Raw genomic sequence first — 70,926 nt, forward strand, 5'->3', positions numbered from 1 at the left:
AGCCTAGTGGGCCCCCAGTCACTACACAGAGGGGGCAGCTGAAACATAAGGTGCGTGATGGTGTGTGCCTGAGAGACAGATGGCCACGTGCCCCAAGGAGGGGTATGTGTGCTAAAAGGAGCCAGTAAAGAGTTCAACAGGAGGGTTCCAGACATTCTGTGGGCAGTGAAGGGGCTGGACTGGATGCAGGAAGGCCCTCAGGCTCTGTGATGGCCAAAAGGGAGATGAAGCAAGCCTGAGCCTTGGCAGGGCCGGGTGGACAGGGAGAAGGGGAAGTGCAGGTAACTCTCTTTGACTCGGATTAACTACTTTGACAAATAACCAGTGAGTGTCGAGTGTTGGGGGCCATAGGGAAGGGTGACCGAATTGGACTCTGCAGGCCAGGCTCTCTTGTGATCTCTGTAGCTTTGGGTGGTCATTAACTTTCAAGGCCTCAGTTTCCCTTTTTGCAGATCAGGGGCGTGGGTGCCATGACCCTGGGCACCCTCCCAGCTTTGGGGATGTGGAACAGGGAAGGAAGCTGACAGCGCAGGGCTCCACTCCCCTTGCTTCTGCCCCCCTGACTCCTGTGTACCCAGTGGTCTGATGTATTTAGATGAAGCCTCCACCCCCAGCCTTCTAGCAATGGTCTCAGAGGTGCATTTCTAGAGGGCCTCCTGTGTGCAAGGCCAGTCCACCAGTGGGAGCCACACATGCCAATGACTTGTCCAGACACTGCCCACCTTCTCTTAGCTTTCAATTTCTCTCCACTCCCACTCTCTGACTTTGATATCTTTTGTTCCAGCAGTTTGAGGTAGGAGAAACATCCGGTAAAGCGTAAAACTCACTGGACTTGGAGCCAGGGGAGTTGGTCCCAGCCCTGGCTCTGCCATGAAGTAGATGTGTGACCTCGAGAGAGTCACTTGTCTTCTCTGAGCATCAGTTTCCTTCCCTGGAGCAGACAAGATCCTATTCTCTCCTCCTCCTCCCCACCCCCCAACCCTTTTTCTTTCTGGGTACACCCTCTCCTGGTGTGCTTCCCTCAAAGAATGCCCTGGGCTGCCAGAGCCTGCCTGGCCCCTGCTCACATAGGAGCCCTGGCAGTGCCTGGGAATTCACATCCTCCCAGAGCAGTCCTTCAACAACAACTGGCACCGGTGGAGCCATAGATTCTGACTGACTGGGACAACTGTGAGGTGTGACCCACATCACAGATCCATGCAGGACTGGGTCCCCCCACTTCCTGTGGTACTTGGTTTGCCATCCCTCCCTTGCTTGGCTTCCGTTCCCCCTCCCTCACCTGAGATAACAATCCCAAATAATTACAAGTTACGTGAATCCTCAACTCAGGCCCACTTCAGGGAATCTAACCTAAGACCATCTCCAAGGCCTGCCCCTTCCTACCCTGACACACCTCCTGTGTGACCTTGGGCAAGTTCCTTTTCTTTTTTGAGCCTCATTCTCTCCATCTGGACAATAAGAATATATTGGACCAGCTGATGCTGGAGACCCCTTGTGCTCTGGATCAACAATACTGCAGACCTCTGTTTCTCAGCCGTAAGGGGTCCAGCCACCCACACCTCTCTGCCAAATGAGTCGATGCCTGTTCTCCTTTCTTGAGATCTTGACCAGAAACTAAGTCAACAGGTCAGCCTTGAAGTCCTGGAGGCCTCAGCCCATTTGGAAACTCTCTCCAGGGCAAGCTTGGGCATCAGGGGCTTGTGAGCTGATGGGACGCTGTCCAAAAATGTCATCAGAAGGAAGCCAAAGGCATCAGTTTCCATGGTGACCAGAATTCCCGCCAGGGGCTGCTGAAGAGCACAAAGGCCCATTTGACTCTTATTATAGCCCTGGCAACGGGACACCTGCCTTGGGTCCAAGTTGGCTAAGGGTCTGCCTCATTGGCTGTGCATAGGGGGGTATGTTATACTGGGGGTGGCTAGATTAATAACTCCTCCTTGCTAGAGCGCTTTGAATGGGCTCTGCTGCCATGCTCAGAAACACTCCAGGTACCCACCATCCCCTCAAATCCCTTTGCTTGAAACTTTCTAGGCAGGAGGTGGGAGGAAGGAGAATGGGTGGTCGGCAAGAAGACAGTATGTGACTGGAATACCTGGGTTCAAACCCTGAGCTCAGCCTTCAGTTGGCTCTCTCCATCACGTAACCTCACTGAGCCTTTGGCAGGATGGTGACACGGAAAAAGCACCCACTTTGGAATTAGCCAGACCTGGGTCTAACTCTGGGCTTTGCCCCTGAATTTATTCCACAAAACTTGTTGAGCACCTCCAACGGGCCATCTCTGTTCTAGAGGCTGAGGCGCAGCTGTGATCAAAACAGACCAGCTCCTTGTTCTCAAGGGCCTTTAGTCTAGTGAGAGACACAGACTATGAACAATCAAATAACATAATGGAATGCAATGGAGTGTGGTATGGTATGCCACGTAAGCATATCAGGTAGAGCTTAGTGCTATGAAGAAATATGATCCAGGGCAAGGAATAGCAAAGGATTCTTGTGGGGCAAGTACTTTAAAATATGTGCTCGGAGAAGGAACACTCTGGGCAAAGCTCCTGGCCCAAATCTGAGCCTCAGTTTCCTTATCTATGACTTGGAATGAAGCTTGCCCACCTCCCAAGGAAGCTGTGAGGATCAGATAACACCACAAAAACCTTAACCATCCAGAGTAAATGATGCTGGGGAAAATGACCTATTTCTTAGCCAAAGACTCATTGTCAATGATGTGTGTCGGGGAAGGAGCACAAGTGAGTTCATCCAGTTTCTGATTTTATTTTATCATGAAATCTTTTTTTTTAAATGCCTTTTGTTAAGGTTTCTGTGCATATTGATGCATAAATACTCATTAAATAAACGAAAATCTGCCCCAAACAAAACTACCTTAACTGTGGCGGGTCCTCTCTAAGCCCTCAATAACATCAGGTTCCTTCTTCCTGAGGAGTTGAGTTTCTTTTGTGGATGCCTTTGGAATGGCATGATGCAGGTCGAGTTTTAGTGAAGTAACGTGACAGGCACACAGAGGGCCCCTGGAGTCTTCTTTGAGGCAGGAGAGAATGCAAGCACGTCATCAATGGCGAGGAAAGTCAGAACACCTACAAGGGAATGTACACCAGGCTGGGATGGGATGCACTTTATCAAAGGCCACCCCACACCAGAGTGACCCTGAGGTGTGGCTCCTCCAGCCTTGCCTGTAAAGCCAGCCCCACACTCAGCACCAGCCCATCTCCTTTGAGAAGAGAAGGCACACATGTACTTCCAAGATGGCCAAGACCAACTTAATGGTGAAGTTGAGGCAGGTGTGGAAAGTGCAGAGGCCCCAGCTTCTTGCACGCCCCACTTTTGATTCCACTGCACAAAGTCCTGACCATAGCTTGCAGAAGAGACTTCCGGCCACAAAGCATCACCAAAATACAAGTCGAAGGGGCCATCCTGAGGTCTGACTGTCTGCTGGAATTATAATCCAGTGGTGGCCAGCTCCCAAATTACAGGGCTGCCCTGCTAACTAGTGATTGGGATGGATAAAAATATTCCTAGGCCAAGGTCGGGAGGTGAGGGGCAGCATCTCCCCTGGAAGAACTGGGACAGCTACAGATGTGGTCTTGGCAGGGCCACACTCCCTTCCGCACGTAGCTCTGCAGCCAAACAGGATACCAGGAAGCCACGCCCTCTGCAGAGTCAGCCAGAGGGCCGGCCCTACCAAGGGTGGCCTCTGCACCCCAGCTCTGCAGCAGCCGCTGGTCTCTACTGTCCAGCTGGCTGAGAACCACGTGTTCAGAGACAATTTGGGCAAGAAAGAGTCTTTAAAATTCTAATGCTAGTTATTTTACTTTTCTTCCATCTTTGGGGTCTGATTTTAAAAAAAAATCTTGTGACAATATTTTGAGGCTCGTTTGTAGATTTATAGTGTGTTGTTTTCTTTTTCTTAAGGATCCTGGCTTTTAAAATGTGCTAGGAGGGCAGAATAGTGTGCATAGTAGGCTATCATTTGTGTGAAAAATTGGCTGGGGAGAAATACCGATTTCTTTATATGGAAGCATGATTGCTCTGGAAAAGAATTCTCCAGAAACTGTAAACATTATTTGCCTCCAGAAAGGGGAACTGGGTGGCTGGGGCCGCAAATGGTGGAAAAGTTTTATTTTTGCTTTTGCTTACTGTAGAGACTCAGAAGATGCAAAAAATAAAAATCGGGCGGGGCATAGAGGCATGCCTTGTACCCAATAATCCCATTGTTAGGAATTTATTCCAAGAAAGAACTGGTAATGTACACAAGATACCTGCAAAAAAATTTTGTGTGTGTGTGTGAACATATTTTCTTTTCTTAAACTTTGCCGCAAAATTTGTTTATTTTTTTTAAATATTATTTTATATTAGTTTCAGGTATAGAGCATGGCAATTAGACATTTATATAATTTACAAAGTGATCAGTCTAGTACCCACCTAACACTAATATAGTTATTACAATATTTTTGGCTATATTCCCTATGCTGTACTTCACATCCCCATGACTATTTTGTAACTATCAATTTGTGCTTCTTAATCTCTTCACCTTTTTCGCCCAGCCCCGCATCGCAGCTCCCTCCCATCTAGCAATCACCAGTTCGTTCTCTGTATCTATAAGTCTGTTTTCATTTTGTTTGTTCATTTATTTTGTCTTTTAGATTCCACATATGGTATTTGTCTTTTTCTGTCTGACTTATTTCACTTAGCATAATACTCTCTACGTCCATCAGTGTCATTGCAAATGGTAAGATTTCATTTTTTATGGCCGAGTAATTTCCATTACATATATGTACCCACATTTTCTTTATCCAGTCATCTATTTATGCGCACTTAGGTTGCTTCCATATCTTGGCTATTGTAAATGGCGCTGCAGTGAACATAGGGGTGCATATATCTTTTTGATTTAGTGTTCTGATTTTCTTTGAATAAATACCCAGAAGTGCAATTGCTGGGTCATATGGTAGTTTTATTTTTAATTTTATGAGAAACTTCCAAACCATTTTCCGTAGTGGCTGTATTAATTTGCAATCTCACCAAGAGTGCATGAGGGTTCCCTCTTCTCCACATCCTTGTCAACATTTGTTGTTTTTTGGTTTATTGATGACAGCCATTCTGACAGGTGTGAGGTGATATCTCACTATGGTTTTAATTTACATTTCTCTGATGATTAGTGACACTGAGCATCTTTTCATATGTCTATTGGCCATCCGTATGTCCTCTTTGGAGATATACCTATTCAGGTCTTCTGTTCATTTTTAAATTGGATTTTTTGGGGGTGTCGAGTTTTATAAATTCTTTATAAATTTTGGATATTAACCCCTTATCAGATGTACCATAGACGAATATCTTCTCCTATTCAGTAGGTTGTCTTTTCATTTCGTTGATAGTTTCCTTTGCTTGCAAAGCTTTTTAATTTGATATAGTCCCATTTTTTTTCTTTCATTTCCCTTGCCCAAGAAAATATATCAGAAAAAATATTACCAAGAGCAATGTCTGTATTTTCTTCTAAGAGTTTTATGGTTTGGAGTCTTACATTTAAGTCTTTAATCTATTTTGAGTTTATTCCTGCATGTGCTGTAAGAAGGTGGTCCAGTTTCTCATTTTTTTGCATATATCTGTCCATTTTTCCCAACATCATTTATTGAAGAGACCGTTTTTACCCCATTGAATATTCTTGCCTCCTTTGTCAAAGATTAAATGACCAAATAGGTATGGATTTATTTCTGTGCTCTCTATTCTGTTCCATTGATCTATGTGTCTGTTTTTATGACAGTACCATGCTGTTTTGATTACTATAGCCTTGTAGCCAGGAAGAGGAGTCTCCACAAAATCTGGCTGTGAAAATCAGTGGGGATTCCGACAGTCCGGGTAAGATGGAAGGAAGCTGGAAATCCAGCTGTCCCCTTAAAATGCCCACGCTCAGATTCATTCCCTTGTAGGCACTCACCCTGGGCTCCAGCGGAGGGATAGCAGCTTGGGAGGTGCTTGAGACATACAGGAAAAAATTGAGTTGTGTGGCTTCAAGGTGAGAACTGGAGTATCTCTTGAACAAATCATGGGTGGGTATCTGCATGCCCAAGGCCGCAGAGTTTTGCTCAGGGCTGCAGGCTTGGCACTGGTACCAAATCTGATCTGCATTGGCCTGGTGAAATTTGCTAGCTTTACCCCACCCCAGCCAACTCTCGAATTGCTAAAGGCATATTAGTGTCTGGGTAACCAGCCCCAGCTGGCTCTCTCAGCAGTAGGTTCTTTTAGCAACAATCAGTAGGGCTGGGCTCTCAGCACTTCAGGCAACAATTCCAGTGATGAGTAACCAGCACTGCCTAAACTGCAGTCATTCTTGAACAAATCACGGGTGTCTGCAGGCCTGAGGAAGGCCTTGGTGTGATGCTACTAGACAATGAATGGATTAACAATGAGATCAAGGAATAAATCAAAAGATACCTTGAGACAAATGAAAATGAAAACACAATGACTCAAAATCTATCACTGCCTTGTAGCCAGTCCTAAGGGGGAAATTTATAGCGATACAGTCCTACCTCAAGAAACAAGAAAAATCTCAAATAAATAATCTAATTTCGCATTTTGTCCAGGCCCCCATTAGCAGCTCTGAGAGGACATGCGTCCAGGAAGGGGTGAGTGTGGGCCTAGGAGGTGCTCCCAGGGGACCTGGATCTTGGCTACTCTGCAGGGCTGACACAGGACTCTGGGTCCTGCACACTCTGGAGAGCAGCCGTGGGAGGCCATCCAAAGGGCAACCAGGCTTCCCTCTGCCTGCTCCGCTCCAGCTGGGCCTAGAAACTGCTCCAAGGCCCCCACAGAGTACGGTCCACGTGGTCCTCAAAGTTAAGAGTCCTGGACAGGAACAGAGGATCTGTGCCCCACTCTGCCCCCTGGCAGTCACTGGACACTCTGCCTCAGTTTCTCTATCTTTACATGGGAATGACATGGATTGCAAAGGTAATATTATAGAACAGTATATACAATATGACCCCATTGCATAAAGATATGTATCAATTTCAAAAATAAAACACATACAAAGAAAAAAACTAGAAGGATATTTTTTTACATCTGATGGGTAATGTGCTGATGTCGTAACAGGATTTGAGGGAGGCACATCTCACACAGGAGTGTGAACACACAGTCATCATGCTTATGAACTGCAAAAGGATCTAGAAGGATATCTTCAAAAACATCCTCAGTGATTCTCTCTGAGAAGCAGGAGTATGGTGGCATTTCTTTCCTTCTCTTCTTATTTCCAACAATGAATCAATATTGTGGTTTTTCACCTGCCTGACCCAAGCTAATTCATAGGGTTGCTGCTTTGGGAAAAAAAAAAATGCATAAGGAGCTCTGCAAATTAGAGGGAGAGAAGAAGAGGGAGAAAGGGAAGGGAGAAGGAGGGGAGGGTCAAGTATGCCAATTTGCAGCAGACACATAATTCCCCCTCGTGGTCATATTTAAGAAAAAGGAGCAAATGACACAATAATCTCATAAGTATTAGGGGGTTTTGTTCCTAGAGCCACTTGCAGGGATGGCCAAGGGTGGAGGGCATCTGTGCAGTCTCCTTCCTCCCCAGGCTTGCTGGACACCCCCGTCCACCTACTATGGACTCAGCAGCAGATTATGGCCTTGAGAAAGAACTGGCAACCAAAGAGTTTGCAGCTGGGTCCTCAGGATTTGGTTTCTGAGCCTTTCTAGATCCCTCAGGTGGTGGCAGGGTGACCACCTGTCCATGTGTGTGTCCAGACTCACCGTCAGACAGGAAACCTTAAGACAGATCCCAAGTCCTGCTCTTGGAATACCTACCCAGGCCTGGACAACAGTGGGATCCCAAGAAGTGTTTGTTGAATGCATGCATGCTCTTTATTCATCATCTGTCTCTGAGCAGTGACTCAGCTTACTCAAGGTTATTCAAAATCACTGAGCCAGGGATGGAACTGGAATTCAGTTCCCTGTGGGTATATGTGTATTTCATTCACTCCTGACACTAGTGGGGTGAGCACTATTATATTGTGTTTTACAGATGGGGAAATCGAGGTTCAGGAAGATGAAGTCATTTGCCCAAAGTCACATAGCAAGTGAGAGGCTGAGCCGGACTCTAACTCAGGCCCTCTGAACTTGGTGGTTATTTGGCCATCCCAGAAAATGTCAGTTGTTTGTCCAAGACCACACAGGTGAGGGTCAGACCCATTCGAGAACTGGGGAATCTGCTCTTCACTGGCCCAGGGTGAACATAGTAGGTCCAAAATCTTCATAAAATCAGCGCAGTACTGCAGGACAGAGCTGATAGGGTTGACCGAAAATATGAGAAGAAAGAGTTTAAGGGCTTGAATTAGTGTCAGCTCTGACCAGTTAGCAGTGTGACGTGGCTTCCAGATGAGTATGCTGGCAGCATTAATAGGAGCACTGAGCGAAGAACGAAGGAAGTGACAGACACTCCCTGGCCCTCATCTCAGGCCACACTGGGAAAGTTGGGTTCAGTTCTGTACATCCCTCTGTAAGAAAGATAGTAACAGGAGTGTGTTGACATGACAAGTCAGATAAGAAGCAATAAGGAAGGCTAAGAGGTACTCGAGGACATGGGGGACCCACAGGGCACTCACTCTATGATTTATATAATGTCTCCTTCCCCCAGCCCCTGACAACTACGGATCTGCTTTTTTTCTTTATGGATTTGCCTGTCCTGGATATTTCATATAAACGGAGTCATACAGTATGTGACCTTTTGTGACTGACTTCTTTCACTTGGCATAATTTTTTTGAGGTTCATCCATGTTGTAGCATGTATGGGTGCTTCATTTCTCTTTATGGCTGAATAATTTTCCAAACAAACTGGCCTCGTTCCGTTCCTGGAGGGCACCAAGCCTTTTCCTACCTCCAGACTTTTGCACAGGTTGTTCTTTCTGTCTGAAACTCTCCTTCCCCCACGATCCCCAGATAAGCTCCTACACCTTCTTTATATTTCTTTCTTCATTCTCAGGATAAACAAGACACCTCTCTCAAGTGCTCTTTCACTGTCCCAAACAAAGTTTGGGGTGTGTGTGTGTGTGTGTGTGTGTGTGTGTGTGTGTGTGTGTGTGAAGTTTTGTTTCTTGTCCAGCTCCCCCACTAGATTAGAAGCCCCATGTGAGCAGGGCCTGGACCCCTCTTTCTCATCACTGCCTCCTCAGTGACTAGTACAGTACCTAGCATGTTGTAGGTGTTCAAACATCTTTTCTTGACTAAATGAGTTAATAGTTTTATTAAGCACCTAGCTAGGGACTAAAAGTTTTATATAGGTAATGCTTTCCCAGAACCAAGCACAGCAGTGGCCAGAGTTGGCATCCAACAACTTTCTGGGTTGCGAATGCCCAATTCTACACCCTCCTCAGCACCTCTTGGTTTAGGGGTCTGGGGTGCTCTTCTCTAAGGCTGCTATGGGCTTATGAGGAAGCCAGAGAAGACAGTTTAGCCTGCTAATAAGGGCACTTTGGGCATCATTACTGTGGGAAACTCTATAAAGTTATTCCTGCCCCAGCCTGGCTCTTCCTTGTCCCCTGCTCCAGTTCCTGGGTACCTGGCTGGACGTGAGGCTTCAGAAGATGAGCAAGGTATCCACAAGGGTTAGTGCAACAAATTTTGTGTTCTTCTGCCCTCTTGTGGTCAGTTTCAGGTTAGCCAGTACCAGCTTCCTTGCCTCCCTGATGCTATGCTGGAACTGGCCAACAGAGGGCAGGGTTCTCAACACTATCCCACCCAATACTTTACCCACCCAAACTCAGTTTTTAAAAAAATACTGTAGATTATTTTTAAACAGCTTTATTGGACTATAATTCATATACTGTATACCTCACCCATTAAAAACATACAATTCAATATTTTTAGTATATTCATAGAGCTATGCGACCATCACCCCAACCTAATTTTAGAATACTTTGATCACTCCAAAAAGAAACCTCCATCCCTTAACTGTTACTCCCCCATTTCCCACCACCCCATCCACTAACCTGATTTCTGTCTCTACAGATTTGTTTGTCTTAGATATTTCATGTACATGGAATTACACAGTATATGGTGTTCTGTGTCTGGCTTCTGTCACTTAGCACAATGTTTTCAAGGTTTGTCAGTGTTGTAGCATGTATCAGTATCTCATTGCTTTTTATTGCAAAACCATATTACATTGTATGGCTATATCACATTTTATTTGTGCCTTCATGGGTTGAAGGACATTTGGGCTGTTTCTACTTTCGGCTATTATAAATAATGCTGCTATGAACATTTGTGCATAGAATTTTATTGTGGATGCATGCCTTTGTTTCTTCTTAACTCTATGTTTAGCAGTTTGAGAAACTGCCAGACTTTTCTCCACTGCCAGTGCACCATTTTACATTCCAATAGAGCCGTGAGCTCACAGAGGGCAGGACAGCTCTTGCTTTCTCTTGAGTCCTCATAGGCCTAACACAGGGCCAGCGATGGTGGTTAATCATATTCAGGAAACTGATGGATGAGGCTAGTGAATGGAGTAGGCCGGAAGGTGTGGGTGATCCAGTGGATCTGGAAAGAAATTTTTTGGGGGATAAACCAGGAGGCGATGAGCTATGGGACACGGCAGGGGCAGCTCGGAGAACAAGGTCATAAAGTTTGGGGGGCTGTGGGAGGCTCAGGTGGCAGAAAGCAGGCCTCACCTCCACCCCCGGAGGGACAAGGCCCAGTGTTGCCACACGTGGCACCCAGCCAGTGTGAAGAAAGAGGAGTTGTGTGAAAAGCCTCCCCTGAAGGAAGTAGGGTCCATGGGGGTGGTATACAGAGCCGGGGCAGGGGTTACCAAGGCAAGAGACGGAGCTCCTGGAGGAGGGAGAAATGGATTGCAGAGGCAGGGACAGGTTCAGGAGGAAGGGAAGAGGGCCAAAGAGAGGGAGTCAGGATGCAGGGCAGGGCAGGGCCCTAAGGACTCTAGGATAATGGGCACAGACCACCTGCCTGAGGAGTGCACCTTCCATGCGAGGACCAAACAAGAAATCATCATACGTAAAGTATATGGCCCTAAAATGTCTAAAATGCTAGGTCCACAGGTATCCTCAAACTAGTCTGCTCGACCATTGTAATGATGGAGAAAGAAAGAGTCCAATGTGACAGTTTCTGGGCAAGACTAACCTTTGTCTTTGTAGGATTTTTTGTCTGCAGAATCTCGGAGTTTCTGACTCCAAAATCCTTCCTCTACTGTGCTCACCTATGCTCCAATACAGTGTTTCTTTAGCTTCAAGCAGAAATCTTGGTTTCAAAGGCCCACAGGGACTCACATGGGGCTGGATGTGGACACATCCAAGGGCTCAGCTGAGTGACTGGGACCCCACAGGAAATCACCACAAAGTCTATGTGTAATTTCGTTATCTTAGATGTTGTCTAATTGAAATTATTTTAGAAAACCAAACATAATTCCTTTAAGACCGTGCAGGTCAAATGCACCCTTCAGGAGACAGACTCCGTGGCTGCAGGTCTGGCGCTCCAGCTGACTGACCGACTTCCTCTTAATTTGGAAATCCCCCTCCGTCTCCCACACCAAAGGAACTGTCCTAGGAGATACTTTCCAACAGGAGGACTGGATTGGGGCAGGGGTGAAGAAGGAGGGAGGAGACCGGGGCCTAGGGGGAGCAGGGGAGGAGCTGGGGCTTGGAGGCAAAGCTGCTTCCTTCAAATGTGGTCAGAAACCTGGCGCAGGCCTCATTATCATTATTGACATCATTAGTCTAGCATTCCTGAGCTTCTCCAACTCCTTTTAGGGCTGAGGAAAGAGACCTCATAGAGGGGTGACTTGCCTAGAGGATCAGCAGGTCGATGGCAGGCCTGATACGGGGAAAGGCGGGGGTTGGAGTGGAATCCAGGCCTCTAGGCTCTTTCTTCTCTCAGGTGGAAGATGTCGCAAACGTGCCAGGAAGCGGTCTCAGCCCTCAGCATTCCCAGTTCTGTCCACTTCTGACAAATGAGAAAGCTGAGGCCCAGGATAAGGGAGCACTTTCCCAGGGTTTCCCAGGCAGCAACAGCATGTTATGGTCGATACTGCTTCGGAGGTAGAAGGTCTGAGGCGAGGGAATTCCTGTTGAACTGGGAGAGAGAGGAGGCTTCTTGGAGGAGGTGGCCCCAAAGGAAGACAGAGAGGAGGTGTGTGTGTGATCTTAAAAGCAACCAGCAAACGTTCTAGAAAGGGGGAAAGTGAAAACCGAGTCTTCCTACTGACTCCCTTTCCATTTAGACTCCCGCACCCATCCGCAAGGGGACCACTCTCAGCGCTTTCCTAGCACCCCTCCACCCCGGGACACGTTGGCACCGCCGTGTGGACGCGTGCAGGTACAGGGAGCTCCGGCTCCGCCGTCTGTGCGCGCTCAGCTCAACTCCGCCAGGGGCGCGGCCCACCGAGTCACCTCAGCGGCGGGGTCTGCGGGCCGGGGCAGCCTCTCCACCTCTGCCCCCGCCCTGCCAGGCCCGGGGCCGCCCCAGCCTCCTTCCAGATGGACGCCCCTGAGCCTGAAATCACTCAGCGCGCGGTTTCTGATCCTCTTTCGCTTCTCTTTCTTGGGAGGCCTGAAGCTCCCTCTGCCAAAGGTTGCATAAAATCGCATTTCGAAAGCGGATGAGGACTTTTGCCATAGGGCTCGACCGGTCTTAGGCAAGATGCGTAGGGAAGATGGGTGTCTGTGGAGGGAAATAGGCCCGGATGGCGGGAGAAGCATCACTTGAGAGCTCCCAATACCTCCTGGCCCCGACGGCAGATTTGCAGTTAACACAATCTTTGTGCGTGTGAGAGTAAGAGTTAGGCCAAGGGTGCTGCTTATGGAGGAGAGACAGTTTGGTCTCCCTGGTGTCACCTGGTAGTAATTAGTTAAGCCATACATCGGAACCATAAGGTTTTCTGTCTCTTTGCTTTATTTTACAGGAATAGTATTTTTTAGTCAACAAAGTCATAGAAGTTAAATTCCAACTCATTTCCCCTTTCCTTCCGCTATTCCAAGAAGTTTTCCTTTTTTTTTTTCTTTTTTTTTTCCTCTTTCTTTCTCTTTTTCCTCTCTTCTTTATCTTTCTCTATTGGTCTTTCTTTCAACAAATATTTCCTGTGTACCCACCATATGCTAAGAAATGTTCTGGACTGTAAAGTTCTGTTAATGAAAAATAAAGTTCCTGCTTCCCTGGAGCTTACTGTTCAGTTGAAGGGAGGTTGACAAATTAGTGGGAAAACAAATAAATGCATAAGTGCTAATTTTCATAAGGGTACTGAAGTTTGATGTACATCAAGAATTTTTGCATGCGTGTGCAAACGTGCATATAATTTTGAATATTGCACGTATATAGGCTATTTTTAAAACACAAGGACCATACACAATACGCACTGTTCAGTAACTTGTCTTTCTCACTTAAAAATGCTGGTTGGAAATTTTCCCAATTGATATTTGTAGGCTACCTTGTTATTCTTGATGGCAACATAGTATTCCATTCTATAGTTGTGGAGTTGATGCCTCAAAGACTGCGCAGATTCTTGGAGGCCCCATGGTCCTGGGAGCTGCCTTGGCTAGGGTGGGGACTGAGCAGAGCTTGTGGCTCTGCCTCATTTTAGCCAGAGCAGCCCTGCTTTGTGTCCTCAACCTTGGCTGCGCATAAGAGTCACCTTGCAGCTTTTTAAAACATTGAATTAGGACCTCTGGGGTAGGCACTGGGAACGAGCATTTTTTTTTTAAAGTTCCTCAGCTTTCCCTAAAGTACAGGCGAGACTGAGAAATACTGTGAGGTCATGGGGTCAGGGGAGCAGTTCCACTTTAAGATTTTGAAAGCCACCGACCTTGAAGGAGGACGTGGAGGCTGGGAGAATCCTGAGTGGGTGCACTCCATGAGCGCTCACAGCTAGTTAGGAGCAAAATTGCACTGTGGGGGGAGGGGGTAGATGACTCTGGACTCTAGCTGCCTACTCCCAGGCTCTGCCCCTCAGGCTACTCTTCCAGTGTACAATCTTTTACAAGTTTCTCTGCTTTTGAATTTGAAGATCATGGGATAAAAAAGGATATGTTTTCTTGTTCTCAAATTAAGATTTATACTACTGTTGCAGTTATTAAGGAAACACAACTCTAATATAGAAATAATCAAAAGATTTACATGAATAGGCAATTCACAAAAGATGAAATCCAAAAGATGGGCAAATGTGTATGAAGGAATCTCACCAAAATTTAAAGAGGCACAAACTAAACCAACAATGAAACATCTCCCCACACATACCATTGGCAAAAATGAGATGCTTAATGCCACCAAAATATGGGGAAATGGGTACCCCTTTTAAATTGGTACCTATAAGTCTTCTAGAAGGAATTTGGTAATATCAATCAAAAGCATTTAAAAAATGTATTCTGTTTGCTCCAGTAAATCCTCTTCTAGAAAAAAATGCAGGTGCCAAGATATATGTAAAATGGGTTCATTGCAGTTATTTGTTATGATTAAAATAATTGGAAATGGCATAAAGATCCAGAGATAAAGGATTTGTTCACAAAACAAACAAACAAAAAACCAATCCTGCAACCCATCGTGGAATATTAAGCAGCCATCAAAAAGGATGGAGCTGATCTAAGTGCATTGATATGGAGAAATGGATATACTGCATGAAAAAAAGCAAGATCCAAAACAGTGTTTGGATATGGTCCCATTTTTGCATAAAAGTAACTGTGTATGTATATTTGTGTATGAATACACATGCATGCATGCGTATGTCTGTATATAGGTATGCATGTGTATATGCACATATGTGTATGTCTGTATATGTGCGTGTATGTATGCTACATGTATGCGTATGTATATATTTGTGTGTTTGTATTTATGTGTGTGTCTATGACCAAGAGGATATTAACTACTAACACTGGTTATCTCTAGGCAGTGGAATTACAGAGGTTCTTTCACTTTTTACTCTCTTTAAAATTTTTTAAAATTTAATTTTGATTACAGTTGCCATACAATGTTATATTAGTTTCAGGTGTACAACAAAGTAATTAGACATTTATATACCTTACAATGTGATCACCCCAATAAGTCTAGTACCCATCTGACACCAAATATAGTTATTAAAATGTTATTGACTATATTCCCTATGCTGTACTTTATAACCTGGTGACTATTCTTTTCCTACCTCTTTTTAATTCCCCCACCACCACTTCCACCCCTGACCTATGGGGCCTGGCGCCCCTGGAGCCTGGCACCCCCAGCACACTTGAGGGGCCTGGTGCACCTGGAGTATGGTCCATGGCTCCACCAGGACCTTCTGCGTGTAAAGCAAAAGTGCTAACCACTACGCTATGGAGCCACCCCACCTGGTGACTATTTTTATAACTGGTAATTTGTAATCTTTTCCACCTTTTTCACCCATTCCCCCAACCCCCTTCCCATCTGGCAATCATCAATTCATTCTCTGTATCTATGATCACTTTTTACTTTCATACGACATACATCTATGTTGTTCAAAAAATCTTTTTACTATCAGAATGTATTAATTTTATAATAAAAAGTTTAAAATATTTTCCATTTTTTAAAAGAAAAAATTATAAGTAACTCATATTTATTAGGGGAAATACAGAAAAACAGAATAAAGAACCCACATCCCCTTTGCTTCTATCCCGCAAAGGCCACTGCAGCGCCAATTTGGCTCATTTGCTTCCAGTTTTTCTCCTTTGCCTTGTTTAGAAAGCTGTTGTCACTCGGTATAAATAATTTCACATCCTCTTTTTTCTCCACCTTACATTTAATGTAGGTATTGCTTCAATTTAAAAAATATTTTTCTTGCTGTCAGATATTTGGAACATCTCTGACCTGCTACTATTGCGACTGACGCTGTGATAAACATCTTTGTACTTGATGCTTCTTGACCGAGGTCTTAAGATCCATTCCCAGTAGTAGGCAAATTACTGGGCTAAAGAGTAGGAACGCTTTTAAGTCCCTGGCACTTCTTGCAAATTGCTCTCTGAAAGAATAGAGCCTGTCTCCACAACAACCAGCTGTGCAGGACTTGTCCTTGAGAGGGAACTTCCCATTTCATTTTCTAATAAGGCCAGTCCCTTTTCTGAATCTTCTCCTTGCAAATAGACTCAGTTTTCCCCTCTTCTGTCCTCCCTCCCATGCTTTAGTGGACAGAGCAGGGTACTGTGGGTTCAAATCATGGCAGGGCCCGTGACTGGCTGTGCGACTTGGGGAAAATCTCCTGACTTCCCTGGGCCTCCATTTTCCTTCTCTAGTTCCTGCCTTCCTTCTCATGCTGCTCAAAAGATGATGTACCTGACCGTGCTTTGTAGAGGTCAGGCATGGTTGGATATTATTATTTTCTTTCTTCTCTAGGATAGCACCAAACCTTTTCCAAGTTTCCTCCTGGCTCTGGCAGGAAATGCTCTCTTGCTTTGTAAAAAAAGTGTCCCGGTGTCTTCCCCAGCTCCACTGGCAATTGCCTTATACTGAGAGGAAGGTGCCCAATCTTCCATTCCTTGGTGTATCTCTCCAGACCATCCTCTTCCAGGGGAAAGAGCAGGGGCTTGATGGCTGAGAGACAGTTCTGTTTCTCCCTTTCTTGCAAATCAATATAGAGAAGCTGCAAATGACCTTCCTCCTCCTTGGCCTGCCCAGTGACCAAAAAGAGTGACCTTACTGAAGGCTCAGGGAAACAGCACTAGAACTCAAGAATTCATTCGCTCATGCGTGTGTGCATGCATTTGTTTATTAGATTATCCATTTAGTTACATTTTCAACTGGGGTTAACAGCGTGCCTGGCCTGGTGCATGCTGAGAAATGACAAGGAATGGAAAAGTCCAGGCCCTGGTTTCTGCCTTCTAGAGTCCCACGTTGAGGGAGGCAGTAGGACTATCCTAGGCTCCTGTGTTCCTTTCATTCAAGTCCCGATGACCTCAGCCCGGAGAGCTCTATATGATCTGCCACCTCTGCCTCGAGCCCTCCCCTTCCTTCTACCTGGTGTTCTTGGAAACTTTGCTTGGTAGATCCTTTGCCAGACTAACTTTTACTTATCCTTGAGTACCAGCTTAGATCCACCTTCTCCCAGAAGCCTTTCAGGACTGTCCATTTCTTGATTCGGTGGTTCTACATGTTTCTGAGGCAGCCCATCCTTTAAATCTGACTACATGCTCGACGGTCTTTGCCCCTTCTCTTATAAGTTGTCTTATCAAACTGCAGCCTCTTGAGGGCAGAGATGGTGTCTGTCTTACTGAGCCTTGTATTCATTTTATCCAAAACAATGCTCAGCATATAATAGGTGCTCAATAAATACCGGAGGACGAACTAGAGGGCATAAGAGCAGCAGGTGTTGCGAAGTGAAAGCCTCCGAAAGTGCAGACCTCAAGCATGCTGTAGGAGCCCGGTGGGGCGGCAATGATGAGAGGAGATTTCCTCGAAGAGGTGGGGTAAGAATGGGCTTTGCAGACTGAGCGAGACTCAGATGAGCAGAGGGAGGAAAGGCACCCCGGTGAGAGCGTGAGCAGAGACGATATGGTGGCATGGCATGATTATGTGTGAATGTATGTGCTTGGCTGGATGGAGTAGTTGAACAGGGTGGTTGGAGAGAAAGGCAGGTATTGCAGGTTGTGGGCACAGGGGCAAAAAGTGGAGGGCAATGAGAGATGAAGGGAGGAAAATCAAGCGTTGACTGTTGGTCCTAGGGACAGAGAAAATTACTGAGCTACAAAAAGGCAGCTGAGTGTGGTGGTATGAAGTGTGGTGGGCCCAGCTCTGTACAATCAGCCTGGAGACTTGGGTTCAAATCCTGTCTCTACCACCTTCTGTTCAGGCAAATCTTTCTGACTTTGCCAAGTCTCATCGTTGAACCAAAAAATGTTGAGTTCCTTCTTGCTAGACACTGTTGTGTGCCCTGGGAATTCGGTGACAATCACGGTGGACCCAGGCCCTGTTTTCACAGATCCTTGCAATTTTCACAGTCATAAAACCTGCAATGAAGACTATGCCATGCACATGGATTATGACAAAAAATTGTTACTTGATGTCCGTTTTTTAAAAAAATGACAAATTTACGCTATATGGTCTTTGTGAGTTTCAGAGGGGATGACCTATATGAAGCTACCTATAGTAGCTGCAGAGGTGGCCATAAAGATGACGGTGATATCTGAAATTTAGGAAGTCCCTAGAGATGGCGTGAGAGGTGGACAGGGCAGAGAGAATGTATAGAAAGATCATCTCTTGGTCCACGCGGGATCTTGGTGACCCTTTGAGAATCTCTTGAGTGCCGGGAGGGCTCTACCATACCCTCCTCTTAATAAGCGGCACGGCCCACAGTGCGTGCCCTCGGCCAAAGCAGGTGAGGAAATAGCTGTCTGTGTTGTCAATGACAGCCCACACGGATCCTGGGGGACGAGGCCTAGCTCTCCCAGCGAGTCCTGTGTCCCTAAACCCAGCAGCTTAGAGATAGTCAGAGGATTGTTGCAGATAGAAGCACAGCGCCGGGCAAGGATTGGCCTCCTTCTGGCCTTAGGTCCCATTCTGGAGTTTCCTTCCGAAACTTCACGGGGTGACACCTACCTGGCTTCTTAGGGGGTTAGCCACCCCGGGGCCTTTCGAGAACTGATAACACTTATCAGTTCCCAAACAAGATAGAACTGTTTCTACTCTACTCTGTCTTTCTAGAGCCCTGTCTCCAAAGGTCCCTGTTCCATCCTGTTATGAATCCAGAGGTGAAGGTGGGTGTCTGGGGACTGAGTAAAGGTGAGGTGTTAAGTTGCCCAGAGCTGACTGTGGGACACAGAATTACAGGGGAATTGTATTTTCTTCCTTATATTTTTCTGTAATAAATAATTTTTTTTCCAATGAGTATGCCTTTGAGAATCATTTAAAACAGGGGTTCCCGACCCCAAGCCACTGACCAGTACCAGTCTGTGGCCTGTTAGAACCCGGCTGCACAGCAGGAGGTGAGCGGTGATCAAGCAAGTGAAGCTTCATCTCCATTTGCAGGCGCTCCCCTGCGTTAGCATCACCGCCTCAGATCATCGGGCATTAGATTCTCACAGGAGCACTGGTCCCTGGTGCCAAAAATGTTGGGGACTGCTGCTCTAGAGGGCAATTTGATTTTGGATAGCTTGTGAAAGTTGAAATGTACTTCTGCTTTCTCTTTTTAGACAGACAGTTTAGAATCTGCAGTGTCTAACTTTTTTCTCCCATGGGTATTTTTAGGACTCTAAATACGATAGGTTCTCTCTGTAGGATGATTCAAAATCACACTTGCAAAATTCTGTATGTAATTTTCGTGTGAGGTGCCTATGGATTCCCGGGGAAGAGTCCTTGTCGTAGAGGAATGGTAAGCTTTAGGCAATTTTTGAGGCAAGGACACTTTGAGTCTTGCTGAATGTGCAAGGCTTTTTTGAAGCACAGCTGAGTGGTGTGGGCCGTAAGCGTGGAATTAACAGTAACCACTTGGCACCTGCTGTTGGTCATTGAGTCTTGCCCTGTTCTGTTTCTCCACATAATGGAGGCTAAGATTTGAGACTCAGTGCCTAGGACATAACTAGGTGCTCAAAGTGTTGGAATGAGAGGCAAGATGGGGTCTCCTTTCTCACCACCACCTATTTGTCCATGATGCATTAATTGAGGATCTACCATGCACGAGGAGCCTGGTCTCCTGGGATGACTGGACTCCCAGGCTAGAATAGGAGGCAGCAGGTATAGCTACTGGCAATAGTGTGGCATTGGGAGCCCCAGCGAGGTTGTTCCCTGCATTATGGGGGATGTGCTCACCTGCAGATTGAGGAAGATTTCATTAAAGGAGGGTGATGTTGGAGCTGTGTGGCAAAGGATGGGTAAGGAGTTTGTCAGGCTGGGAAAAGAGTACAGCCATTGCAGGCATTCATATCCATATTTCTTTGCTCCTTCATTTATTCACTCAGATAATGCTTATCTGTGGCCCAAGCCAGATCCAAACTGTCCCCACTTCTCCTGTGTTTCTGGAGAATATTTCCAGAGCACCTATTATATGCCAGGCCCTGCCCTAGACAGCTAGAGATACAGCAAAATGAGCCCTGCCTTTCTCACACTGACATTCGATATGCTAGACAGGAAGCACACATATGTTAGAACGTCAGGGATAATGCCAAGAGCAAAACGGCAACAGGATGATAGAGAAGGTGATAGTGGAGGCCATTTTGGTTGCCATGGTTGGGGAGGAGACACCAGAAGGAATATCTGGGGGAGGAACAAAGGGCAACAGGTGGGAATGAGCTGGGTGCATTTGAGGAGGAGTGAAAAGAAAAAAAAATGCCCCTGGGAATTTTTGAGCAGCCAAACAGTGTAATATGATCAGCATTTCAAAAGCTAGCTTCAATAAGAAAATGATCTTCACATTTTTTTTTTCCCCACAGGCAACTTTTAAAACATATTTGAAAAAATTTTGATCATAAATTTAAACTTGCAAAGAATGCATTTTGTGTTTTGCTGTATGTAGTAGATGTTTTTAAAAATATTTTGTCACCTAAACTTGGGGCTGCAGGGTTAGTTCTTTTGATTTAAAAAGAATGTCTGCCACATCATGCTCGGTCACCGCAGTCAGCCAAGACAGACTTGTTTTATTGTCAGAAGGCATCTGACTTCACTTTTTAAATTCAAATAAGCATGCGTCCCCATGATAATTTTTTCGCTTCTGAGCTCTAAATGCTGTGAGATTATAGGAAAATGAGCCTTGTCGAGGCCCAGTGAGCACTGACGTTCCCTGTCAAACTGCCCCTTCGTTGGGTACAGAGAAGTTTCATGGGGCGATGCCCATAGAGGACTTGGGAGTGTGAGAGATGTGTCCTTCCTGTGTGGAGTGGGAGAAAACATCCAGGAACAGATGGAGAGACCTCACCTGCATAAACGTTTCTGTGTATCCTAGGCGTGTGGGCGTGGACGACTCTAAGGGAGAGTTTTGTGAAGTCTGCACTGATGCACCCACATTCCTGACATGAAAGATGGAGAGTGGTGGGGGAAGGGGACAAGTGACTGGACTGCGAGACCGCCAGTGGCACTGAGACCATCCTGTAGGATGGGAAGTGGCCTGGGCGAGGTGGTTGCAGTGGGGATGGTGTGAGGTGGTTTTGTTGAGGAAATATTTGGCCGCCCCTGTGTTCTGGAGTCTGGAACACTTCTTTGGAAAGGTGACTGCACCTAGGCCTTGTGCAAAGAGCAAAGGTCTAGGAACTTAAGGCCCAATCCCACTACTAAATGGCTAAGTGAACTTGACAAGTCACTGAACCTCTGTGGGGCTTATTTGTCAAGTTATCCTGGCCTTGCCTGTCAAGGAGCTGTAAAGGTGAGCTGGTGAGGGGACAGCTTTGGAGGGGCCAGCACACTGGGCTCCTGGGAGACCGCCATCCGGCTGCAGGGTGTAGGGTCCCGTAGGCTCACGTGTGGAGGATCAGGGACTCAAGAGCTCAGCTTGGTTGCCAGTCACTCCTGGCACTGTCTGAGCTTCTCACAGCCCAAGCTTCCTACTCAAAGGCATTTCCTTAACCATTAATATTGCTTGATTATGATCCAAATGACCCAATTTATAGGTTCAGAGGAGAGGCAGAAAGCAAAAGCTGCTAACGGGCACCACGAGCCATGGCATAGCCCTAGTCAACCTGTTTCTCCCTCACAGTAGCACCTCTGGCCTTAGTTTCCCCTCTTGAAGCCCTGCTGTGTGCCAGGCTGACCCTCTGACCTCTGAAGGCATGGTATTTAGTTTCTAATGAGGAGAATTTAGACCTACTAGATACCCAAGGCCCTACTGTGTGCAGAGCCTACCTGCCCACAGGGGCTGCAGGTCTGAGAAGTCACACGTGCGCACACACACACACACACACACACACACACACGAGGCACATAGCAGCCAGGGTAAGAAATAAAATTTAAAACCCAATGCTAGCAAGCTTCCAGGCTGTGCAACAGCTTCTGGATAGGTATGTGTTGTGGGGATGGGGACAAAAGAGGGTTTCAGGTGCAGGGGATCTGGATAGCCTAGTGCACAATGGGTTGAGTTGGAAATCTGGGTCTGAGTCCCCGATCTTCTGGGAAGTGACCTTGGGCAAGGCCCTTGGCCTCTTCGAGCCACTGGTTCCTTATTTGCACAATAAGGGCAATAACCCAGATTGGTCTAGAGAGCAATCTTGAAAGGCCTTTTCAGTTTTGATTGTTTCGGTTCCACTATTCTAGGTTTCACGGCTGTGAGGTACTCTGCACTGGGCCTGAGAGTTCACAGCAGCTTCTATATCCCATCGGGTGTGGACCCCATGCCCGTGAGTCCTTAACCCCCATGTGGATTGATATGATACTCTAACCTAACGTGAAGTTCGGGAATCTAGGTGGGTGGGGTGAACAGAAATCTCTGATCAAAAGGGTCCTGGTCAGAATGACAAATTAGATGGTGTTTCTACTGTAGGTTGTAGGACCCACCCACACCTTGCCTTTGAAGGCCCACAGAAGGCCAGAATCCAGCATCATCCTGAATGGGGAAGGGAAATTGAGAGAGTAATGCCAAATCAGCTCACTCATGGGGGCACCCACCCCCAACATGCCTGTGGGCCCTGACTTGCCTGTGCAAATTAAGCCTTTCCCAGAAATACCAGCTGCTACTGCCACACATCATCTTCTTGTCCTGCTCTGAGGCTTTGTCCCTGTAACTTTCAGAACCAAACTTCATAATCATCCCTCTTCTTTCCTTGGGCAAGCTTCCTTAGGCCTTAGAGATTAAACGAAATCCCAAATTAATCTTTGCAGCAGATTATCTCTAGGGCAAAAGGCTAAAGCAGTGGAAAAAGTGTTGTCTAGGGAGTCAGGAAACTTGGGTTCTGCCTCAGTTCTAGCTCCTTGCTGCATGACCTTGGAGGAATCCCTCGCCCCTTTGAGCATCAGTTTACCTTTCTGTACCAGAAGGCCTAGGGGGCTCTCTAAGGGACTGTAAATTCTATTTTAACTGGTGTTGGTGTCTCAGGGTCTCCTTAGCCTTATACTGTGCTTGCTACACGAGGGCCCCAGCCAGGGCTCCAGTGAGAAGCTGATGTCCTGAGACCAGAAACCAAGGGAGAGGGTAGTTTTAATTATTATTCATATTCTGAAATTGATTTTTGGCATGGAGACATTTTTGGTTTGTATTTGTGGCTCAGCATATGGCTCTAGGTCTTCTCAGCCATCTGACTTCTAGGAAAGAAGTGTGACCCAGGCAGCTGCAGATTGTGACTTGCAATATACTTCCTCATGGCTGTGATCCCAGGTGGGGACTCGGAGGCCCTGGGTGTGAGTGGAAGAGGGCCCAGGAGGGCCTGTATTTGCCCCAAGAAGGGTAGGCACTGGCAATATCTCCTCTGAGCCCTTCTAACTGAGGCCTTGCTTAAGGTGAGTGAAGGTTCTTTTTTACAGTTCTCAGGAGATAAGATTTTTTTAAAGCCCTAGAGGAAAATGGATTTTTACCTCCCTCTTTTTTTGCTTTTCCACATTCTACTCTCATTTGTTGACAGTGAACATATATACTGCTTTGGTAATAGGGCAGGGGGATGCCTGTTATTATTATTATTTTTAATGCCATTCCTGAAGCCAGCAGCATCCACCACTCTGCTCATCTCAAGATTTTTATAAGGAGCCAAGTGCTGGGTGGTGGAAAGAACATTGGCTTCAGAGACAGACAGACCTGTGCTAAAAGCCTGGCCCCACCATTTCCTAGCTGTATGTCCTTGGTCAAGTTACCTAGCTTCTCTGAGCCCCAGGTTCCTTATGAAATGAAAATAAGAAGTTAATCGTATTGTGCATTTAACGTGTGCCAGTCACTGTTCTAATCGCTCTACGTGTATTATTTAACCCTCACAACAACTCTACAAAGAATGTACTATCGTTAGTCCCATTTTTACCAATGAAGAAACAAGGCACAGAGAGCTTAAATACCACTCCTAGGTCACTCAGCTAGTCCATGGTGGAGCTGGGATATGAGCCCAGGCGGTCCCACCTCAGGGCCTGTATGAGCTTGCCTTCCTGGTTACACTTGGCTCCCAGGCCAGGGACGTTTCAATGAGATGGAGTGTGCAGAGGGCTCAAAGCCCAGCACACAGTAAGGTCACAGCCCTTCCCCTTCCTTCTTCTAGGGTCAGAGGTGGTGCAGGTGGCCCAGTGACACCGGAAACACTTAACTATCCAGGGTGCCTAGGGCCTCTGAACCACTGTGTCACCATGGTCACTGAGAGTTGGATAGGGCCTGGACAGCTTGCACCCAGCCTTTCATCATCCCATCAGTGATGGGGCCAGCACAGCTGGAGAGGCGCGGTACCTTCCCCCAAGTCCCGTTGCTCAATTGTGAGGAAAAGGAAGCAGGAACCAGACCTCCTGACTCCTATCAAGGCCGTTTCTGTGGGCCACAACCTCCTAGGCCAGGAAAAGCCCCTTGGGGAAGCAGAGGCAGGCTCCCACCATCTTGACTCTGGATGTTGTCACACTCTCTTAGTACTTGCTGGCTTGGCTGGGGGGCTGAAGAGCACCGGTAAGTTGTGGGGAGACCAGAGGAAGCAAGAGCCCCAGAACACAGCCGGCAGAGCAAGCCCTCCAGCAGCTGGTGTGGGAGGGTTAGTGGCATTGGGCTGGGATCTCTCTCCTTCCCCAGCATTGACATCACTGCCATTCCAGCCACTGCAGGCCCCCTCACTTTGCCACCACCATGGGAATGAGGTGACTGTGGTGATGGAACTGAAGGGTGGTTACACTCTTGTAGCTCTAGCTGCAGGGAGAATCCAAAATTGTGAAACAGATATAGGTCTGGGGAGGGTAGAGGGGGTAGGAGAACAACTGTCCCCTGAGACACGCAGCCTCGAGGGCAATTTCCTCACTTTCTTTGACCACTTGGGGAAACCTTCTCCTACTCTTAATAAATAAGAGGGAAGCAAACAACTCACACTCTCCTTCATCAATGACATCTCATGATCATAGTTCCTGTCTACACAGCGCTGACTAACAGGCACCGGGCCTGTGCTGGGCACCTCACATGTCTGATCCCATCTAATTCTCACAGTGCTGGACCACAAAGGTCCATTTATTCTCCCCATTTTCTGGAGGAGGATGCTGAGGCTTGGTAAGATGCTCAGGAACTCACAGTTTGTATAGCAAGCAATAGACCTGGGATCTGGACCCTGGTAGCCCTTCCTCTAGACATTTTAGGGCCTAGATTGTTTAGGCATTCCTTTTTTCTTTTTTAAAAAATCTTTTTAAAGAAAACTATTCTTAAAAAATATATTTTTTAAATATAAAATAGCTTTCTTTCACATACCATACAACTTACATATTTATAGTGTATAATTCACTGGCTTTCAGTACATTCACAGAATTATACAACGATCACCAGAATCAACTTGAGAACAACTTTAGAACATCATTACCCTTCTCCCCAAAGAGACCCTGCACTCTTTGGTTGTCACCCCTAAATCTTCCATCCCTTTCAGCCTCTGGCAAGCTCTATTTTCTATAGATTTTCCTATTCTGGACATTTCATATAAATGGAACCATACAATACATGGCTTTTTTTAGCTGACTTCTTTCACTTAACAAAATGTTCTCAAAGTTTACCCATGTTGTAAACATGTGTCTGTATTTCAGTCCTTTTTATTGCTAAATAATATTGTATGGATATACCACATTTGTTCATCCATTCATCAGGTAATGGACATCTGGGTCATTTCTACTTTGGGGCTACCATGAATAATACTGCTATAAATATTCATGTACACATTTTCACATGGATGTATGTTTACAGTTCCAATTCCAATGAGTATATACCTAGGATCATATGGTAACTCTATGTTTAACCTTTTGAGGAACTGCCAGCCTGTTTTCCACAGTGCCTGCACCATTTTATATTCCCACCAGCAGTGTAAAAGGGGTCCAGTTTATCCACATCCTCGCCAATACTTGTTATTATCTGCCTTTTTGGTAAGCGCCATTCTAGTGGGTGTGAAAGGGTCTCTCATTATGATTTTTATTTGCATTTCCCTGATAACCAATGATGTTGATCTTCTCATCTGATAATTAATGTTATTGGCCACTTTATACTAGTTTTAACCTTCTTTATTTTTTTAAAATGGAAAATGCCTTTACATGGTTTCTAAATAAATTCTAAAGGAAGTTTAGTAAAAAATTGTCCTTCTACCTGCCCTAAATCATTCCAGAGATATTTTATGCAATTATGATAAAATATGTACAAATGTTTTTTTCTTTTTAACACAAATGGAGCATAATAAATATCTCTGTACTTTGATTTTCCACTTTATATCATCACATATTTTAACATTGCTTTAGTGTTGTAAGAGCCACTGGAGGCCTCAGTGTGTCTGCAGAGTCACAACCTTTTTATTTACTTCCGGGGCAAATCGGACATCCCTGGAGGCCTTTTAAGGTCTGATTTCTGGGGCGGGGTGTTTTGTTTTGTTTTGTTTTAATTAACAGAATATATTTTTTAGAGCAGTTGAATTTTTACAGAAAATTGAATAGGCGATAGAGTTCCCATGTGCCCCTTCCCTCCTCTCCCCACTTTCCCTATTATTACCATTTTGCTTTACTGTGGTACGTTTGTTACAATTAATGAACCTGTTTTGACATACTATTATTAACTAAAGTCCATAGTTTACATTTGGGTTCATTCTTTTGACAAATGCATAATGTTGTGGAAGAGGAAGAAACTTCCCTTTATCCTCGAGTTTCTCGCAGCTGGTATAATAATCAAATCGACATGAGACAGATCAACGAGAGAAAATAACCAAATTTAATAACGTATGTATGTATGGGAACCCCACATACATGAGTCTGAGACCCCACGTACACGAGAGGTTCAGAGACAGAAAGTTAAAATGAACTGTATATGGCATTCTGAGCTAAGGATGAGGTGAAGCGCCTGAGGCTTCAGAGGGGAGAAAGGCCACTCTCAGAATGATAAGAACAGACTTTCAGTAATTAGATGTTTACCCTGACCTCTAGATGGATCATAAAAAGTTATTTCTGTTGATAACTCCTATTATGGGCAAGGCCTGCAATTTAAATTCTTTAAGGGAGTGATAAAAATTTATCTTAAGCCCACAGAGTCTCAGATGCCTTTGGCTCAAAATAATCCACATGTCAAAGTAGCAAGTCTTGGGGAGGCCAGTTCCGAACTCCCTTAAGGTCTTGTATTCACCATTACAGTATCATACAGAATAGTTTCACTGCCCTAAAAACCCCCTGTGCTATGCATCTCTCTACCTCAGTTCCACCCTGTGGCCACGACTGATCTTTTGACTGTTTCTCTAGTTTTCTATGACTGGGTTTTAAGGGGGAAGATGGTCCTGTTCACCCAATGTTCCTAGCTCTAGGGAAGGGCTGGAGCCTGCTCAGAGGCTGTGGGGCAGGGGTCCATTGAGAATTGTCAAATGAAAAAATGAATACAATTTAGTAATGAGTTTGATGTCCTTTATTTAAAGGAAACCATCTATGGACGGGGGGAGTACAGGGCCTTATAAGCAGTAGTGTACTCTTTCTGAGAGATTTTGGGCAAGGCCGAGTTTTGTTTTTTTTTTAGTTTCAAGTATACAGTACATTGGTTAGACATTTATATAGTTTATAAAATGATCCCTCCAATTGCTCCCTCCCTCCCCTGGCCCTCCTCCTAGCCAACATATTAATGCTAACTGCATTCCTTCTGCCATGCTCCCCATCCCCGTGACCAATTATCAACTACTAATTTGTACTTCTTTAAGCCTTCACACCATTCTCCCAGCCCCCCAGTCCCCCTTCCCTCTGGCCATCACCAGATTGTTCTCTATATTTGTGAGTCTGTTTTTGATTAGTTTTCACTCAGCATAATAACCTCTAGGTCCATCCATGTCAGTGCAAATAGTAGGATTTCATTTTTTTAATGGCTGAGTAATATTTCACTGCATATATGAACCATAACTTCTTTATCCAATCGTCTGTTGATGGACATTTAGGTTGCTTTCATATCTTGGCTATTGTAAATTGTGCTACCATTAAGGTAGGGATGCACGGATCATTATGAATTATTGTTTTGGTTTTCTTTGCATGACTACTCAGAAGTGTAATTGCTGGGTCAAAAGGTATATCTATTTTTAAATTTTTGAGAACTCTCCAGATTATTTTCCACAGTGGCTGTACCAATTTGCAATCCCACCAACAGTGTATGAGGGTTCCCTTTTCTCCACATCTTCACCAACACTTGTTCTTTGATTTATTCATGATAGCCATTCTGACAGGTGTGAGGTGATATCTCACGGTGGTTTTAATTTGCATTTCTCTGATGATTAGTGACCTTGAGCATTTTTTCATATGTCTATTGGCTATCTGTATTTCCTCTTTGGAGAAATATCTGTTTAGGTCTTCTATCCATTTTTTAACTGGATCATTTGTTTTGTTGTTGTTGAATTGTATGAGTTCTTTATATATTTTGGATATTAACCTTTTATCAGATGTATCATAAGCAAATATTTTCTCTCATTCCGTAGGTTATCTTTTCGTTTTGTTGATGGTTTCCTTTGCTGTGCAAGAATTTTTTAGTTTGATGTAGTCCCATTTATTTATTTTTTTCTTTTGTTTCCCTTGCTCAAGGAGATATGTCTGAAAATAACAATGTCAGAGAGATTATTGCTTATGTTTTTTTCTAGAAGTTTTATGGTTTGGGGGCTTTACATTTGACTCTTTAATCCATTTCAAGTCTATTCTTGTATACAGTGTAAGAAGGTAGTCCGGTTTCTTTTTTTATATATGTATCTGTCCAATTTTCCCAGCACTTTTTATTGAAGAAACTGTCTTTACCCCATTGTATATTCTTGCCTTCTTTGTCATGTATTAAGTGAGCATATAGGTGTGGCTTTATTTCTGTTCCATTGATCAATGTATCTGTTTCTATGCCAGTACCATGCTGTTTTGATCACTGTAGCCTTGTCGTATAGTTTGATATCAGGTACTGTGATACTTCCAACTTTGTTCTTCTTTCTCAGGATTGCCGTGGCTATCCGGGGTCTTTATGGTTCCATATAAATTTTAGGATTATTTGTTCTAGATCTCTGAAAAATGCCATTGGCATTTTGATAGAGATTGCATTGAATCTATTGATTGCTTTGGGTAGTATAAGGCTGAGTTTTATAGAATGTTAGAAGAAGCAACACTAAAACAAGACATGATTGCCTAGGAGGTTGGGGATTGCCTCACGAGGCTAGGAAGTCCTATTTCTAAGCAAAAGATGAGTAAGAGGATTGTGATGGTATACTGTAGGTTTCCTTAACAGGTGTTTTCCATAAGTGCAGGTAGACCTAGATTTAGGTCTGTGACAGAGGTTGGGCCACTGGGCCGGCCTCTGTTTTGTGGATCCTGCCTGATATATACAAATAAACACCATCAGAACAGACTTTGTTGTGCCCTTGGAGAGCCCCTGAAGAAGTCATGCATTGCATGGGACCCCTTGGTGAAGGATTTGGGTCTCAAATTTAAAAGTGTCTTGAGGATCGTACCTTTATAATCCTCCACGGAGAAGAAGGGAAAACAGATTGCTCAGAAATGTTCAGCCATTGTCTCCTCGCAGAAAAGGCAAGTGTTCACTTATCTGAATCCCCACCCAGACTGTGACCTCCTGGGGACAGAAAGACATTTGTGCCATCATATACACAGTGCCTGGCCCAGGGCTGGCCACGAATATGGTTTAGTTGAATTTGTGATTAAATGGGCAAATTTTACCTTGAAATAGGCTTATGTCTCCAAGGGTCACAACGATTTCTTCCGTGGACACAGCTCTTTCCAGTTGGCTTCATAGGGTGCCAAAATCTTGATGATGTTATGGTGGTCCAAGGGTCTTAGTCCACCTGACTGAGTGAGAAGTTTAATGTTTTCAAAGCCCAGAGTGGATGAGATTCACGAACAAACTTAACAGTCCAATACATAAACCACTGCAACAGCCTTTACCTTGTGGAAAAGCCCTGTCCCATGGACAGAATAATATGCCTAACCAAAAGTGCATTTTCTCCCTGCAATTAGTGCAAGCAGAACTTGAACACAGACCATGATTGTTTGATGGCATCAGGCCCTGATGGCTCTGGTGCATCTCCATAATTAGTGTTTGCCTGCCTTGGGCACCAGGGTGAGTGTCCCAGCCAGGACACTCACGAGCAATTCTGGCCATCCTAAATGGAGGCAGGGTGGGATAGGCATTGGCCCCAAGCTGTCTTGGGCTTGAATCCTGGTTCTGCCAGGATCAGGACTATCCTAGGCAAGCCAACCTCCCTGAGACTCAGTTTCGTTATCTGTAAAATGGGCATAATCAATCTTTGATTTAAAAATTTCAGATCATGTTTGTAGATTGAAAAGCAGAGAGCCTGGCATATAACAGGCAGTCTATTAATGCTAATTGTCATTGTTATTGTTGTTGTTATTACTGTATAATGCCAGTTTGCCTTTTTGATTCTTCTATCTGTCCCTCCCCTAAATTCTAAGCCCCTAAGGAAGCTTTGCTAATGTGATTAACTTGCTTATAACCCAGTTTTTGTTTTCCTTTCAGGTTCAGGAACTATTTGGTCCAATCTCATCTTCCTTATTGTTTACCCTCCAGGCTTGGCCAAGGGCTTGAGAGTGCTCTAGATGTTGGAGGAAGAAAAAGATGCTTGAAGCTAGAGGGAGCAGGGAGTCTTCCCAGGAGGTGACATGCAGCTAAACCTTGAAGTGGGGGTGTTGCGAGGCTGGGGGGTTGGAGGGGAAGGGGCTTTGATAATTGTGAGGAATAGATTAAAGAAATAAAATGGAATCACTATAGCTAAGGTGCTAAATTACTGAAATCAAGCAAGTTGAGGTATGAGGAAACAATTCTATTTTTGTAACTAGCCTGAGCACTTAAAATACTAGACTTTCCAGTCTTGTGTCAATGCCTAAATAAACATCAAACCTCCAGATAGCCCTCTAATTATGCCCTGAAGGACTAGAGAAAGAATGTTCATGTATCCACACAGCCTGATACTCATCATCCAGACCATTGGTCATCTAGAGAATTACTATCTCAAACCAATCCAGAAGCTAAGAATTCAGGACCGATTCTTCTCAAAGACATAATTTTTATTATGTATGCTCAGCTTTTCTTTCTTGTTTGAAATACTCTGATATTGCCTAGTTGTATTTATTTTATGGTTTGCAAACACTGCGACCCTGGAATAAGTATCTTTTTTTTCTAGCTGAAGCCTCATGAGTTCATTTACACTAGGTGCTTGGGACAGGGAGATTAAGCTGATAAATTGAGAGGACTGGAATCCCAGAGGGCTGGTTTTTTTCCCTAGTTCTGTTATTTGCTGGCCACATGACTAGTCAAGTCACTTCCCCTCTTTGGACTTATTAAAGTTCTCGTTCTGACATTCAGAGATGGATGGTAGAGGTCTGAGAGCCTCCTAAAAACCAGTACATAATGATTTGTCTAAGCAGTTTTTGGCAGAGACAGCTTTCAGCAGATTCTCAAAAAGACTCTGACCTCATAGACTTGCAGACTTTCTCCCAGTGACTCAGCATTGCCCTTCCCCCTCAAGTTCTGCTGACTCAGCAGCATGTGCTCTGAGAGGCTTCTGTTGGAGCTCCCAGAGAGCATCTGATTGGCTCAGCCAGGCACAGTCCACTATGAGTGTTCATAATAAAAATTATGTCTCTGTGGGCAAAGCTCTGGGTCCTTGCCACATCCTGGGGGCCGGCCAGCCTCTAGAATAGACTAGTTGCCTGGCACTGTGCTCATGCTCAGCCTAGAGGGGGGCGGGGCCTATGGTCAAGGAGAGAGCTATTGGCCTGGTGGGTACTCTGGCTTTCCCAGAGGGGACAAGGTAATATCAGGCCCCTTGTGTGGCCTTCCCACTTAGCTGGGGTCTTTCAACTGGGTGTCATCAGCCCTTAGTACAGAGCTTAATATACTAGGTGCTCTATAAATGTACTGCTAAAATATTAACAAGAGCTACTTGAGAAGAAGGTGCTTGGGACAGAGATATTAAGCTGATAAATTGAGAGGACTAGAATTCTGGAGAGCCAGCTCTGGTCTCAGTTCTGTTATTTACTGGCTGCATGACTGGTTAAATTACTTTTCCTCCTTGGGTTTACTAAAATAAAGAAGCAAATAGATAATAGGAGGAACAAGGAAGAGGGAGTCTCTGCCATCTCCTAAAGCAGAGAAAAGGCTTCACTCTAGGAGTATTCTTTTGACTGGGATTTGAAGGTCGAATAAGAGTTATAATTTGAGACAGGGAAGTGGTGGTCGGAGGAGGGAGGTATTTATAGGATGCATAGATGTGAAACTGCTTACATTATTTAGGCAACCACAGAGGATGTGAGGCAGAGTGGCTGGAATCATGGGATGGAGGGTGAAGCTGGGAGTTTGAGGGAACAGCAATTGCAGAGTTGGGTTAGGGCCCAGGCCTTGTATTCTGAAATGTCAGAGGAGCGGAACAATTGAGAACAGGGATGGTAGAGTGGTGAAGGGCACTACTAGATCTCCTCATCGGCATCAAGGACCTCATCTGCCTGCTGCCTGGAGGGCTGCCTGCTGAGGGCTCACAACTGTGCACTTGGCTTAGTCAGCCCGGGTTGCCATGACCAAATACCATAGAGTGAGGGCTGAAAATACATTTATTTTCTCACAGTTCTGGAGGTTTCTGCTGATTTGGTTTCTGGTGAAGGCTCTTTCCTGGCTTGTAGATGGCTGCCTTCTCAATATGAGTGCCCCTCAATTGTCACATGGCCTTTCCTCAATGTGTACAGGTCGGGGGAGGGGGGAGGGTGGGGAGAGAGCAAGCTCTCTGGTGTCTCTTCTTATAAGGACATTAATTCTACAGGATCAGGGTCCCAACCTTATGACCTCATTTAACCTTAATTACTTCCTTGGAGGCCCCATCTTCAAATACAGACACACTGGAGGTTAAGAATTTAGCATGAATTTTGGGTGGGGAGACACAAACATTCAGTCCATAACAGCCCCTCTTCAGGAACTGCCTTAGCAAAAAGGAGCCCCTGGCCCACAAAGTTACAGCCCTCCTCTGGGGCAGTATTACGTTGAGGTATAAAGGTCATTCCCCTGGCCTCAGTTGAGGACTATTCTGCAGGGGGGTGAGGCACCTGTTGCAACTTCTCTGCAATTTATTTTACCCCTCTGCCCTATTTTGCTGCCCTTACTTGCCTCATAGGTATGATCCTGAGAGCATGCCCCAATAAACTGCCCACACATCTCAGCCTCAGAGTTTTCCCCCAGGGAACCCCAGCTAAGAAGGGTGGTAAAAGAGCTGATCAGTAGCTAACTTTGATTGGTTGGTAAAAGCAGCTGGTGTGCTTGTTCTACTGTGCGTCTCTTTATTGTGTTTGACAGGTGTTGCGTTTCTTTTTTTTTTACAAACTGAAGGCAAGACCCTCCACCAGGAAAAAGATTTTGATTTGCTTTGTTGTGATACTGGCTTTATTATGGTGGTCTGGAACAGAAACTTCGATATTGCAGAGGTCAGCCTGTACTGAGTTGAAAAGGTTTCACGGTCAAGTTCTAATAGTTATGTCTGCCATGGGTCAGGAAGTGGGCATAAGGGCTTATGTGCTGCACATCTAACATCGTGCAGAGTGGTGCTGTGTCACTGATGTCAAGTTGATGGGGGTGGGGAGCGGCATTGTAGGGAAGGTATTGGTAGGCTTTCTATGTAGGAATTTACAATCTACTTTCAAAAAGTCTTTCAGTGGAGTGATGGGCTGGGTTAGAATTAGTCTGGAGGGAGAGTAGTAGATACAGTGAGTAAAGGTGACTGTTTCAAGGAGTGTGACAGGGAAGGGAAGGTTGGAGAAAGCTCAGTTGTTTAAGCAAAAGCCCAGGGTGAGAAAAGCTTTCTTTTAGGATGGGAGAGCTTTCATATATTTCTAGTCTGAGGGGGAAGAGTCAGTGGCAAGGGTGGGAGACTGAAGATAAAAAATGGAAAGGACAAGTGATGGTGCAAAGTGCTAAAGCAATGATATTAAAAATCTTTAACAATTAGTAAGGCATAGACAATGAACAAAAAGAATGTGCAGAACATTAGTTCTGTCCTAGAGGTCACAGGTGCTAATTAGCAAAAGCAGAGAAGGGTTTAGCAGCTAAAGTTTAGCCTCACAAAGAGAAGAAAAGGCATTCCCTCTTCAGAGACAGAAGGGGAGAGGTAAAATAAGAAATGAGCGTGATTTAGATAAAGATGATGTAGGGACTTGAGCATCCTTGAGAAGATCTTGAATGTAACAAAAACTCAAGATAATGAAAGCTTGAATAAGATTTGGGTGTGTTCACATAAAGTCTGTAGTTGGATAGTCTAGGGCAGATATAATCATCAGGGATCCAGGCTCTTATCTTGTTTTGCTGTCATCCTTAACAAGGCTTCTACCTCATGGTCCAGGATGGATGCTCCAGCTCCTGCCATTATATCTGCAACCCAAGCAGCATAAAGAAGAAAGGAGTTTGTAGTCAGGGCTGACACTTAGCTGGCACAGGTCAGTAGAGTTGTATCAGTAGTGAAATAATTAAACTACTTCTATACCAGCTGATAAATAGCTGCTGACCCTCTGATGCCCATCTGCCTGTTTGCTCATTTCCTGGGACCACCTGCCCCTTCAAGGCAACAACCTGGGTCAGTGGGAACTTCCAGGACATTCCTCCAGCACTATGGCCAGTTGCAAAATAGTTGCACTGGATATGTCTCTTCCTTTTAAAAACAGTACCTAAATCACAAAATAGGCACTTGTTCTTTTATCTCGTTGGCCAGAATGAAGTCCTGTGGCTGCAAGGGAGGTTGAGAAATGTAGTCTTTATTCTGGGTGGCCATGTACCCAGTCAGAAATAGGGGATTTGATTACCATCAAAATCAAGGAAAAAGAGGTGAAGGATATTAGGAGACAATAGCAGACGCTGCCACATGGGAGGGCTAAATAAGTGCTGAGTACCACAGAGGACTTGGGGAGCCTGGCTGAGATGGTTGATTTCTCTAGCAGCCCACGGCAGGTGGAGATTAAAGAGAAGAAATCAGAAGCAGAGAATTGGTGGGTGGGGTCACTGAAGTTTGATGGGAAAGGAGTCCCTGGGAAGGGCTGAGGCTTATTTGAATGGTTGCTTGAGGGGTCCAGACTAGGCAGAAAGGCAAAGGCCAGTCGGAGAGACTGGAGGCCGGAGGTTTTGCTGAGGGAGATGCCGCAGGGAGAGGAACCTAAACTTCGTTGTTTGAGACATAGCGGAGATGGGTAGGGGGATTTCCAGGGCAGGATGAGGTTCCAGTGTGGCTGTTGGAGAGCCAGAGTAGAGCTGTGGGGCCAAGCTGGTGGCCCCACAACAGCCGAGTCTTCATAGCTGATGCTGCAGTTGTACCAGCTGTGTTGGCTAAGGACTCTTTCAGTTGTAGAAACGGTAACTGATGGAAGCCCTCTTGGGCCAGCATGGGAATTAATAAAAGGAGCTGGCAGGTGGGTATTTCAAGAGATGTCAGGCAGTAGAAGTGGGGCACCATGAGGAACTGGGACCCAGAACTGGGAAGCCATCAGAAACTCTGCCGGAATCTCCAGTATGGCTCACATTTCTGAGGAAAAATGAGCTTTTTGGTTCCCTGAAAACTTGAACTTCCAGTAGGGAGGAAATGAAGGGCATTTTCTTTTCTTTTGTAAATTTTCCTATAATTTTTGCTTTAAAAAGTGCAAAGTAACATGTGAACATTTTGATGAGTGAAATAATGCAAAGACAGTTGACTCAAAGTCAGCAGACTCTCTTCCCATCTCCAGTTCTCTTTCCTCACTGAAAATACAGCCTCCTGTGAGAGACAGGGCAGGGGGCGTGGCTCCACAGTGCCTGCCTGGACTAGAGGATCCTGAATCTCTCTCACCAGCTCCTTGGTCCTCTTTGGGAAGTCAGTGGCAGGGCTTGAATTAGAAGATAGGGCTTTGTTCTGCCCATATTTCTTGGAACCCACTTCCCTTGCAGGCCTGTTGCTTCCGCCTCATGGTCCATAGCTACTTTGAGTATTATTGTTTTGTCCAGGCTGGTTTCCTTAGTTAGCCAATCATTATTTAGCATTTGAGATCTTTTCAGTTTCTTCTTTTATAAAGGGCCCTTCTGTGAACACTTTGGATAAAATACTTCTTAGCTCTGGATTATTTCCCTAGGAGGTATATACTAGGAATGGTATGATAGGATCAAAAGGCCCAAATAGCTTCACGGCTCTTGTTCTCTATGTATGGATGATTAGGAAGGTATTTTAAAAGGATTTAAGCATCTATTGGCTTAGTAAAAAATTATAATAAGCGACTTACTGTTTTAATCTTCTTTATTAAAATTCTGTCTTTAAAGGGAAGGAAGTGGATGAAGGAACATATTACTGTTGTGTTCCAGTTGTGCAAATGAAGACAGCAAAAATTCACCTCAGAAACACTGACCTGATTGGTTCAGGTTCTGTCACTGATTGCTCAGTAACTCCACTAAAGTGGCTTGGAGTCTTGTAACCTCTGCATAGAACACAGGGATTCTTTGCCTGTTGCATCAGCAAGGAGCTGAGGGACAGGGTTGTGTTTTAGAGCCCCACCTCCCCTTTGTTTATCTGGCTGTTGGGATGGTCTGCCCCTTGCTTGTGCATGGATTTAGAAAGCCTGCAGATGGGGCAAACATGCAGTCTACCTCTGGCCATTGAGACTGACTGGTAAGGCATCCAGTCTAGACTAAATCTTGTCCCAACTTTACTCAGTTCTTTCAAAATGTCCATGGTGGTGCACACTTCCCCATGCAGCTCCCCACTGGGAAGTAAGACTTGCAGTGTGGGAGTGGTGGAGGAAGAGAGCCAAAGGCTCTGCGACTTCTCTGTGAGCTGTTTCTAAGAGAGGTTACAGATTGTGAAAGGTGAATGGAATCCAGAGTTTGTTTGACCGAAGTCAGTTGTGACCTTAGATAAATGTTTTTCCCCCTCCAGGCCTGTTTCCCCTTTGGTACAAGGATGGACTGTGACTAAATGACCTTTAAGAACCTGCCCTAATAGGTGAGATTTCCCTCCTATCCTTCCCTCCAGCTGGTAGGTATTGGGGGGAAGTGAGAGGGGGCAGGGTCACATCATTCCACTGCTCAGAACCAGAAGGGTCAGCCACAGGTACAAGGCGAGTGGTTTTGTGTAGGCCACCCAGGTCTTTCTTATTCTGGAATAGAATTAGGATTGAAGGCTGGACAGGGCGGGGCCTTTTCCTTCCCCAGCAAGGGCCCTGGCTGGTTTTTTTCTCCCCTTGCCTACAGCACCTGGTCTTCCTAGGTGGTTTCCCATCCAAGTCCTAACCAGGTCCGACCCTGCTTAACTTCTGAGGTCAGAGGAGATCTGCACGTTCAGGGTGGCATGGCCGTAGACGCTCCTGGGCTGATTTTTAGCAGGGGTTTCAAATTCAGGCTTCACTTCTTGTTCCCTTTTCCAGTGGCTGAGGCACTTCCCATTCTCCAGTTTACTCCTTAATCCCTTTCTTCCACTCCAAGTCTACGGACAAACCGAGGTGGAACGTTGCGAAGGGCTGTATTGACTGAAAAGCTTGCCTGTGGGTCATTGTGGAGAAGTGACTGTAAATATCAAGAGGGAAAATCAGGGCCCAGAATGAAGCTACACGTTGGCCCCCAGCAAGGTAAATGCTATAAACATTCAGGAGACAGTGTGGGTTAGGTGGTGAGTTTGAATTTTGACTGTGAGAACTCAAAGTTAACCATTTTTAGTATGGATTCTCATTTGAAAAATGGTACTACTAATAAAAAATGTTAACTCATAGAAAAAATGTGAGGCTTAACCGATACTTTATACAGATAATCCCTAATGCTGACTTATTCAGTTATTAGTTTTCATTTTGGCTACCTCTCCCTTCCCTTCCCCCACACATTGTTCCTACTATGGTGCCCCTCTCGACCCCGCCTGTCCTCGTCCCGCAGCTCCGCCTGACCTTCGCGCAGGCGCCCTGTGCGGCGCTGAGTCAGGCCGCTGGGAGCTCGGTTGGGCCCGGCCGGGGCGGAGCTTGCGCCTGCGCGGTGAGAGGCTTCGGGGCAGGGCAGGCTTATATTCGCAGACGATCAGCTGACGCTCTGCATTGCAGACAGTGGAGTCAGGCGGCACCATGTATTCGGTCTTCCTCCTGGCCAGCCTCCTGGGCGCGGGTAAGCCCTGGGACCCCCAACCTGAGGAAGTGGTCCCCAGCAGAACGCGGCCCACTGGTCCTGGAGCAGGCTGTCCTGAGCCTCGTCCTTCTGCTCCCCCTTGGGGCTGGCGAGGGGAGCGCACTGCGCAGGCGCCTGCGGGAGTTGGCTGGGAGACCCGCGGAGAAGACGCCCAGCCGGCCGCTTAAGGGCATGGGGTCCTGGCGAGTGGGCGAGGCGGGCGGCATCTCCCTCAGGGCTCGAGTCGGTGCCGGTGCGGCTGGTGCGGGCGCGGCTGGGGCCGCCCGGGGCCTCCCCGCCAGGCTGCCCTTCCACCTTTGGCGGTGGGCCTGTAGGGTGAGCCTTCTAGCCGCTGCGTTGTGCTGGTGCTGGGCGCACATGATTGAGATGGACCGGAGCCCCATCCAACTGGACACACGTTGGCCTTTGGCCTCAGTTGCCCCACAGTTTTTAAGAGTATAGAAGTTGCAGGAAGCTCATAACTACACTATACCATCTGTGTCGATGTTTATCTTTGCATATTTATTTACTTTTGATCTTACGTTTTGAAGGCGGTTTTGTGGTTCTAATGGTTTTGCAGTGGGGCCCTCATTTTACCTGCTTTAAAATGTCTTGCACAGTCATTGGCTGGCGTTAGCAGTGGCCTACATTTGGGGAAAACATAAGTACGGGAGAAGTTGTTGTGCACAGGAGTATTCTTACACCAGTTTATTGCCTTGAAATAATACTGGTTGTTAAAAACCACTGCAGATTATGAAGGTAGCTCATGGGAACAAGCCACACTGCCTTCCTGGAATTAGAAGGGGCCCTTGTGCCCTCCCTATGTCACTGTGACCTTTCCCCCCTCTAATTCTTGCTTTCTCATGCTAACCTAATTTTAATCATGTGGTACAGGGAAAAGTATGAAGTTGATTACTTATCAAAATTCTGTAATTTGATAGCTGTGGAGCCAGATTTTAATTTATATGTAGAGAGGATCCCAGGTTTGGCTGTTTTCAAATAATAGCCCGATGAGGGAAATGAACCTGATCTTTAGGACCAACTTTGATTTATTTCTGTTTATTAACTACGTAATTTAGGGGCTAGCTTTCATTCTTATTATCATGCATCCATCCAGATTTTAATAAGTAGTAACAAAATGGATAATAGAAGTTGGTGGAAAATCAAAGAAAATATTTATAGATGAAATAAATTTAAGATATTTTTCCTCATGTTAGTTTTTAGTAACTCTACAGAAATGTTTCTGAGCCTTAAACCAAGCTCTTTCATTAGTTTTACTTGTATACTATGAAAGGTGATCCGCTTATATTTTTCATTTTATAGTCACTGAAGAAAATTTCTTACTGAGATCATACTGCTTGTTAGTCCATGGTCTGTATAATAAATTAATACTAGTCTCTAAATTTTCTATATTGATTGAGAACAGTTTTTTTTTTTTTTTTCAGTACCAAACAATTGTTCTTAGTGAGTCACTCCTCATAAGACATTTAAGACTCCTGAATCACTCACACCACCCAAACGGGGCTTAATTGTTTCTTTGGAAATGCAAAGTCTTATTCTGGAATATGGGGGTAGATGGCTAACCAAAATATTAACTTAGCCAAGAGACCCTCTTCCCTGGACACTTGGGTAAATGGGGTGTATTATAATGGCCTTCCTTTAACCTTGCTGCCAGTCCTTTTGGATTATGCCAAGGTCATGCTGATAACATAGTATATGAATGCCTGCTTGCCTTGACAGCTCTGGCCCCATCATAACTTTTTGGAAATGTTATTCCTAAAATTTGTAATAATATTGAGTTTGTTAATGAAGGTGCGTAGTGACTGCAACTATCATTTGCTCCCCGGAAGATGCTTAGAACTGGCCGTTCCAGCATGTTGCAACAGCGTCATCCTGAATCTGGAAAAGCTTTATGGTTTGTGTTTTAATGATGTCCTCATGGTAGAGACACTTACTCGCTTTTGAGTCGTTTTTCTACCCCTACGGTCGGTCGTTTCTCGCTTTTATGCACCTGAAAAAGAAAGGGAAGTGATGGTATGCTGAGAAAATTGGAGAGCATCTAATCTCACTTCTGTAAGGAATCAAGACACCAAGGCCTCTGGAAGTTGACTCTCCCAAATACCGAGGCCTCTGAAAGTTGACTCTCCCAAATCATAGGCTATTTACTGGGGAAGTCAGTATCAGAACCCAGGATTCCTGGCAGTGCTTGCTCTTTCCTTATCCTTCCATCAATATGTACCTCTTTTACAAACTTACTGGGTTGTAATTTACATACAGGAAACACATATTAAGAGTTCAATTTGATGAATTACCACAGAGTGAACATACACTCACCATTAGCAGCCCCCAAGGTCAAGGATTATTAGAGCATTAGCATCTAGAATCCCCTATGCCTCTGCATGCAGTACCCTGTCTCACTTGTCCCAGAGGAAACCACTTTGTTAGCTTTTAGCACCATAGATGCGAAAATTGCAGTTTTTAAACTTTTCATAAAGGAATCATACAGTAAGGACATATTGTTGGGTGATTCCTCTAGTGGTAAAAGGCTCTCCGGTGTTAATGAGGTAGATATGTGTAAAGCATATGGCTTGGTGGTGGGGATGTGGTATGTGCTCATTGAAGCTAAGCTGCCTCTGTTACTGTCACGTGTAATGGCTAACCAGATGAATGGCGTTTGCCAGGTATTGAGGCAGCTAGGCTCTCTAGAGATCTTAGAATGTATTATGTACAAATACTATTTATTTGATAGCTACTGCTGCATATGATGCAAGACATAAATTTATGTCATAGTCTGCTGAATATCAACAGAATTCCAGTTCTCACCTGCCAGGAATTTTGGATAAATCCCCCATTTGTCAATTTTCGATCAGTGATTAGTTTTATTCTGAAACTAATGTAATTCATGATGGGATTATTTGTATTAACCAGTTAGGGATTTGGTGAGTGCTTTAATTGCATTTGACAAGTCGTATCTAGTACCTCCTATGAGAGTTGAAGGGTATTGGATTGAGTGGTCTGGATTTTTCTAAATTAGAGGAAGGAGAATTTGCTCCTCCATTTTCTTGGTATGTAAAGCTGAGGAATCACCAGGCTGGGACTTGACAATGAGGAAAAGGAGGGGCAGACAGGGTGTGGTTGGCTGAAGAAATCACCTAGTAAGACATGGGAAACTCTCAAGGCCAAGACCAGGCCACTTTCATGCCAGGGCTTTCGGAGGCAAACTTCTAGCCTGGGCATTCTAGGTTGCCGGATGCCAAACTCTAAGCTTTACTCTCTGGTTCTGCCACCATGAAGGAAGGTCTGGATTTTCTTTAAATCAGCAGAAGAGAATGGTAATTACATTGTCTGTTTTTTTTGTTTGTTTGCTTTTAAACCATTTAAAACAATGATAGGACGTGTTTCCATAATGTAGCGGTTAGCATGTCTGCTTTACATGCAGAAGAAGGTCCTGGGTTCACGCCCCAGTGGAGTCACAGACCATGGTCTGCGGCCCTGACACCCTGAACAAGCCCGATGTCTGACCAGGTGCTGTAGGCATTAATAATAATAATAATAATAAAAAGAAATATAGTGATTAGGGTGAAGAATTAGGCTGCTGCAGAAGAACTAACTGCCTTATTTTTTGTTCCACAAAGTTGCAGAAAATAATCTGAATTATGGCCTTGGGTAATGGCCTGTGTGCTAAAAAATAATTTATAAAATCCATGTTTTCTTGTGGAATTTGTAATTCTTTATGATAGGACTGAGATGGTACTGTGGAATAGAAGTTTAACTCTATCATATTGCTGACAGTCGATGTATGACCTCGGTCAAGTTACTTAAACTGCTTCTCCATCTGTACAATGGGATTAATAATTGTTCCTATGTAGTTGGGTTGCAGTGAGGCTTTAATAAGTTACTGCATGACAGGGCTTAGGTAGTACTGTAAGTTCAGCTGCTGTACCACAAATAAAAACAGTATTGTGTTTGTCAATGTCCTTGTCCCACCAGCACAGTAACCCTTCTCTGCTCTTGATTTTATCCCTTTGTGTCTTACATGTCAAAGGATGTCGTAAGTTTATAAAATTAAATTGACTTATAAGTATGTGTGCTGGACAGGATTACTGAGTCAGGAAAATAAACCAGCGTAGGTAGTTAACAGTTAGGAGGGAGGTGGGAGTCCATATCTAGGCTGCCAAACGCAGTTTTTGTTAGAGCTGCCCAGCAGATCAGGGCTGGTTCCTGGGAACCTGGATTCTCAGATCTAGGCCTATTGTAACTAACCGGTACCTGAGGTAAGTCTGTTTTGCCACCCTCCACCTCTGCGCCCCCCACCCCCCCTTTCTCCATAGATAACCATGTTCCTCAAATTGGTATTTATCATCCTCCTGCAGGTCTTTACACTTTCATGCATGTAAGTGTAACCTTTAATAGTATGTGTAGTATTTTGGATATTTTAAACATTTTATGAATATTGTATTTATTTTTGGGTTTTGTTTTTTTTTTAATAGTGAGGTTCATCCATGTTGATAATATATAACTTTCATTTTCACTAGAGTATAGTATTCCATTTATATCATACTTATTCTCCATTCTGTTGGTAGACATTTGGATTATTACCACTTGTTTTTCTGTTACAAACTGCTTCTGTAAATATTGTTGTGCACATGAACGTACATGTCTTTAGCAGAGGTTCCCAACCTTTTTGGCACCATGGACTGGTTTTCCTTTGAGAATCTAATACCTGATGATCTGAGGTGGAGCTGAGGTGGTGATGCTAGCACTGGGCAGTGGCTGCAAACACAGATGAAGATTCACTCACTTGCCCGCTGCTCACTTCCTGCTGTGCGGCCCAGTTCCTAACAGACCACAGACCGGTACTGGTGTGGCCTGGGGCTTGGGGACCCCTGCTTTAGAGGATATACCTAGGAACAGAATTGTTGAGTTGTAGAGCGTACATATTTTCTCCTTGACTGGAAATTGCTGAATTATTTTCTAAAATGATTTTGGCAATTAATTTTTCTACAATATATGTATTTTTATTTGTATCATTAACATTTAATGTCAAACTTTAAATTTTGCCGGTTTGATAAAGGGTAAAGTTTTCATTTGCGTTTCATTTCTCCTTTTATTTATACTTGGAGGTCATTTCATGCTAATCCAAATAGATCTGTGCTACTACCTTTTCAAAAAAACTTTTTAAATTTTGGAATAATTTTAGATGTACAGAAAAGTTATACAATACAGTGAGTTCCTGTATACCTTTAACCCAGCTTTGCCTTCTGTTCACACCTATAACCACTGTACATTTGTCAGAAGAAAGAAATTAACATCAGGACAATACTGTTAACGAGACTGCAAGCTTTATTTGGATTTTACCAATTTTCTCACTAATCTCATGTTTCTGTTCCAGGATCCAATCCAGATTACCACATTGCACTTATTGTCATATTTTCTTAATCTCTGCCTACCTCTCAGCTGTTTAAAACATAGCTGCAGAGTATTTTATTGTATGGATGTGTCAGTTTAGTTAGCCCTATTGATGGACATCTGTGTTTCAGAAAAAGTGAAGTGAATTCTAATGGTACTTTTAAATTTTAAAATTGAATTCTGGCCATATTTGGGTAGATACTGCTTTTATAAAGAAATAATTTACTTGAGTGGACACTTCATAAATAAGATTGAAGGAGATACTATAGAAAGTTCTTTTTGTTAGTCTTAGTGATGTCAGTTATTACAATAAAAAAAATTCTTTAGCATTTGCGAGGGATTCTGTCCCACATGTGTAAGCATTGATACCAGCGGGTCACGTGGCTTCCTGTTTCAGTAGATTAGAACCTAAAGTTTGTCCTGCAAGGTCACATATCATCTGGCCCTTGGCTGCCTCTCAGAGCTCTTCTCCCTTTCCTTCTGTCAGGTCAGGGCTGACCCCTGGTACCTTATTGTTGCTCAGAACCTTTGCAATTTGTGTTCCACCTGCTGGGGCATCTTCCTCCCGAGATAACCCATGAGGTTTACTCCCTCCATTCAAGTTTGCTCAGCTCTTGCTTTATCAGAATTCTCCATGGCTCTTTCTGCAGTGGCCATGGCCACCCTGCCCTGGTCTAGCTCTTCTTTCACTTTGTTTCATTTTTCTTCATAGCACTCACCACTACTTATGGTATTATATGGTATATTTATTTGCTGTCTTGATCCCTTGCTGTATCTGCAGCATGTACACCAGTGCTTGGCACATAGTAGGAGCTCAGCATCGCTGAGTGGTGGTGTAAGGTGTAGCCAAATAGACGTCAACTCAGGAAGTGCTGGTGACACTTAAATGTTAATAGTGCGAAATCTTTATCACAAATAAAGCATTTTCTTTTATTTATTGAAATTTAAAGAAATTATATTTAGGAGTTGACAAATCAAAGGTGACTTTGGGCTCATGTGAAGTGTTGATCTTTATAATAGTTTGTGTTCAGGGTAGAAGGACCCTTACCAAAAACTGTGGGAGAGGGTTTTATGTGGGTGGTAGGGACACAGGAATCTAACATGACTTAGATACCCCTGGTGGCTCTGATTTGAGATAAATCTGAAAAGGGAACCAGCTATAAATTGAGGAAGTTGTTTTTCCTCCTTTTGCTTCCAGAAGTTGGTTGTTCATAAATGTTTACCTCAGTGGTTCTCAAACGTTTTGAGAAATAGGGATCTCAAGATCCGTGTATTGACGGACCTCAAAGCTTTTTTTGTGTGTGTGGGTTGTATCTTATGATACTTACCATCTTATAAATTAAGCTGACAAAAATTTTAGAAACGGTGATAAACGCATTACATTTAACATATACTTTTAATGAAAAATAACTCCCTAAAACACAGGCCCACCAGGCCTGCAGCTCCCTCCTTGACCACAGCCATCATGATAGCTAACACAGAGTTTATTGTGTACCCAGCACTGTTCTAAGTGGTTTTTGCTTAGCATTGATTTAATGTTCACAACAGCCTTCTGAGGTGAGAGCAACTAAATCAGAATGCCGGGGGCATTCTAATATCCTGCCCTAGTTTATGCCACGGTCTGAATTTAGAGTTTGGCATTTCAAATGAAGGCAGTATTCCTATTAAGTATTAACTAAAGTAAGTCAAAAGTGACTGACTTTATAGTAGTAGACACATACATACCTAAAACTTTAATAAATAATCACATAGGACGATTCCAGAACACTGAATTTTCTTAGTGGGATTTGCATGAAATATTTTTGTAACATATTACTGTCTTCTACAAGTGTGCAGAGACCACCCAGCCAGTAAGTGGGGATGGGGTAGGGCCCGTGCCAGCTTCTGGCTCACTGCATCGACTTAAGCAGCACCCTGGGCTGGGTCTAGAACCATGCAGATGTGCCTTTCACTGCTGCCTGTACCTGTTCACCTGACTGGGCCCTGAGCAATCCTGCCAGGCCTGGGTTCACTTCTTCAAGGCCCACTTGTGGCATAATCTTACCTAAGGTGATTTAAGTTCATCTCTGATCATCACCCGATAGGTTGACATTTTGGAAGAAATTTGCTAGCAGGAATTTATATTGGACTAGAGTACTCTCAAATAACTAGATAGGAATTTCTCTTCCCAAAATTAATTATGCTATCTTGCATTGCTCTTGTACAATCTAAGAAGGTTGCGTTCTTGTCCCTCAGTTATTGTACAAGGTAACTTGCCTGAGAACTCTACAGCCTTCTCCATGTAGATTGATTTCTTGTTCTGGAATGATCTGGCTTGTGAGGAAAATTAAAAAGCAAGGCAGTAATAGGAGAGGAGAAGCAGGGAAGAAAGAACCTTTGTCTTAAATAACAAATAATAGCTTATCTGGGCCAGAGGTGATGGGCTGTCAGCCTTATGAGCTTGAGAGCTTTATTGCCATGGATTTCTTTTGTGATAAGAGGAATGTTAGAACCTTACTTTCTCCAGATTAAGGCAGGCCGCCTCTCAGGGTATGCAGTTCTGAATGATTAAATGGGCAGAGTTTTTTTCTGCTCTGCAGAATGTTTTCCAAAAGCAGGGTCCTGTAAAGAAGAGACAAGTGTTCTCTGCCATAGAAGCTACTTGTGACACCAGCTATGATCAAGTAATTTTGAGTGTGTTGCATTATCTCCTGCTCTTAGGGGATCTAAGTGCTGGAATTCTTCTGAGAAATGTCTGAATGCAAGGGAATTAAGGTAGATGCTGCCCCTCCTGGGGTTATCCTCTAATGGTTTCTTAGCAACCTGCCTGTTGCCATGGTGATACATTTCCAGGCAGCAGATCCACTGCCCTGTGGAATGTTTGCTCTGATTGTCAGTGGTAGGAGGCTTCATGCAATTTCTGTTATCCTTTTATTGGTAGCTCGACTTGAACAGTATTTAGCATATGCTACCTAAAATATTTAAAAGGAAAACATGTTATATGGCTAAAATAATAAGACTGATTGTTTTAAGAATTAGAGAATAAGATACACCTTCTAGGAAATGTCCCTTTCATTCTGAGGTTGCTTTTCAAAATCTTTGGTAATTACGTTGTGTACACAGGCTTTTAAATATCCTATCCTCAAATGGAGGGTAAGCCTTAGTAAAGGCTTGTTATTTGGAGACTGTTCTGGTGAAAGAGGTAGGTGACTAAGCTAATATTTACTTAGGCTTAATTTTGACTGTAGACAACAGATACCTGGAATAGTAGTGGCTTAAATATGATGGAACTGTTCCTATCTAACATAGGAAGTTCAGGAGTCAGGCAGTTCAGGGCTAGTATGGTGGTCCTGCGTCCAGAACTCTCACTCTTCTAGCTCGATGTTCTGCATCCTTGAGATCTAGCCTCTTTTTTCATGGTCCAGCATGAGTGCTAAAGGCCCAGCCATCACACTTCTCTCTAAAGATGATAACCTCTACTAACATCCAATCAACTAGCATGTGGTTTCCTGGCCAGGTCCTGCTAGAAAAGAGACTGCGAAATATTTTTAATCTTGGCAGCCATGTGTGCAGCTAAAAGTCTATAGTTCTGTTCCTCTGAAAGAAGTGAAGAATGGACATAGGGAACAACTTATGGTCTCTGCCACATTGGGTAATAATCGTTCCCTGAGACAGGTTGGAAGATTTCACTTTTTTTTTTTCTCTTATTGTAAAGGTAACATGGGAAAAACTGAATTATGCCAAAGTATAAAAATTAGAATGAGAACTCCTCTCCTTGGCCAACCTCCTCTTCAAGTCCACCATTAACAATTAAGTGTACAGATAACTCAGTTTTGTAGATACTGGGCATTCTCAGTGCTTTCTCTATTTTCTCATTAATCTTCACAGAATTTCTGAAAAGGGAGCACTCTTATTTTCTGTATTTTGCAGATATCTGCGGTGTAAGCGAGATGTATGAATCTCAGCTTTAGCAAGCAGCAGAGCAGGGGTTTTCAGTCAGGTCTGTCTGCACCCAACACTCAGGGCAGTAATTTTGTTGCCATATTGTTTCCTCACCCTTCCAGTAAAGGAGAGACTTTGAGGGGGCTCTTCTAAAAGGTAGGTTCCAAAAATAATTTGAACTATGACAGTTTTATGGAGATAGGAGGAGAATCAGCCCATGGCTTCACTTTCATGAATTACTGCAGGCGTTTCTCCTGTCTCACTTTTGGTGCCTTGCTGGGCAGCTCTCCGTGTTCATTCGGGGGTTCTTGTTTAGCAGCCAGGTTACAGTGTCGACACGTGGCTCATGACAGTGTGGCTTGTGACTCCTGGGTCTTGAATTTAGTAACCAACAACTTCTGAGGTTTTTGGGATACAGCCCTCCGGTTCTTTAAGCTGCCAGTTGATTACTTGATTAAGTGTAAAGCAAACAAATAGAAGGGCCTTGATTTAGCTGTTTGTGGAGCATATGTTCTGGGCAAGATAGTGGATCAGAGAAAGGCCCTGTTGCTACTACAGATGATGGCGATGATGGTAATGCATTCATCGGATTGCTACAGAATGCCAACATTGCACCATATTTTACAAATATTGGTTAATTCCTACACACTCTCAGGAGTGAGTACAAGTAATAGGCCATTTTGCAGAATCGAAGTCGGAAGTCTCAAGGTCACATGACTAGAAGTGGTGGAGCAATGATCTGAACCCTTAACTGTGATTTCAGAGCAGCCTACTAGGGCAGTTGAGATACGTGGATAAATTAAAATCCCAGAGAGATGATGGTAAAGGCATAATGGTTGAGAGATGTAGTATTCTGGCACTTGAAAATGCCTAATTTTGTCATCTTGATTCTCACAACCATCCAGTGACATTAATGGCTTCATCTTCACTTTACAGATGAAAAACAAACTCAGAAAGACAGTCAATTGCTTAAGGTCGTTTGGATAGGACTTGGAGGCAGTTCATATTTTCAGTATATCACGTTTCAGAAACATTTAATTCAGATGGTGGGTAAATTGCCTTAGAAGGCTCACTTTAAACTCAAGGTTTTGTTCCTTTTCACAAGAAGTCATCATAAGAGGATCTAAAACACACTTGGTTCTAAGAATTCTCCCTCCCTCTCAGGCTCACTGAGGTTTTTGTCTAGCATCTAGAGCTGCCACAAAGCCCACGGCTGGTCTAGCTTGTGGCAGCCATTCTCAATACAGTAAAATTCCATTACAATCTATTTTTGATAAGTGACCTACGTGTAGAATGGTTTAGAGCATGTCTGTTTTCTTCTAGGGCTGGGGAGTAAAAAGGGAACAGAGCACCCACCCTTTTCCTAAGAAAATAACATTGAAGTCTTAAAAAAAAAGGCCTATTATCTTAATAAAATGAAACTCACCTGTAGAGTTCAGAGTCTCTGAAATGGTAAGTTCTCTAATTTCAGCCTGTCAGAGTTTTGTCATTGAGGGCTCAAATGCCATCCCTTGAATTAAGAAGTGTAGTGCTTGATTCACCCTGGTAGTGTTCATTTCTTAATATGACATATTTAATCAGAACTCTCCAGGGGGTCAGGCAGACATTCTAAGAACTTTCTTAGAGTTCAGCATATTACCTCAGAGAAGGAAGTTGATATTTGGGGGCAGATTGTGGGAGGATGAGAATAGAGATGAAAGCTTTGCTGGGAACATGTTTTGAGAAATAACTCATCAGAAAGTGGTTTAGGGTGATTTTTATATATTATGTATAAATGCTGAAAATGTCCTTTGCCTCATTGTAAGAATGAAGACTTGTAGCCCCTAAGAGGTCTTCTGGCCCCACTTAGCACTCTGGATCTCTCTTACACAGAATTCTTCAGAGGTTGGGCATTTTGTTTTGCTTAGTTGCTTCCACTGTTGGAGAGCAATTCACTTAATGAGGGAAGCCATTTCCTTTTTATATTCCTGTGGATGTTAAATGTGTTCCTTTACCTTGAGCCATGCTCATTGCTCTGAGGTCTGGGATAACATGGAAGGTGTCTTTCACCTATGAAGTTGACTGCATGTCCCCTGAACATTCTCTCTCTCAGATAAATGCCTCCAGTCTTCTAGGGGACTCAGGAATACCCTCACCTTTCCAACCTGCTGTGCTTGTCACTGGCTAACAGGAAGCAAAGCACCGAGATGTGTTCTGCCCTTCATGTGGCCTGTGCCCTGCCCTCTACTCAGGCTGCTCAGGCAGCTGCAGCTTCTGACCACCACTTCCATTCCTGTGCTGGTTGCTCTTGCTGTTTCATTTTCTTTTAGCCTAAGAGACTTCACATTTCAGTTTAACCCAATGAGTTTTATTTTCTTAGCTATCTTGCTCTTTCAGAATCTTTCTGTTAGCTTCTCTTTCAGCCCTGCTGCCTCTGCTTCTTGCTTGGACATTTTGGAATGAGCTCTCCATGCCAGTTTGGTACCCCATCACCTGAATCTCCCACCTTATTTTCAGTCCTTCTGCCACATAATGTCACATCATGCCTGGGTTATGAAGATACTTGCATGAGCTGTTGCTCACAGGATGGACTCATCATCTGGGGATGAGCTTGCCAGGTGATGACTTTCCCAGTGTGCATGAGGTCTGTCTGTACAGCTCGACGCCTGCCACCTTCCTTTGCCCTACTCCTGAAAAGACAAAGGGGAATTCTTCCCCTTTGACAAAGAGAACTGCTGTGTCGTAGAATGTTTCGGAATTCCCCCATGCCGTCTCCACTTAGCCAGTCTCTGATATCTCCATCTTTCAGGTGCCAGTTTAAACTTCATTTCGAAGAAGCCACCTCTAGCTCCCCCTAAGCAGTCATTTTCTTTGCTGCCCCCGGGGCATGTGAGGCCCTGCATTTCTATTAACATATCACCATTTACTTTGTTGTATGTCATCTGTTCACATTGATCTTCAATCTGAGGACACTGAGCTTGACTCAGTCAATGGAGTTGGTAATCCTGCCTTTATTTTAGTTGTTTTCCCACTGCCGTGGAGAAAAATCACGCTTGCCGCTAGGGCTTTCAGCCCACACACAGTTGGGGTCTCTGGACAGGTAGCATGGTTCCTGAGAGCCCCCTAAAATGGTATGAGGATTTTGTGTACAAATACATTTTCTGGGGAAAGGATTCATGTCTCCACATGTTCTGACCCATTGTTTGATTCCCTTTCAGGAGATTAGCTTCTGAAATAAGCACCTGAACCTCTCAGCAAGTACCACCCAGGTATCACCCAGGCTTGTGTTTCAGCCTCACATTACCAATTTGAGGACACGCAGTTGTTTCTTAGTACATATCTGGTCATATAAGGAAATCACATCTGTATACCACAGACTGTTATATAAATTTGGCTTTAGGTCAGAGGTAAATGGGGATGTCTTGCTAAGAACTGAATTTCTAGGAGCCGGGACTTGAGTTTTATTTCTCGGTGTCCATAAAAATCTGTTTCGGGCTTGACTTGGATGACCTTATAGGTCTACGAGATTGGCTGCCATGCATACCTTTTACCTCTAGTTCTGAGGTGGGAGCTTGCCTTGCTTAACTGGGAAATGACCTTTGGTTTGTTAGCTGGGCCAATCTCAGATAAAAGGGGCTACCCAGGATGATTTTTAGTCCAGAATAACTTGGCCAAAACAAATAAAGTCATTATTGCAAATGATTACTGTTTCAAGTTCCTAGGTGGAGGAAATAAGCTACAAAGTATTCTTGCTGCTTGGGCCTATGATGTTGCAGTTGCTCCCTAAAGTTTGGTCATTTGTAGCCAGTTCCTGGCTGGGAAGGTTGGAGAAAATCCCTAGATCAAAGTTCTACTTGACTGAGTATTTCTAAGAATGGAGAATGGCCATCAGGCCATGTGCAGAGGACTGCTCACTGACTGCTTTTGTCTGCTGATGTCCATTCTCTTTCTGGCTTCCCTGTGTATCACTGTGTGTTTCTTTGTCTAAAGACTTATTTTGTAGTTTCCTGTTCATTATTTGGGCTCTTTCCTAATTTGGTCATAGAATCAGGCAGTGTAGCTTAGTGGGTGCTTTTCAGGAGTCCTGGGGGACCAGTGCCTGGGAGGAGCATGGGAGCTCCTGGTGGGAGCTGCCAGGTCTAGGGCTCCCATTTGCGTTGTCTCTGTGACCCCATACTCCCCAGAGCACTTACTCTAGTGACTCAACTTCTATTTTCCTACCTCCCCAGCCCTACAGCTGAGGGCCGACCCTAGCCCAGCTTGGCTATATTACTGGTTAACTAAGCTTTTGTGGGCCAGTTGGGGCGCTAGTATTGTTTTGAATCTGGCACATGTTTTCCCATGGAAACTAGAATCTAAACCGACAGCTTTTGGAATGTGGCTGGTTTGGTTGAGTTTATGAACTGGTTGTGGTGGGGATTTTGGCTCCAGGGGGACAGAAAAGGCTGTTATGTGGACAGCAGATTAATAATTTATTTGCTGGTGTCTGAAGGGTGTGGATAGTCTGGCCTGAGTCTTTTTGGGGACCTGTGACTTAGTCTTTTCATCAATAGTTTGTGGACTGGTAGCTTTGGTTGAACAGCTAGTAACAATAGCATTTCATTTCCTTCCCTGGTCTGAAAGGCGAGCACCTAACCACCTGCATGTGTATACTGTGTGTGCGTGGGTGCATGTTTGTTACATGTCTATAGAATTACTGTGCCCTCTTTTGGCTTACACGTTGAAGCAACATGCAGCATTACTCCTGAGGTTCTAAATCTATTTCTTAGTGGCTGTGGGGTTTTCTTCTCAGACTTTGGCCTATTTACAATAGAAGTTGGTTTAGCCACTGTGCTATTTGCTGGAGTATGCCCCCTGTGCAGTTTGTCCATCTCGTATAGCCTGATGTAATAAACCTGTTGTTTCCGCTTGAGGATTTTTCAGTTCCCAAATCAAGGACACCATAGACCTCTTTTAAGAAATATAGGAACTCTTAAGGTAATTTATAAAATATTTTTAAAAAATTATATGCACAGAACATAGCACTGTGAGTTAAATAATTCAGCTAACCACCTGCTTTGTTCTTTTCTGATTTTTGTACAACTCCTTTATAATTTCATATTCTTGAATTGTTTTCTATTTGCTATACATTATCTTTATAAGTGTATTTAACAGCTACATAATATTTTAGTAAGAATATCATTAGTTTTTCCCTCTTTTTGGCTATTCAGGTTGCATCTACTGGTTTTTAGATCAGCCTTATAAGAATGCATCTTATACTACAAACTTGTCACTATTCAGTGGCAAGGCTTTTTTGTGTGGCTGATTTAACTTAGAACACATGGCAGCTGCTTTAAGCTGCATTTCTTTAGTCCCAGGTGACGCTGAACCTTGTTTTTTCCTAATCCTATGTCTGTGCACGTGACCTCTGCCTGAGTTCTTTCATCATTACCACCGAAGATGAGATGCATTGAATCTGGTTTTGAGTGGACACATGTTTACTTCATGATATCAAAGTGGATTATGTGTTCTTGTTTTTTCGCTGGTAAACTTGTCGATGTGCAAAAACTCACATAATTAGGTTTATAAAAGAGCTCATCTATTAGAATGTTAAGAATCATTGTTCTGTGTAAGGAGGATATGAATCTTGGTGTTTTCCCCTACAGATTAAAAAAAAACTGGCTAATTTTCTTTTTACCTGTAGAAGTTAAAATCTGTATTTTTATAGAAGTCAGTCTCTTTTTCTGTGATTTCTTTCATTACATCATGGAATTTTTGAAAGGTTATAAAGGTTAAAAGGCCTGATACTCCCTGATACTGTTTAACAATAGTTTGAGAGGAAAAAAGTAAACCAGATAAATTAGTCCCTTCCAGCCCCATGTCTTATATGACAACACAGCTTCTTGTCTGGATGCCTTGCCTCTGTGTGGTTTGTGTATCATACAAACTGGATGAGGGGCCAAGCCAGAGTATCCAGCTAAATGCCAGGGCTAGCCCTTAACCCTGGGTAAACAAGTGAGGTGGACTTGGTATGGGGGAAATGAGCCACCTCCTCACACTGTTTTTGCCTTTTAGCTCTAGCCAGCCCTGTCCTAGGCCTAGAAGAATGCACCAGAGGCTCAGCAGTGTGGTGCCAGAATGTGAAGACAGCGGCCGATTGTGGGGCTGTGAAGCACTGCCTGCAGACTGTCTGGAACAAGCCAACAGTGGTGAGTGCCATTAGTTCTGAACTCGAGATCCCTTCATGGTGTCTGTAACTACCACCATTTACAAAGCACTTTCTCTTGCCTCATCTCGTTTGCTCCTCATGGTAACCCTTCGAGGGAGGCAGGCCTGTTGGTGAGTGTACCCATCTTACCAGAGGAAATGGAGTTTGGAGAACCCAAGGTCTCCCAGTCTCTTGGTGACAGAGATAGGATGAGGTCCTCCCATGCCCTCTGCTGTGTGTTCCATGCTGCCCTCCAGGCCTCTGCAGATCTCAGCTCTCCACTCCAGATCAGGGACCAGCAGGTTCGCAGCTCCCATTCCCAGGACTGGGCACATCATTCACTCAAAAAGTTGATGTTAAGTTTTTCAAATCATTCCCCCCTTTTTGATGTTTTCTCTCCCTCTTTCTGCCTGTTTCGGATCATTGATTTAGACCCTAGAACTTTCGCAGTTATTTAAAATTTTATTTCCAGTTATAACCAAAGTGGAAAAGATATCACTGATTTTTCATCTAAACAATGTTAAATATAACATATTAACGTGGGGCCGTTAACACTCATGGGGAATACTCTAAGACGACAAACCTCAGGTGTATCATGACCTGAACCCTCTTAGGAGACACCCGAGCTTTGCTGGCTGCACCAGCCAGCAGCAGAAGATACTCTTGGCTTGCTCTGGGATGTGCTGCATCCTGTGTACAGGCCTGGTTTGACTGAGTGGAGTTCAAGTTCTAAAACTTGTGAGTGGCTATTAGTAGTCCTTTAGTAAGAAGAATAATTAATTAAATAACACTGCTCTTTTAGAAATATTTTCCGAATTTATGGGACAGCCACCCTCTGAGCCACACTTACTTGCAGATTTGGTTTCTAATTTACTTCTGATCTTGTTTTTAATACTGTTTCTTTCCGAGTTGAATGTTTTTTAGGTGAGGACTTTAGAACTTTGTCTCTTGATAGGATTACGCCCATGTGCATTATTATCTTGACTAGGTCCAAAGTTTCAAATTGGTTTCTCTAAAGGCAGCTAAGTTCACAGGTGTTTTTTAATCTTACCCAGACATGTTAGTTTTTTCTTAATGGGTCGAAATTCAGTTGACATCAAGAAGGGAGCTCCCCAAGAGCTTTGAGAACCAACTGGATTTTCCATGGCTCTGGCCCATGTGGGGCCCTGGATATCCAGCTTATCAGAAGACTGGTGTCATGTCTATAAGCTTTGGCATGGTGACATGTGGCCGCCACTTGAACATAGCACTAGTGCAAGGTAGGTGGAGTGCCAGCGTGAGTACACAGAAGTGCCAGTGTCTGGCTGGGGCTTGTTTCCCTGCCCCACCCCCTTTAACTCTGTGATAATGATATTGGTCCCGGGTGATGTTGCATTGCATTACTGATTTTCTCTGATTTCTGCTGCTCTGATTTTCACCTTTCTGAGCCTGTTTCCTCACAGCTTTTGTGAGCATTAATATGAAATTTGGCCTGTATTATGTGCAGTAAGGTGCTAAGGGGTAAAGGGCGCAAGAAAAGGGTGTCTGTCCACAGAAGCACAGAATATTTTGGTCAGTCGTGTCTAATCCTTCCCCTGTGGCATCCCAGTGCTCCTCAGTTAGGTTGGGGAACCAGGATGCGCCGGTGTGTCAGACATGGCCACAGTCATATCCCTGGTTAGATAAAATAGGAAACAGGTCAAGGGAATTTTCAGCTGTGCATGGTGTGAGTTATGTCCCACAAATACAGATCTCTCTCCCTCATGTTCTTTCCTTTTAGAAATCTCTTCCCTGCGACGTATGTAAAGATGTTATCACCGCAGCTGGCAACATGTTGAAAGACAATGCCACTGAGGTGAGTCATCACGATTACGTATGACTGTGAGTGGTGGCCACGTGGCCACGTGCATCAGGTCCTTAAAAGAGCTGTGACCTGGGGATCTAACAAGGAAGCCAGGTAGGAAATAATTTAGGCGTCATACTGTTTCTGTTACATAATTGTTTTTCTTCCCATCCTTTAAAGCCATTCTTAGCCACAAGCCATACAAAACCAGGCTGTGGGCCCTAGCTTGCTCTCCCCACCCCCAGGTGTTACATGTCTAAGGTTGACTGAGGTTTTGTATCACATTATGTTAACCTTTAGGTACGTTTGGCTGTTTGTTCCCGCTTGGGATTCCCTGTGCCTGTGAGACTGCAAATGAGAGGGTCTGCTCTTTGCCTCACTGGTCTGACAGAGCCATGGCACCTACTTGCCCGCTTCCAATTTTTTTTTGCCCTGAGGGCCTCTTGCTTTCAGCCCAGTTGTAGAGAAGTGCTGATCTGACCCTTGCCTGTGTTCTCTCTAGCAAGAGATCCTCGTGTACTTGGAGAAGACCTGTGACTGGCTTCCAAAGCCGAATTTGTCTGCCTTATGCAAGGAGATCGTGGATTCCTACCTCCCAGTCATCCTGGACCTAATTAAAGGACAAATGGTACATGTTGGAGAATAGATCTTCCTTCAGTGCACTCATGGGGCCCAGGGGAGGTACCAGACCAGATTAGAGTGATTAAAATGGAAAGTCCATTCATCGATTTAGGTTTTCTCAACAGCTCTTACTACAGTTCTAACATCCAAAATGGCTTTGGCATGGCAGGACCCTCTGCTGTAACTTTCAAGGGTTGGGGAGGGTACAAGAGATGGAAACTTGTAGAATTACTGAAGGAATGTAAACTGGCGTAACACTTATAGGTGCTGATTTGATAATTAGATCTTTAACTGTCCTTTTGAGTAAGCCGTTCATTTTGTTTCTGTGATTTTATCCTGAGGAGTAAGTCAGGGAATGTACTTGTGGGTTCAGCTACAAGAATGCTCAACTTTCAGTTAATAAGTATCTGTTCTGCATAAACCATGTCCCAGAGGTTGTGTTTTCAGCAATGAACAACGGCCAGGTTTGTGAAATTTGGAAAGATCTTAAGAAAGAATAGATGCTTAAAAAACTGAGAGAGTCACTGTTCTAAGATGGGACCAAGGTTTTGGCGAGGAAGATGGGGCTCGCATCTTGCAAGGCCTTTTAGGCCATGTTTAAGTATTACGAGTGCAGTGAGAAGTCCTTGGAGAGCTTCAAGGAGAGGAATGCCATGATCATACATACCTTTCTAAGGGTTTGGTCTAGATCATACCTATCGGGATTTGCAGGAGGGAAAGCTGGCAGGACAGGTGTGAGATGTGCTGGGGATAGGGGAGATGGACAGATGCAAATTCCGTTTTAGAGGATAAGTGGGCTGGACTTGCTGATGGTGGGAGGGGATGTGCAGGAGAGGGAGGAGTTAGGAATGTGTTCTGGGTTTCTAGCTTGACCCGCAGGGAGAATGGTGGTGGAGCCATTTGATGAAATGGAGATGGAGGGGGAGAGGGTTGGGTGGTTTAGTTTGAAATGCCATGAGCTGGATATGCATACACGAGTCAAGCTAAAAGATAAGGTAGGAGACTGATTCAAAGGCACCAGGTGGCCTGTTTTGTTTTCCTCTGGAGAGGATTTCCAGTTGGACTTCTTTCCCCACCAGAGCCATCCTGGGGAGGTCTGCTCCGCTCTCAATCTCTGTGAGTCTCTTCAGAAGCACCTGGCAGAGCTGAATCACCAGAAACAGCTTGAGTCAAATAAGATCCCGGAACTGGACGTGGCTGAGGTTGTGGCTCCCTTCATGGCCAACATCCCCCTCCTCCTCTACCCTCAGGATGGCCCCCGTAGCGAGCCCCAGCCTAAGGTAAGGCAGTGCGTAAGCTTGGCCACTGGGCTCCATTTTTGGTTGGATTAAATATGAGATATGAAGGCAGCAGTGTGTCTGTGGTTCTTAAACTGGGGGCATTTACACCAGCCAGCCTTCAAATAGTTTCTAAAGAACCCAGATATTTAAATTAAATTAAAAGACTAGGATTTTAAAAATATGCAAAGATTTCCCCCCTTTTCTCTTTTTACTAAAATCAATGCCCAATTGATTTTAAAACTGTCGAGGTTTTAGAGCCTGTGAAAACACATTAGGAACTGTTCAGGGAGTCACCCCCTAGTGCTGTGGTTGTGAGCATGTGAGGAACTTTTCCTAGGAATTTGAATCCTCTTAGTTATTAGAGGTGTATGCAGTGTTTACAGCTAACTGCCCCTTGTCGCTGTAGGCTGGTGGGGACGTTTGCCAGGACTGCATTCAGATGGTGACTGACATCCAGACTGCCGTAAGGACCAACTCCACCTTTGTCGAGGCCTTGGTGGAACATGCCAGGGAGCAGTGTGACCGCTTGGGGCCTGGCATAGCTGACATGGTAAGCCTTGTCTCTTCATGGGCTCTGGAGACAGGAGTCGGGAACCAAGAAAACTTCACTTCTGGGATACTGTTTTAAGTTCTAACCTAAGAGCTTTGAGGAAGAGATTGTTCAAACTCCCATTTCCTTTAAACTAAAAAGCAGCCAGAATAGGTGGTAGGCATTTAAATACTTCGTTGATTAATTGCATTTGTATATGTAACAAAACTCTTGCTATAAAAGAATGGAAAGAGACCACTTTTGTGAGGATTTCTTTTTCTCCCAGTAACCTTGTATATAAGAAACAACACTAGAACCACTTATACTCCATTTTTAGAAGCCTCACTGTTGTATATTCATAATTCTAAGTGTGCTCTCCCCACAGCCAGCAGGGTTGTCATCCATGAGAAGCCATGCAGGCTGGCTTGCAGGAGGTTCACCTGGGATGCCTTCCTTACCTTGGTGGATGTGGGGGCTCAGAAACTTATTTTGTTAGCCTCTTAGGGGGAGCTTCATTATTTGGACTCTATTCACACTAACCACACTCATGAGATTGGTGTGTAAAACCAAAATGCCAGTTTAGTGCCTGACAAGCGAAAAGCCTCTGCTAGACTAGATGTAGAGAAGCTGGTTGTAATGACTCCATGGGTCTGGGATTTAGAGCAGCCTTTCTAGATGGGAATGGCTGGCTCTGGGGGTCAAGAGTTCTTCTCTGTCGACTTACTCTCTTGAAAGCTTGAGACTCTTAGCCTCATTGAAGTATCGTTGCATATTGCTATGTTAATCGGCTTCTCCAATTTAACCCTCTTGGAGGGCGGTAGTATTACCTTTTGTTTTCTCACTGTGTAGGCACTCCAGTAATTACCAGAACTATTCTCTGAGGGTTTACAGCAGGGGTCCGCAACCCTGGGCCTCAGACCAGTAATTACCAGAACTATTCTCTGAGGGTTTACAGCAGGCATCCCCAAGCCTGGGCCTCGGACCAGTAATTACCAGAACTATTCTCTGAGGGTCTACAGCAGGGGTCCCCAACCCTGGGCCTCGGACTGCTAGCTACTGGTCAGTGACTTGGTAGGAACCAGGCTGCATGCACAGCAGGAGGTGAGCTGCGAACTGGTGAAGCTTCATCTGTATTTGCAGTCACTCCTCAGCGCTAGTATCACCGCCTCAGCTCCACCTCAGATCATCAGACATTAGATTCTCATAGGAGCACCAGTCTCTGGTACCAAAAAGGTTGGGAACTGCTGATCTACAGGAAATACCTAGATGTGTATGACAATAGGCAGGTTGATCTACTGGATTTAAACTTAATAATTCTGTTCAAGAATGTGTGAATGGATTTGAAAAGTAATCTTTGATTCCTAGCAGCATTCTTTATAGCCACACTCACTCTAAATTGCCACTGAATAAGTTTGCTGGATGACCTTCGGGCAAGTTTGGGCCATAAAAGGTGATTGGAGGACTTTAAGGGCCTTTGGAAAACATTTTCAAGACACCTTTTGCACACACGTTTTTTCACATAAGGTATAAAATAACCAAATTGCTATTTTTAGCTTATTAAAACTTGAATAGTGCAGACATTCACGAGAATACTCTTGGGACTGGAAGTGCTGATTTTTTGTTTTTTTGTTTTTTTGGTGTGTATTAGCAGTTTCACTAACAACCTGTTTCTCTCTCCCCCAGTGCAAGAATTATGTCAACCAGTATTCTGAAATTGCTATCCAAATGATGATGCATATGGTAGGTGGCAGGGAAAGCACCTTGTTAACATTCTTCTTCGTTTCAAATTTTGTGATTTTCAGCAATTTTGAAAAATATTTTGTTAGTTCCACCCCCCACCCCACCCCACCCCCCTTTTTTTTTTTACCTTTGAGTACTAAACTGGGCCAAAATGAGCCCTTTTTGACCCACAGACTCTCCGCTTACAGCTCAGTACCTCCTCCTTGCCTCCCCCAGTGTGACACCCACAACTGCCTGGGTGCCTTCCTGGCAGTTCATTTGCCTCTGCATATGTGAGCTGGCCATCGGATTTCTAGCATCTGGTTTTTACCCTGGGCTCATGAGAATAGTCTGCTCTGTAGCTAGATCAGGCCTGAGAATTGCTGTGTTGCAACCTGAGTTCTGAGAAGGGGACAGTCCCACCCCTTAGAGTTGGTCCTGCACTCTGTATCAGTGTTAGCTGTCACTGCTGCTTGAGCCCATACCTCTCAGACTTGCTTCTGATGTATCCAGGTGGTAGGGGCATCCCCTCATTATTAGAAAGTATAGATCATGGGAAGCCAGCTGGCCAGCTCCATGGAAATAATTTGCACAGAGTTGGGTGGTTTGAAGCATCATTCCATTGGGAACATGCTCTGGCCTCCTAAGACCTAATCTGCAGGGGTTGAGGGGTGAGTTGTACTTTTTTCTGTCTGTCATGCTGACTTCTCACTACGGTGAGATTGGCCTACAGTCTTTGAGTTTATTCTCTAACCAGGGGCTGTTTTTGTAGTTTTATTGGAACATAACAATGCCCATTTTGTGCCACAGCAGCATACTTGAGTAGTTGAGACATTATGGCCTACAAAGCCTAAAAGATTTACTCCCTGGCCCTGCTCTTAATCACGCAAGGGCTCCATCCTGTCACAGTAGAGTTTATTTGGGATTATTATTCACACCCCACCTTTGTTCTCAGGCATCTTACAAAGATAGGCAGCTAAGGTAGGAAAAAAAAAGCCTTCGATGTGACTTGATCTAGTTAAAGCTTCCCCATAGCTAACAAAAAAAAGTATTTTCTCACTGTAAAAATTATACTTCATAGAAATTCTTTGAAAATATAGATAGTGCTTCCCAAATCAAAAGTCATTTGGGGTTTTAAAAAACATCAGTGGGATCACATTTTATATCCTACTACAAACGTTGTAGTGCATTTTTCATCTAAAATTAAATTGGTCATTAAATATTCTGTACAAGTGAGTTTTAAGTGGCTGCATAATATTCCACTGCGCGGCTAAAACATAATTTATGTAACCAGTCCTCAATGGCTGGATGTTTAGGTGGTTTTTAGGTTTGCCCTTGGGATGAAAAGCATGATGAACTTCCTTATAGCCACATAGATGTATATGCACATCTCTTTTTTTCCCTTAGTGTAGATACTTAAAACTGGAATTGCCGAACCAAAGGACAAAGTTCCTAATTTGGGCAGCCCTGTGTCTTGTTCCATTTTGCGGCTCTTCACCAACCTGAGGGGAGGACCTTGCAGGCATGGTGGGTGGGGTTAGGCTTCTGAGAATGGAGAGTGCCCTTCATAACGGTGTTTTCCGGGGACATGCTGCTCAGTGTTTGGAGCATGATTTGGTGTGTCAGGGACACAGGGATGGTGCATACACAAGCTGGACAGCGGGGCCTGTCCCTTGAGGAGCGCCACAGTAGTTTTTAGAGCCCCATGTGCTCTCAGTAGTGGGAACAAGGTGGCCGATCTGTGACTGCAGGGGTATTTCCCCTGGTTAACTGCTTGACTGTTATTTTAATTTTTTTCTTAACTGTTGTGTCCTTTCCTTTCTCTTATTTTCATCTTCGATTTCCTGTTTTTTTGTTCAACAGCAGGAACAGGTATGTGATGGGGAATTTGCTTGTATTAGTGGTCTGCTGCTGCTTGTAGCTCTTTTACTCATTTTTTTTTAATGGCATGATTAGCTTTGACAGATACAAGGAAAGATTGCAAAAGGCAGGGTCCCTCTCTGTGTTAATAGGCTGGCAGGGGAGCTTTTGCATCTCTCCTCTGTGATACAGGTGATGGGGTCTCATCTCCCCTTCATGGGGCCAGAAAATGAAGCCAGCAGGGCCTTATGCTCTGGGCTAAATCAGCACCCAGCTGGCCACGTGCAGACTACTGATGTGGTGATGGGGAACCACGGGTGGTGCCAGAGATGCCTTAGCTTCCATCCATGTAGGCCTGACTTCTGGTGGGACACCTTGTTTCTGTCATGACTCAAGAGAGCACTGCATGTCTTTAGTCCTGTTTTTCATAACCCCAGAAATGCTTCTGCTGCATGAGTAAGTATTTGCAAATAGTGAGCAGACTGTTCCCTCTCTGCTGGATCCAGAGAATTGGAAACAATCTCTTGATTGTGGCTTCTGCCCCTCTGGGTGATGGGGTGCTGTGGGTCCTGGAGCAACCTCAGACAACTTGAGAGCTATGCCACTTGTGGCATAAAGTGGGCCACTGAGCCCTCAGACAGAATTCGTGAGCCATTTTGGGGGATGTACTGAGCACTGCCCCCTTCTGAGCACTGTAACTAAATATTTTTCAAAGGTATTTTGAAGTCTAGTGGGAGAGGACTTAGGCCGAAGTATCTGAATTTTCACTTAGGCTCCACAAAGCTGGAGTTAGTAGAACAAAGCTGAGACAAAGTAGCCATACACCTCGTGAATCTGTCTTTTTTCTAAAAACTTGCTGTATCTTTGGCTCCATTCTTATTTTCCCTCCATTTTTAAAATGTGCCAAAGACAGGTTACTTAGGATATACTATCAGACTTCCCCAACCTTAATTAATTCTAGAACCTTCTCAGTATTAAAACAAGGTGAACCATGGCTGTGGTCTATCTAGGTCTCTTCCCTTAACAGTTCTTGTTTTTAGCAATCCTGTTCCCGCTGCTTTATGGTTTGGTGGTGGGAGGCAAATGCCATCAGGCCCAGAGCTAGTTGCTGGTTGCCATTTGGTTTACAAATATGTATACTTTTCTTGCTCTTGGCTATCATATGGTGAAATGGTATCTAGTTCTCTGTGGTTTGGTTTCTGTTTGGGAAAGGGGATCAATCTGGAGACCTTGTGACTTGAAAGGATTCACTAGTTTCGGGGACTGGGTTTTCGTGTGTACTGTGTGCAATTGTGAATGTAGGATGTGGGTTTTTAAAAAAGCCAACATTTGTTCCTAATGCATCATTTTAAATGGTCCTGCCACTGAAAGATCTGGTGTGGTTTTATTTCTAACACATTTGGCTTTCTATTAGTTTATGAGCATAGAGGTTCCTTCTCTAGAAAGAACATAGAACTTCCTACTGAGTGAACCAGCTCAACTGAAAAGCAGGTTCTAGAGCAGACCAGTGTCCTTGGAGATGATTGATTACTTCTTAAAAGTGCCAGGAGTCTCGCTTCCCCAGAGTGTGCTCCTTGGTTGGAGCAGAGACAGTGATTTTGTCTGATCTCCCTTCAGTGCTTTGTGTGGCCTTCTCCCCCATGTGAAACTGGTCCCTCTGCATATGCATGAGCCCCTTTAGATTTAGTATGGAATCTTTGCCTGTGTGTGTCGGGGGGCAGTCAGCCCTTGATGTTGGGACCAAAGTGCAGCACCCTGACATTTGTGTGTAGAGGGTGAGACAGGAATGGTGGGTGCAGGCCTGTATCTGACTGCTTTTTTTATGTTCTCTTCAGCAACCCAAGGAGATTTGTGGTCTGGTTGGGTTCTGTGACCAGGTGAAGGAGATGCCCATGCAGCCTCTGATCCCCGCCAGAGTGGTCTCGGAGAATGTCATCCCTGCCCTGGAACTGGTAGAGCCCATTAAGGTATCTGTATGATTGTTTTGAACTGGCCAAGGTTGTATTGAGTACATTTATTTCAATAATTATAAACTCTAGTGCTCATGGGATCGAGTCTACACCTTATTTTACCTTTTTAGCACTGTATTCAAGATCATTTTTCAGTGCCTGGCTCCAGCCTAACTTTTTCTGAACTGCGGTGCCCTCTGTGGCTTCTCCCACATCCTTCCCCACACTGTAGCCATAGTACAAACTCGATTTTCCTAGAACACCCCAGAAGCCTCTGAGTGTGCATGCATGGATGTCCATTTTGTTTTCCCAGCACTCTTCGCTTGAAGATCCTCCTTCATTCCATAATCAGTTTCTATTCAGCACTTCTTATGGGTTGGGCAGTGTTTTAGAGATCGAGACTGAGAACAGCTCACCTACGGTGGTGAACAGAATTGTCCTTGTGTCCTTGCAGTCTAGTTCTCATGGGCCCAGGCCATGTGATGTCTTATCACATGGCACATGCATGCCTTGCTTGTTCCAGACCTTCCCAAGTTATTTGTCGTTTAGTTGTCTCTTCTCCCTCTGCTGCCTTCTTTCAGCATGTGCAGTGTGTGGACCACAGGAAGGGTCAGAGTCAGGGAAACTCTGCTGCCTGCCTCTCATCCTAGGAGTTGAGACGCTCCTAGGCCCTGCTGACCGAAGTAATGGCCAGAGGAAGTGGAGGGTTATCACTTATACTCTAGCCACATGTGACTACTTAAATTTAAATAAGACAGGGTTTTAAAAAATTCAGTTCCTTGGTTACACTAGCCACATTTCAAGTGCTCAGTTGACACATATGGCTATTGGCTACTGTATGTGATGGCAGAGATAAAATTTCCATTGTCACAGAAGGGCCTATTCAACAGTACTGATTTTTAAAGGTAGGCTCTAGAAAAGCAATTTTAGGTGTTAATGACACTTGAAACTCAAGAACAGACCTGAAATATCTTCTAAATAGTAAATAGTGGATCTTCACTTAGTTGCTGCTCTTCCGTCCACCTCTCCAAGGCGAATGCTGAATGATGAAATGGTTGTAACCAAACACATCACGTGGACAGCTCTGTGGAGTGGGGGGACAGTTTCACTGCTTCTGTTTCCTGGTTTTTAGGGGGTGGGGTGACGGGAGGCGGTGGTGATGAGAGAGGATTGGGGAAAGGGATGGGTCTCACACCCCATAAAAACAGGAAGGACTAGAACCTAGACACTGAGAGTAAGCCACACATCGAAAGGAAGTGGCTCTTTCCAATGCTAACTCGTCCCTGGCATCTGTGTCTCCTTTCCTTTGGAGGAGCAAGACCAAGGGGTGAGGTGAGGGTCTCAGCATTCAGGTGTTCTCCTTCTACCCTCTCAACAGAAGGACCTGGTCCAGGCGAAGTCTAATGTTTACTGTGAGTTGTGTGAATATGTGGTGAAGGAGGTGGTTAAGATGATTGACAACAACAAGACTGAGGTATGTGGATTTGCAGAATGCGACCCTCCCAGCAGAGGGAGTCCTCCTGTCCCTTGAGCTAGAATGGCCTAGCGGGAGAACCCCGTAGAAGAGGCGGGCTTGGCCATAGCTGGTGTTGGACACCAGCCTGGGAATATGTACTGCCACTTTCTGCCAGTGGACCTTTCTGGGCTGGGGCTGGAGGAGGCCACTTCGCCTTGCTTTGTAGTTGTAGTCTTTTGCGGGACTTAACAGCGTCTTGCTGTTGACTAGTTTCTTGGTTATGTTAGTGTTTTCAGAATCTCTCCCACCCCATCTAGCCTCCTATCTTCCCACGTGATTCTCTTGTGTTTCAGGAAGAAATAATTCACGCTTTGGATCAAGTGTGCTCAAAATTGCCTGCATCCATGTCTGAAGAGTGCCAAGAGGTGGTGGACACTTACGGCAGCTCCATCCTGTCGATCCTCCTGCAGGAGGCGAGCCCTGAGTTGGTGTGCAGCATGCTCCATCTCTGCACCTCCCAGGGTCTGCCTGCACTGACTGGTGAGCCCAGTGGGGGTGAGGCTGGCCGAGCCACCTGAGGTTTGGGAGGGCCCTGCCACCACTGAGCTTGTGTCCTCTTGCATAGCACATGTGACTCAGCAGAAGGATGGTGGCTTCTGTGAGGTATGCAAGAAGCTGGTTGGCTATTTGGACCACAACCTGGAGAAAAATAGCACGAAGCAGGAGATTCTGGCTGCTCTCGAGAAAGGTTGCAGCTTCCTGCCTGACCCATACCAGAAGCAGGTATGCCCTGGGCTGCCTTTGGCCAGAATCAGAACCTGCCTGGGGAATGTAAAGGCTGGGTTGTTCATTGATTGTATCATGACTGAAGTTTTGAGGGAAAACCAGCCATTTCTGCCTCTAGGCATGAAATCCAGGGAGATTTTCTCATAGGGGATCTGTTGGCTCAAATGGAGCCACTGGGAGAAAACAATTTGAACAAAAGAGGCCAAATGTGGGTGGATGGGGCATCTGGTGAGGCCCTGGGGCCACTGGGCTGGCAGTGTCAGGAATTCTTAAAAATAGTATGTCCAGTGCCCCCCCACCCCCTTTTATGTCCCCATCTGCTGGGACACACCTAGACCTGGACCCATATCTGTTTCTCAGTGTGATCAGTTTGTGAGTGAGTACGAGCCTGTGCTGATAGAAATCCTGGTGGAAGTGATGGAGCCGTCCTTCGTGTGCTCGGTGAGCTCTGCTGGGCGGTGTGGGTTCTCGGGGAGTGTAACCTGGGAGGTGGCGTGGACCCAGGAAGGAATGAGATGTTTGGCCGTGGGGCAGAGTCTCCAGGGATGGGGCGTGGTAGCCAGGAAGCTGGAGAATCAGGCTTGTAGACCCCACCACTTCACTTAGCAACTCTGATCTTTATTGAACATGCATATCAGAGCTCTGATTCTAGCTGCTTCTAGAAGCTGATAATCTGTTTTGTAAAGGATTAGGTGAGTGGACCTAATTCTTCCCCAATCTTTTTACCTTTTATTCACCATATAGAAAATTGGAGTCTGCCCTGCAGCCCGTAAGCCTCTTCTGGGAACGGAGAAGTGTGTCTGGGGCCCAAGCTACTGGTGCCAGAACATGGAGGCAGCAACCTTGTGCAACGTGAGTAGCTCAGTAGCTGCTCCCCAGGCCTGCCTTACCAGGCGGCAGCTCGTTTGAGAATCATGTTTTAATAGGAGCCTCAGTGCCTGGCTCTCTACCCTATCTATATGTTAGTGAAAAAACTGAGGCCAAGAGAGACCATTAGGCTTACTCATGGCTGCCCCAGTGAAGGCAGGGCTAACTGTGTTTTTGTCTTTGAGAGTTGAAAGCTGAGGTGGATGTTCTTGAATAATTTTTTTGCTTCTGCTTTCTCGGGTTTGCCCCCAGTTCCCTTGTGACAGGGTCACGTTAGCACGAGGTCACCCCAGGGATTGCGCAAGGGATTCATTGCCTCAGTTCTTCCACAAGTCCTCATGCTCCTCTGGGGTCACTTTGTATCTGCCCGGCTGCCTTAGCGTGCTATGGCACTGTCCTGGCTGGGTAGCCCTGCTGCTTTCCTGGGTGGGGATGTTTGGACTAGCCTGCTACTTAACGTTCCTTTGCACAACTTTTTCTTCCTCGTGACCAGTGGGGCCTGACTGCGTTGGTGTTGGGGATGTTGCATCATTTTGGACCACTGCAGGGAGGGGTTGGCGAGGCCCATCCCAGCCATATCTAGCCCATCTTTGCCATCACCCCCACCGCATAGCATGGTCAGTGGTGGAATAGGTTTCTTCCATTGTCCTGGGTAAATGTGCCTGTGGGTCTAGTTCTTAAGGCCCAAGCTGGTGTGCACCTCTGACTCTTGGGTGAGTTCTGCCTTGTGGGCCTCCACGCAGCCTGTCAGCTGAGCACTGGGACTTAGGCATGTGACTAGATGAAGGAGTTCTGGGTCCTACCTGCATGGGTGCTCGTCTGCAAAACACTATAGAGTGAGTGCTTTGTAGCTGCTGCTCTGGATACTTGCCTTACAAGTCCCCCAAACTGGCCACATGCTCCCTGGTTTTAATTGATATTGTCCTGAGACTTCAGTGTCTGATGCGGTCCAGCTGACCTAGGGCAAGATGGAGAGGTCCCATTGTTGGGGTGATGTCTGATGCATGACTAGGCCAGGAAAGGAGTTTGTCATAGTGAAGACTAAACCCATTTTTCTCTCTCCTTTCAGGCCGTTGAGCATTGCAAACGTCACGTGTGGAACTAGAAAGAATGTTCCATCTTGGAGAAACCACAGCATCTTAATTGTTTGGTGGAACAAACACAGATCTGTTAACTTTGTTAAAAAAACAAATAGGCCTCCCTTTCCCTCACTCTCTTATCTCCCTTATTGTAGCATTGCTGTCAGTGTGGGAGGTGCCTAACCGCTGACATAGCTGCTTCAGTGTCCCTTTTCTTTCTGCTAGATGGGTAATGACGTATTGCGCCTGCAGGTCTTTTAGCCTGCCTTTGCATGGTGGTTACCTGGAGGAGGAGGGGGCTCTAGATGCTGGCTGGCTTCTGAGGCCTCTGCCTACTCTAAGAAAAAAAACTGGGCCTGTGCTGCTATATAGAGAAGCAAAACAGGCAGTTTTGTATGAAAGATGAGAGGCTCAAAATAATCAGGCTTTTTAAACAATGTAGTTCACATTGTAACAGTTTTGGAAGCGGCTGCTCAGGAGCCCTGGGTGGGGTTCAGTGTACCTGGGCCAACCTTTGATCCAGCTTGCTTGCTTTCCTGGTGACGCCTTGTTTGGGGTTCTGTGGATTTGGGGGGTGGGGAGGGAGAACATTTGCCTGAATGCAGCCTGCTAACTCTAGGGGGAGGTCGTGTGGGCTTGGCTTTTGTGAGTGTGTGGACAGTGGTGACCGCCTCATGCCTGCTCTGTATCTGCCTGACTGCTGAGGCCTCCTTTGTGCCTCTGCACTGCTGCCCAGAGCCCATCATTGCTCTAGGCAGTGATAGCCCCTCACCTTGGACCCATTTCATAGATGTTCTTTTTGACCTTAAAATAAATGTGGATGACAAGCTCCTGACCCTCTGGCTTCCAAGTAGAGGGTCTGCTGGTTGTGCTGTCCAGGGGCCTTGGCTGCTGCCTCTCCTCTCGTTGGCCGAATCTTCTGTTCCATTTCTGGTTGCCAAGAGACAGCAAGACCTGCAGTTGCTATTAAATGGACTTAATGATTTTTTGTTTTGCACTAAAGTTTCTGATTTAACAATAAAGTCTGTCAACTAGACCTGAGCATTTCTGTGACAACTCAGCCAGAATCTTGGGTTCTTGGCCAGAGAATGAAGTGGGTGAAGAAAGTCTCTTCTGGTCCCTCCTGAGCTACCTGGGGCCAGGCTGGGTGCAGATCTGCTGTGCCCTTCACCAACCCACTCCCTCCCTCCGAGGCCAGCCACGTGGTAGTTCACCAGAGCCAGAGCGAACTGCTGGTTCCTTGTGAGTTGCTTTTCTTTTAAAATTCAGACCATTCCAGAAACGTTCAGTGAGTACCAGTTAAACAAACCAAGGGGAAAATATTGAGGGAATAACTTAATTTAAAAAAAATACACACCAACACTCTACATTCAAAATCCAAGGGAACATCAGTCATTTCTCTTTATGAGCCGGGCACGTTTGGGAAGCCAGTGAAATGGAGAGAGCGGGTCATGGATGTTAACCTTGTTGGTGTGTAGAGGCAGGGATCACTCACTGCCCCTACCTGGATGTCCAGCCAGGGATGTGGCAAAAATGCAGTGGGACTCGAGGTCAGGGAGTCAAGGCCAGGCAGGGGATGAGGACCGGTGGGAAATGGAGGGCCTGCTTGGCTTCTCCACTCAGCCTGGGCTGAGCTGGTCCTTAAACTCCTGGGTCCCCAGGGACACTCCTTACCTCATCGTTAGACGCTTAATGTTTTTGGTTTTCTTAAAAAAATAACAAATTTTGTGAAGGTAGAGATCAGATGCTGAATGAGCGTCTGGCAGAGGATCTGAGCAGCCGAGGTGGGCTGCCACCACTAGGCCAACTCAGGGTTGTGAGCCCAGGGTTGGCTGGGGGAGGGGCCCACACCCCATGGTCCTACACCCCATGGTCCTGCCCCTGCCTCTGCCCTGGGAGGGGGTGGGGGACAGGCGCTGCTCACACCAGTGAGGAGCCCCACGGATGGTCATAGCTCCGTGATCTCCAGGGGGCTCTCCATGATCACATCTCGAAGCTTGTGCAGGGGTGTTGATTTGGCGGACTCCGTGCGGGCATTGCGCTCAAAGGCACTGGCCTCGGCAGCGGTCAGCGTCTCCAGCGAGCGACCCAGACCCTTCTGATCATCCTCAGGCAGGCTGTTGAGGTCCGTGGCCAGCAGCGTGCCCGTACTGCCGTGCACCACATGGATTCCATCCGGCCCCTTGAGCTCTGTCGGCGGCTTGTGGCAGAAGCGCAGGCTGCCCTGACCTGGGCTGTGTTCCCCTGGCTCCTCCTCTAGCTCACTCTGGATCAGCTGCAAGAGGCCAGGACCCCCCACCCCACCAATGGCTCAGGGTCCCCCCACGTACTCAGGGCTATGCCCAAGGGGTGAGCAGGTGGGTGGCTCCAGAGTCCCACGTGCTGTGTGCCTGTTTCTTCCACACTGCACACGAGAGACCCTGGGCTGGTGCTGCAGCAGGCCTGTCCAGCCTCTAACAGTGTTTCTCAAACTGGGTGCAAAGGGAAGCCATGGATACTTAACAGTGTTACAGATGTGTTCCCATGAATATGGACTTCCTATGAGAATCTTTAATTTTTTGTTTTCGCTTTGATGATCTATAAAGATCCCGTGATGCAACTGTACCCGGGTTTATTACCAAGCAGGGTCAACCCTCATTGTGGCTGGCCTAAAGTATCCACAGGTAAAGTTGGAGAGGATCGATAGGGTGTAGTGGAGACTCACAAATGGCGCTTTTGTCCTGTGTGGAACTCAGCTTCAGCCTATTCCAGTTGGGGATGTTGGCCCAGCTGGTAATCTGGGTTTTTAGATAAAGTCTGACTTTTTAAAGTGCTGACATATTACTGCAGGCAAATAAACATATGTAGACCCTACTTGACCCTACAGCCAGTTTCTTTAAATGACATCACCCTTTAAAGGTATCTTCTTGGGGTTCCTCAAATCTGAGAAACACTGCCTCATTGCCTACCCCATCCCTGGGAAAGCCCACAGCAGAACCTGCTATCTGACTTCCTGCACCCCTACCGATTGCCCTCTTTGGCCCTGGCTGCTGAGCTTCAGACTCTGACTAGGAAGAGGGCAGCAGGAGGGTGAGAGAGAAAGAGCACCCCCAGGGCTGGGGCACGGCACACAGCTCCCCTGCCCGCCCGGCTACCTCAGAGATGGAGGAGTGGCAGGAGGAGGCTTTTTGCACCATCCGCTGTGCAAAGAGCTTTTTGAGGCGCAGGTAATCCTCCAGGACCACCTTGAGCAGCGAGCCCTGGGGGAGGGAAACGGTTAGCCCCCCCACCATGGCCCTCACCCGCCCCTCACTCACTCCCATAACTCTGATGGGCTTGAGGAGGC

The 70,926-nt window shown here is 45.1% G+C and overlaps 2 protein-coding genes, 1 non-coding gene and 1 pseudogene across 5 annotated transcripts in view; 1 reads left to right on the top strand and 3 right to left on the bottom strand.

Annotated features, from left to right (window-relative positions):
- Nucleotides 1–7,059: 7,059 nt before the first annotated feature.
- LOC112482805 lies at nucleotides 7,060–7,163 on the bottom strand. Its single transcript, XR_003047414.1, has one exon. It is a non-coding gene; the product is annotated as a small nucleolar RNA U13 (small nucleolar RNA).
- Nucleotides 7,164–37,234: 30,071 nt separating this feature from the next.
- Nucleotides 37,235–37,352, bottom strand: LOC112482722 (annotated as a pseudogene).
- Nucleotides 37,353–37,947: 595 nt separating this feature from the next.
- Nucleotides 37,948–67,791, top strand: PSAP (prosaposin). Of its 2 annotated transcripts, XM_015592209.2 has the most exons (15): nucleotides 37,948–38,137; nucleotides 53,501–53,634; nucleotides 55,393–55,467; nucleotides 55,958–56,083; nucleotides 57,156–57,356; nucleotides 57,763–57,906; nucleotides 59,569–59,625; nucleotides 61,468–61,476; nucleotides 63,300–63,431; nucleotides 64,792–64,887; nucleotides 65,223–65,409; nucleotides 65,495–65,652; nucleotides 66,016–66,096; nucleotides 66,400–66,507; nucleotides 67,592–67,791. In XM_015592209.2, the coding sequence occupies exons 1-15, from the start codon at nucleotides 38,098–38,100 to the stop codon at nucleotides 67,625–67,627; spliced, it is 1,584 nt and encodes a 527-aa protein (XP_015447695.1). In that variant the 5' UTR covers nucleotides 37,948–38,097; the 3' UTR covers nucleotides 67,628–67,791. The 2 variants fall into 2 exon arrangements, with proteins under 2 accessions (XP_015447695.1, XP_006915601.1); XM_006915539.3 differs by lacking the exon at nucleotides 61,468–61,476.
- Nucleotides 67,792–68,475: 684 nt separating this feature from the next.
- Nucleotides 68,476–70,926, bottom strand: part of LOC112482673 (cadherin-23) — a 25,960-nt gene continuing 23,509 nt past the window's right edge. The window contains exons 27-28 of one of the 2 annotated variants that reach the window (XM_025049329.1): nucleotides 70,736–70,840; nucleotides 68,476–69,876 (exon numbers count right to left, since the gene is read on the bottom strand). In XM_025049329.1, the coding sequence (XP_024905097.1) occupies nucleotides 69,550–69,876; nucleotides 70,736–70,840 (432 nt within the window). In that variant the 3' untranslated portion in view covers nucleotides 68,476–69,549. The remainder of the gene's footprint in view (nucleotides 69,877–70,735; nucleotides 70,841–70,926) is intronic. The other variant, XM_025049328.1, reaches the window with a different exon arrangement.

The sequence above is a fragment of the Pteropus alecto genome, unplaced genomic scaffold, assembly GCF_000325575.1.
Source record: "Pteropus alecto unplaced genomic scaffold, ASM32557v1 scaffold155, whole genome shotgun sequence".
Lineage (NCBI taxonomy): Eukaryota > Metazoa > Chordata > Mammalia > Chiroptera > Pteropodidae > Pteropus > Pteropus alecto.

Bases quoted from the DNA above. Each gene is read 5' to 3' on its own strand.
- PSAP (XM_015592209.2), top strand. From the start codon at position 38,098: ATGTATTCGGTCTTCCTCCTGGCCAGCCTCCTGGGCGCGG. The intron at 56,084-57,155 runs GTACATGTTGGA...TTTCCCCACCAG, and splicing joins ACCTAATTAAAGGACAAATG to AGCCATCCTGGGGAGGTCTG. The intron at 57,907-59,568 runs GTAAGCCTTGTC...TCTCTCCCCCAG, and splicing joins GGCCTGGCATAGCTGACATG to TGCAAGAATTATGTCAACCA.